The 72,089-nt window shown below is 43.2% G+C and overlaps 1 protein-coding gene across 1 annotated transcript; it reads right to left on the reverse strand.

Annotated features, from left to right (window-relative positions):
- Window positions 1-8,475: 8,475 nt before the first annotated feature.
- On the reverse strand, window positions 8,476-52,018 carry LOC147889743 (uncharacterized). Its single transcript, XM_087391953.1, has 6 exons — window positions 51,900-52,018; window positions 50,285-51,584; window positions 31,578-31,672; window positions 30,587-31,135; window positions 9,320-9,656; window positions 8,476-8,969 (listed from the first exon to the last, which is right to left on the reverse strand). The coding sequence occupies exons 2-6, from the start codon at window positions 51,475-51,477 to the stop codon at window positions 8,795-8,797; spliced, it is 2,349 nt and encodes a 782-aa protein (XP_087248079.1). The 5' UTR covers window positions 51,478-51,584; window positions 51,900-52,018; the 3' UTR covers window positions 8,476-8,794.
- Between the last annotated feature and the right edge of the window lie 20,071 nt (window positions 52,019-72,089).

Raw genomic sequence — 72,089 nt, forward strand, 5'->3', positions numbered from 1 at the left:
AACAGAAGCTTTCATGCCAAGAGACCACCCACACTTTCATCCCTTAGATGAAGATGGTAACATCCCAAGTGATGTTGTACTCTAGCATAGGAAGAAGGAAAGGATTAGCGAAGGCCATAATCTCCCCAAGCCGATCTGTGCCAAAGAGAAGAGCGATACGTTGTTGAAAGAAGACCTTGCATCTCAATATGACATAAACTGATATATATCGAGAAGTTTAAAGGTACTGATTGGGTCGGATGGGTAGGTTCTGGGGAAACATTGTGCTTCCTCCATAGATACCTCTACAAGTAGCTTAAAACACTCTACAAACTATCATCAGACACGAAGACCTATAACTTCTAGAAAAAACAAGATATCAAGATTCAAACACATATAGAGATGCGGCTTGAAATGGCTTCGCTCTGATATAAGTTTCATAAGAAATTGACAAGAACTTGAAAAGTTACTGACATTTTATTGGAAGGGGGTAAAAACTTTCTAAAAAATAAACAATCACACATAGAGATCCATAACTTTTAGATTTTACTAGAGTGATGCAGTTTGGAAAGAGCTTCGTGCTGATATAAGTTTCAGCAAAATCGGAGCATTGAGCAAAAAGTTATGAGAAAAATATTGATAGGGGTCAAACAGTCATGAAAAACACCTACTCCTTCTAGTGATGCTAACTTGGGAGAATACTCCCTCCATGCTCAGACTTCATCAATGATCCAAGCCCCAGTTTCAGCAAAATCGGAGCATAGAGCAAAAAGTTATGAGAAAAATATTGACAAGGGTCAAACACTCATGAAAAACACCTACTCCTTCTATTGATGCCGACTTGGGAGAATAATCCCTCCATGCTCATACTTCATCAACGATCCAAGCCCCATAGAGGTCACCTAGGAGGTAAGTAAGAGCTCCCTTCGTGGCTTGGGAAATGGATAAACCATGTATGCACATCGAGCGGCCAAATAGACAACACTTTGGAAGAGAGAGCAATGAAAAAAGGGGAGAGAACCTAAAGTGACCTTCCTTACCAATACAAACATAAGGGAAAAGAAGAGCTTTTATACATACAAGAGGGAGCGGGAGCTCCAAGACTACTCATAGAAAGAGAATGAACTAGAGAGATATGGAATCAAGAGTCTACATCAGAGGATATTTACAAGAGGGGGAGAGAAGGCTCATAGAAGAGGCTTTAGGGGACTAGACCTACAGCAGCATGAGGCTCAATGGGAGAAGAGATGTTGAACAAGGGAGAGGAGGGCTCCTTTTATAGAGATTTTATCACCGTTCCTTCACCCATTTACAATTGTTGCCTGTAGATTCTTTTCCCCATCAATTACATAAGCCTATATGTTACCATTTATGTTCTTTTTGGCTATTTTTGGCATGTGTCCCATCAAAAGATGCTCAAGACTCTTAAAATATTGAGAAAGTCAAGAGTCTCCCCACATGGAGCCCATAGGGACCCTCTCTTTTCCAAATATCCACATCCTCCTTATTCCACATAGGAATTCTAGAAGGATTTCTCTTGACTTCACACTCTTCCACACTCCCCCACATGCCTTCCACATGCTTGGCATGTGATCTCTCTTACATTATTGGAACATGTGGACATGAAATCCACTCTTTATATGACTCACTCTTCCTATTTTCTAAAAATCCCCACAGTATCCCATACACAAATAACTCTCACCCCATACCAAGGAATTTAACATTCATACACATGGTATTTACAATGATCCATTCCACTCATCCTCTCAATCCCATAAATATCTTAGAAAATAGAAATAAGTCAGAGCTATTAGTCTATCACTTGATACTCACACTCTTATCAAACATAGAGAAAAGCAATACCAATGCCACATAAAAGATATCAATTTTTGGCATCACAGTATCAATTAAGTATGACAGTGAAGGATTAGAGCTTGGAGCTTGGTGAGGGTTTGATACTTGGAATAATTAAGTCCTCTTTGTATGATCTTGCTGAGATATTATGGCAAGACAATTCTCTAGAAAGCGAGTGCTTGGGCAACTTAGCCTTGTGCTTGATCTAGCTCTTGAGAATGTGTATTCATTACTCTTTGAGTGTATGCCTAGGGTTTCATCCACATAGTTGGCCACCTTTTGTAGGGGATTTTTAGGGGTTCCCCCCCTCCCTTAATAATATTTGATTGGTTTTTTTAATTTATTTTTTTAAAAAGTATGACATTGAATGAGGCTCAATGTTTAAGTTTACTTTAAATCCATGATCTCTTGAATTGGTTAAGGATATAATTAGTCAATACCAATTGAAAGTATTTTTTATTAATCTCTCATGGGATAGTGTGAAAATTAACTCTTTGCAAACGTAAGTTGCGCTGAAGTGGATTCCTCAATAGAATAAATCTGAATGCAAGAAGTTAACCAAGCAATTTCTTCTTCATTTTAAGAAAAAACTTATCCCTCTTCCTAAAACCTCTCTTTAAATTAAACTTATCCCTCTTCCTAAAACTTGTCTTTGAATTAGTTGATTCCTCAAGGAAAAGTCTAGCACAAAATCCAAATCTTGTTCTAAAAGGATTCAAATTTTTGCAAAGTCTTCAAAAATATATGTTATTTTCTACCATACATCCATGATGGATTCCAAAACCCCATCAGGCTGCCTCAATACGATGTTCCTTCCTATAGGTATATGTACTAGATCTTTCTTACTTCCCCTATAGTACCTTATTTGTGAGCATATAACTATTCAATGTACCCATATGACCCCAATCATCATTGATAAACTTCTTAAGTCTCACGTCATGGAAATTGCAAAAGTTTCCTTTACCCTCTTTGAAAGCTAACCAAGATTTATATAGCCTTGTAACTATATTATCACAATAAAGCTCCATCCAAAAACCAAGTTGCTACGGGAATCCAAAATATCAAATGGACAATTCTTTTGAAGAATTTTTCCAACAACTCTTTAATAGATTATTACTCCAATTGAGGGTTATGAAAGTAAACATCAATATATCCCAAAAAGTTATTCATGTTGTTATGGATCAGTGACAATCTACCATGTGCCAATAAAAAGAACTCTCTGGATAAGGCTGCATACTTGCATAATATTAATCCTTGTAATAATATAATAAGTGCTTGCCACAGTAGATTGGTATTACCCATCTTTGTGAAACCAACCTCTTAAATCTTTAAAGTTTGTACCTGAGATTCCATGGTGTGCATGTGTACAAAACTTTTAGGGACATATAAATTATCACCTGTACCCTCTCTTTAATGGGCCAAGAGTCTTGGATGAGGTTGTATCTAGCATTCTTAACATCACCTCTCCATAAGAGCACACCCTTGGAGACGACTAGGCTAGCAAAGGGAAATTAGGATTCTTCTACAAATTATTAATAGTAGTGAGCACAAGTTCCCTCATATACATGAATATCAAAGAAGATTTACTAAATTGAACCATATCACTGATTTTCCTAAACAGCAAGAGGGAGTTCAAAACTGCTTTTAATGACCTATGTAGAAAGAAATTTTGTGGATTGTTTGCCATGAGCCAAATCACATGATCAAGCCATAAATTTTGGGCTCTGTAATTCATTTTCTCTTCAATGCATCGGCATTTTAAGTAGGGTCCCCCCACGTTGAAAACATCATTTATGTACTTGGGGCTTCTCTTATAATATCTAAGGTCCTGATCTTTTTTCTACCAAAACTTTCAAGTGGGGATGGGCATCTGCGAGTTGCAAAGGTAGACATAGGGAAAAAGTTTGATAATGCAAAGCTATAGAGTTTATTTTTAAAAAAGGGTTAGACTATATGGATATCAATGTTTTGAGCAACTTTTTTGTCTTCTAGCTAAGGATCTCTCGATAGTGATGATGGTGGAGGCCACGGGTGAAATGCCATGATGTCAATGGGTGCTACTCTGATAGTTGTACCATACTTGGATCCACTTCTATACTACCCAACTTAGCTCTTTTCAAATCCAATCTGAGTCTTCAAAGCTAATAATGATGCACATTGGAGGGGGTATCCACCCATTTCTCAATCCAAGTCTTACATACGATTAAAATGTGTTTGCGTAGTTGAAGCCATGGTACAAATAGAGCCAATCAATTGCTCAAAAAATGCTTCCCATGATCACTGACCAACTCAATGGAGCAGACAAATTGACAAAAGAGATCCTTATACAGGCACTTGGTTGTGGAACATGCACTGTTATCCCATAGAGCCCAAGCTTCCACCCATTTGGTACAATAGTCTGCGGTCATTGCAAGCACATATTGATTCCTGGTTCGCGTGTCTGTGGGCTTGAAAGGACCCATGAAGTCTAGTCCTCATTTTTTAAAACAGTCCCAACAGTAGCACTAGGTGCATAGGCATGTGATCGTGGTTTGAAGGTTGACCAAGCTAATGACACAGATCACACTACAACGTAAATCGGTGGGCATCTTTCTGTAGTGTAGGTCACCACAGAGCAACCTGCACCTTTTTGGCCATGATAGCTCACGCAAAGTGGTCGCCTGCCACTCCGTAGTGTGCCTCCATAAGAATGGCTTCCTGTTCATGGGGCAGCACACACCGGAGCAAGACATCCATCAAGTGTCTTCGGAAAGCTACCAAACCACACTTCAAACCCATGACTTCTCAATGTCAACCGCTTCCATTGATCGGCAGTTAGGTACTTTGGCATCTTTCTAGAAGTCATGAAGTAGAACATTTCATAATACCAAGCCATGGGGTTGCTTGACTCAACTCCTCCATGGCAGCTTCCGTACAGCGGCTACTATAAAGACTGCATTGAGCTCCACATCCAAAAACTTATGAAATGCCCCGGCAAGTGGCCACTGCGGGCCATGAATGCACACTTCATCGGGTTGAGGCTTTTAAAAACTTCTTGGTAGCATTGAAAACAAAGCCACAGGTGTTCCAAATGATCCGCTTTTTCACCGAACACACTGAGATCATTCAAAAAATTCTCATGAAGTCCGTCAAATATTCTCCAAAGATCGCCTACATGGCACGGTGAAAGGTGGATGGTGCATTCCACAACCCAAATCATATCACAGTACAGACATACACACCCTAGGTAGTGATAAACGCAGTCTTGGGTTGATCTTCGAGAGCCATTCTAATCTTATTGTAACCAATATACCCATCTAGGAAGGAATAGACTTCATGCCCCGCCACCTCCTCAAACATTGAATTGATGTATCAAACTGAAACTTAGGGCCAATGAAGACTAATGTCAAACTCAAATGGAATGGATCATACAAAAGAACACTGGTTACATCTTGAGGGCGTATGCGGCAAAAGACGTTGTAGCTTATGAGTCAGAGTCTCAAGTTTGGGCATATTTTGTATAGCCTTTATTTTCACCTAGCTCAACTCTAGTCCTTTCCTGGGAGATGACATGGCTAAGCAGAATACCAACTCAAACACAGAAAACACTTTTGGCAAGATTCAAAGAAATGCTTGCCTACCTACATATCTCGAAGACTTTTCCGAGATAAGTTAAATGTACAGAGACAATAGAGTAAACGCAAAAGTCATCCAAATAGATAGCAATAAGCTCAGTCAAATAGAAATCTAATTGTAGCCACTAGAGCCATCCCATAAATCAGTACAGCTCATGTCCTACAACTTGATCAAGAATTCAATTTGTCCCAATGGGTATGGTGTAGTCTAAGCATTCAATTTCCTATAATCCACACATACTCTGAGTTTTCCATTCTTTTTTATACCACATTAATCGTTCAGTGAGTTTGAAAGGAAGAATTAGGAAGGTGGCACAGGTCAATGCGCTAGAGTCCAAGTCTAGTTCATAGATATAGGACTTACTAGAGCAGATTGTAAAAAGATCCTTCTCATGCTAGTTCTAGTAGTGTCTTGGTATGTGCATAGGCTAGAAGAATTGAGTGAGGTTGTTGGATTTCATAGAGTCTTGTGTCTCAAGCTCAAGTGAGCGATAGTAAGAGTCACTAGTGTGTTTCGGTTTTGGCTCTATAGCTATGGCTGTTTGTAATTCAACAAATTAATACAAGTGGGTCTTTACATTATTGTTCTATTACTTCTTGTATTCTATGCATTACTTGTATTCCACTCGAGTGTTTATTCACCCATCTTCACATAGTTTTCTCGCATAGCACAAACCCCAATTGTGAGCATTCTTCTATTGATATCTATTTCTTCATTCCAAGTGATTTAGGAAGCCTTGAAGAGAAACTTTAGAATTGCAAGAGAAGGCATCCTCCTATAGCAAAACAAAATACTGTGATACTTATATCAAATATGGTCACAAAAAATCCAACTGCTTGGTATGCAAAATAGAGGCTTGTAAATATGAATCAAGTGGAAACAAACACTAACGAAAGGATGGACACCCACCTAAACCTGAGCAATGTAAATGTAAGGGAAAGATGTGAGCTGGAAGAGAAGCGAGAAGCTACAAGCTGCGGTGCACGAGAAGCTAGAAGAGAAGATGTGGTGCATGAGAAGCTGGATGAGAAGCTGGAAGCGAAGCTGAAATTTGGAAGAGTAGCTCAAATTTGGAAAAGTAGCTGGAAGCTCAAAGCTTTGTGCACCAGTGCATGAGAGGGGTGACCGCATGAGGGGAACGGGCTGCATGTGCTTGAGTGCAAAACTCAAAGTTCCAATATAGGTGAGTGTCGTCTAATGATAAAAAAACAATCTCTCCCTTCTATTATAATAGAGTATTCACATGCTATCAATCTACAAGCCAAAATACCTTTGAAAGGTGCTTTGATTTTCATGCTTTGAAAGCAAAAAAATCATGATGCCTATTCACGCTACCATAACATAAAGAATCAATCTCTAATTTCTACATGTATGCAACATACTACAATTAAACAAAAAGAATCAATTCAAATTCAATTTTTCATTCATGAATCATGCAAGAAGCAACACGTCAGCATGCTTCTTTAATTTGAAATTCACATATAAATAACCATAAAAGTGCAATAAGTAGAGGAATGGAACCACATTTAAAACCCTCAAGCGCACACATCAAATTTAAGAGGCCTTTTATCATTTCATACCCCCCAATCTAATGATGGACAAATTGGCCACGCCATGATGGAAGCCTTAGACCAAAGAGAAGGACTCACCAAGGGAGCTCCTCAAGTAAAAATACCAGTAGTATCGCCCCTAATTATATAAAGATTATACAGCTGGTATCAAGCAATATGCTAATGGGATTGTCTCATAGATTGTCACTAAAAAAATTACCACGTCATCACTAATATAATTACCAAGTCATCACTAAACACACACTGAGTCATGGTTGCTAGTGTGAGTATATGATAAGGAATGTTATTTAATCAAAATTTTCCATGTTTACATGACTTTCGAATCCCCTTTAAAGACCAAGGAGACACTTGGATGGGATATGCAAGGTCTCAAAGGATTTTGCCATGTGGCCAAGCCTTCACTTGAAACACCCCTTCATGAAAAAAATCAACATAATGGCACCTAGCTAGGACTACTAGCAAATAGCAAGAAAAAGGGGAAGAGCAAGGGAATAGGGGGGGTGAAAGGAGGAGGCGATGGAAGGGGAGGGTGGAAAAGAGGAGGGGAAAGGAGACTAAATGGGGGGGAATGAGAAACCAAAGGGAGGCAAGGCGCTGACAGAATCTAGGGAAATGAGAGAGAGAGGAGGGGGGGGGGGTTGAGGAGAGATGGAAAAGGGGGCTCAACATAATGGGGGGGAGAAGAGATGAAAAATGTAATAGAAAAGGGGAGGGGAGGGAAGACCAAAAGGAGCGGTGTAGACCATATTATAAATATGTGCTCTCACACATACAAATCCACACACCCACACCTACTTGAGCAACCATTTATACATCGTAATAAGTTTCCGGAGGTGAAGGGCAAACTCAGCCGTGACAAAGGCTAGCACTAAAGGAGAAGGCTGATCAAAAAGTAGTCCATATTCACTTCATTCAAGCTACAACTACTTGTGAAGACTATAAGATTTTATTTTAGACTCTCCGAAGCGAGCATCCAATCCAAAAAAAAATGCTTACACCGTCTGGCTGACAAAGCAACGCACCACTTAAGATAGAAAGAATCTTCCAATATCAGTAGGCCGCAACATGGACGAAAACTTCACGAGGTGAAATTTGCATGTCCGCTAATACACCAGAAGCATAGACCAAGAAGAATCCAGAAGCATGGTTGAAAGAAGTCATAGCCAATAAATATTGGTGCTTCATGTTTCATTCTTTGCTCATACCGTCTTTTGCAATCACTTTATAGAGAAAACAACAAATAAAAAGTTACAGAATCAAACCTCTTATCTTGTCCAAAAGTGACCTCTTAAACAAGAACATGCATGATTAGGGTGGCTTAATTTTCAAAAAGGATATTACTGATTCAATCAATTACATCCAATTAACAAAGCATAATCCGTGAGAATCTAGATCAAAATATATAAATTCCCCCACATGAAATTAGAAGGCGAACTTTACCCAAGCTCCGGCACATACAGATTTCAAGCAACGTTTGCAAAAAAAGCTTGATGCCAACACCACCTTGTATTGCAAGGTAAAGAAGCTTCACACCAAAATTGATGCCCTCTAAAAATTTACAAGGGGTTATCAAATCTCTCCCTGCCTGCTTATTGGAAAATTTCCCACTATACAGCAGATGGAGTTGATAATTATGTGACAGGAGCAAAAAGATCCTAGGATGCTCCCTGCAACCTTCCACTGCTGGGTTAGTAAAGAATCGCACTACAAGCTCAATATGAGCCATCATGGAAAGGAAGCTCGATGTCTGGATAGATTTGAGTAATGCTGGTCTTTTATGTGTTATTTGCCATGAATTCCTGACAGATTCTGCAGGTACAGTCTTCAAATCTGCAAATGAAGCACCCTAAACATACACATTCAATGCATCCCTCGCAGGTCCGTGATCGAATACATCCTTTTGTTGCCCGTCTAACCTCTCTCTCTTCATCATCTTGACATGAAAGAGACCTGCAGCAGAATTGAAAGTCCTTCAGAATTGCCATGCAGTTACCCCACAGTTTCACTCCCCAAAACGGCGCTTATAAGAAGACTATTATATATTTCGAGAAATTCGTTTGAAGAGAATGCCTCTAAGAGAATGAATGAAACTAAAACTGGATTCAAAAGGTGCTCTTTGGTAACCTGCAACATTGGCCAGCCATTATCATACACTATACCACGTTAAATATTAAACCTGTATTAGTGTTATTTTAAATTACACCAGTCCTTTGGCATACTGCTGGATGTTACCCTTCCTTTCACAATTGCATTGTGATAAGACAACATGGTTAAAAGAACCAAAAAGACCAGAAACGTACTCGGCAGGAAGAAAGTTTGCGCATTCCCAATTTGTATTCAGTGAAGCATCATGGTAAAGGAGGCACTCTTCCTTAGTTCTCCTCCTAAACCGACGTTCCTTCAGACATTTCTTACACTGCACGAATTCATCACGATGATATGCTTGCTTGATGCTACTTGATTCTGTTAATCTCAATCTGTTCAAGGCCTTATAACGGCGATAGCAAGCGTCTAAAGCCTTCACTTTTGAGAACTGAACTTTGTGATCCCCCAACACAACCCATATTGAATCCTTCCACTTCCTTGATGATCCTCGGCCACCATGTTTCTCAAATGAAGCTGGAGTCATTGGATTTTCTGGGGGGGGGGAAAGGAACAAATTATAAAAGTACATTAGCAGTGCTCTCCAAGCACAAATCTTAATACTTTCCAAACAACAGACAGTGCAAGGATCAACAGCATTTTAACCTTCTACAAAAAAGGCATTTGGTTCAGCATACATCTTCATAAATTCCAAACAAGAATAGACAGTGCAGACATACGGGGCATCAAAGTAGCATTCTCCCAAGGCCTCAATTCCATATGCCAATATAAACCCCCCCCCTCCCCGTCTCTCACCCCATGTGCACCCCTCCCCAAAAAAAAAGCACAGAATGTAGTTAATCACCTAGCTTGTTGAGCCAAACACAACCACCAAAGGATAGTCTCAATACATGATTCTTTCCCCCATGCTGTTATCAAGAGGCTACCTACTGCATCGTCTAACGGTGTCATAGGATGAGAAAATCAGACCCAAAGCACATACAATTTTTTTTCCCTTTTTGGGGGGTGGGTGACACCCTTTTTGACCTCGAGGCCAAATTGCCCTTGCTTGGCAAACCCCGAAAATCGACACTTCTTGTCCAAGTTTGCCTTTGCCCTAAATTTCCCATCAGAATTTCACAATCCTTGACATCTTTCTTCTTCTGTGGCATACCTTTCCCATGCTTACACTCGGCCTCGTAATTCTTGTCAGCAGCGGCGTTCCCATCGTAGAGTGTCTCCTCCTGGAGCAGCAACAGCATGGAGAGTGCAATTGTCTCCACTCCTTCATGCTATCTATATCTGCCAGAAAGTCGCAGCATCCCTAGTTATCCAGCAAGGACCAAGTTGGTACAATGATACCAACAAACAATGCAATTTCGCCAATAAGTATTAACAAGGATGCATGTATGCACGCAAGCACTTGGTTGGCTCCAACTTGTGGGTTTTACGGGTCTTCAGACATTGTCAATTGTTTAGTAAGAAATAATGAAAAAAATACGCTTTGAGGACTCGCAAGATCCATTAGGCTTTTCCAAGGTTCTATAGTTATTTGCATGCTCTCACACTGACTACAAAGCCATTGCCTTTTTTTTAAACTATAATTTAAAACTAAAAGGTAGATCAGCGTTATTTTTCCTTCAAGGTTTTACGAATGATACCTGCAAAGTTTTGACGTCAACTTTCTGGGGTTTTTTTAAGCTTTCCAAAGGTATAAACAGATCCAGTAGACAACAATCTCTTCACCGGCACACATAAAGCCCCTTAGGCAGGCATAAAGCCCATGTGGTTGGCATAAAGCCCTTTCAACAAGAAAACGGATTTTTTTTTACAGCGAACCTACTTTTATGGCGAACAGCTTTCTGGATAGCTTTTTTTTTTTTTCAAGCAACGGCTTCAGTAGTTAACATGCGAATCGGCTTTAGCGCCTTGCCTGGATGAGCGAGCGGAAAGCTTGAAGTGACTTGAAGACTTGTAGCTGGAGGAAGCCAAGGCAATCGTTCTAGGGAGAGCTCAAGCATGGAGGGAGAGTGGAGCCCCTGAATTGATTTATAGCCATGTTGGAGGGGAGTAAAAAGCACACACGAGCTAAAAGCTAAAAAGCTAATAGCCACACACAAGCTAAAAGCTGAAAAGCCAACAATCATCTAAAAGTAGAGGTTAAGAATTTTAGAAATTCCTAATAAACATTCCTAAAAGTTAAGAATAATCACAAAACTCCCACTCAACTCAATCCTAAAGCACTATCTCTAGGAGAGCCAGTGCTAATAAAGATATTAATGTGTCTAGGTCCTAGAGGGTGCAGAAAGGACAAGGGTATATTAGAAATAGGTCTTTGAATCGTAGGCTAACACTAGAGTTAAATGGGAAATGAAGGACATCTTCACGAGTGAATGTGCTTCTTCTCAACCACCTTACTTGCATGCATGTGTATGCTGCTCTCCCTTGCCCACCTTGGTGTAGGTGTCAACATAGCAGCATATTCTTGCACAGGAGCGCTCTTCCCCCATTAAAGGGCCTTTTTTGTGATTCTGTGATTTCTGACTTCAGCATAGTACAACACATATTTGCTGCATTTTGGACAATTAGGGCACAAGAGGAAAAGAGAGTGCAAAAAAAGCGGCAAAAGTGCTGTCTGCATGAGTAGTAACTTCTCATACGACAGTTCGTGATGACCAGAAAACAAAATAATGGCTTCCCAAATAGGAACACCCGACTTAGAATGCACAAAGCTTGAACGGCGATGCAAAGATGAACGCAAAAAATGATGGTGAGTCTTCAGATGGTGACAGCAAGAAGAAAAAGTAGAAGGAATGCTAACACTACGACAAGCCTAGACACTTTGCTAAGGATTTTGCAACAAGAAGGCTGACCAAGCAAAGGAGGATGACTAATCAAAGATAGCTTTGGATTTACATGCACTTGTACCTATTCGCAAATGATCCTTTATCCAATGAGTGAAGCCTCGTGGTAGGTTTGCTAGTCCAACAGGAATGATCTTGAGCCCCATGGTAGGGTTGCTAATAGTTGTAGAGGGGACAATCCACTTCAGTTTGTTAATTGGTTATAGGAGTACAGTCTTACATGCAAGCTTTAATTAAGTAGTTTCATGTTGGCAAACAAGTTGCGTTTCACCGTTACTAGCAGTCACACTAGGCCACACAGCTCCCAAAAGCTAACTCTAGTGCTTGCTTGGCGACTTAACTGCGTCCCACAGTGAAAGAAGGCATATATACACAGCCGGCATCAAAGGAGGCTTGAAGAAAGAGGAGTACCACCAACTGTGCCACCCTCCTAAATGAGGAAAGCCTCAGTTCAGTACCTATGGGAGAAGTTATTATGTACAACCCACTCTAGGAAGTTGTACCTCTATGCCAGCCAAACCTCCACGGTGGCACGTACGTGTGAGCAAATCCTTGAGTCCAACCAGCCCTTCGAGTCAGTCCTCCACCCACGGGTAGAGCCCAAAGTGACCAGCCCTCCCTGCAAGTCAATTCGACACTAGAGAACGGAGCCCAACATGACCAATCAAGCTCCCACCCCATCCACATGTGACCCAAGCTAAGGCCTTGTGACCCCAGCAGGCTCGGCTGCAACTAGGAGGATCCCGAGCCCCCGCGTGGAGCCTACTGCTCTCACCAAGAGCTCTCATGACGAGCAACAAGCACTTGGGCTAAGCAGCCCCTCACCAACTAAGTCGCAGCCTGCAAGTGACCGGGTCTAAGACTAGTTGCTCCCTCCAAGCCACCAGCTTGTATGAGATCTGTTGTCTGGCACAGGTCACTAGTCCACAGGACGTGCGCTCCACCACAGGCCAACAGCCCATCAAATTTGTACCAGCTCTCCCCAACAGCCCATCACCAAGGAAAGAAGCCTTTCATGGGCAGCCAAGCATTCGCGACGTCAAGCTAATGTCCTGTGAAGCATCCATACACACATACGGTTCAGCCCGCGCCATACCTCTTCCTCGTCGTTCGTCGGCCAGCCCAGGTGGTTCCCAAGGCAACCTTGCCAATGGTTTGCATGGGCATGCCACGTGGCAGCCCACGTTTTCATTTCCCTCTTTGTCTTTAGTTTGCCCCCAAGCCCTCCATGTGGTCAACTCCATTGACCAACATGGAATTCATTTGCCCCTTGCCCCCTCTATGGGGTTCATTCCAATGCCCCAACCTTGGATCCTTAGGGCTTTTGCCCCCTCTTTGGACCCAACCACAATTTTTACCCCCATGCAAAGGTATAGATCTGAACATCAATCTGGAATCTATAACTTTATAAAGTTGGTGCAAACTATAGATTAACGGTGCCAATTTCCTAACAAAAAATAACTCCATTATGTACAAATAGGCTTAAGGTGTCTATCATCATAGTCTCGATCCAAAATAATAGAAACACAGTAGGCAAAACGTGAATTTGTGTTAAACACGTGTCCACATAAACATAAACATGTAGCATAAAAATGCATAGTCGAAGGTGCCATAGTAAGACACAAATGCCTCCATCTCCCCACGTAACAACCTCATCGTCGATGAAGGAACATCGTGGTCTATTTTTTGTGGCAAGTATTTATTTTCTTCCCTCCTCATTTAGGAACTTACAAATGGGGAAATGACTCCTATATCCCAACACCCCCTCTCATCCATCCATTGTGGGCCTACACCCAATCGGCAATGCAAATGCTCCATCAACTTCCATGGAGACGCTTCAAGAACAAGTCAAAGACGTCCTCAAACCCACAGTTCCCTAGTCCAACTCCACGAAGGTAAGCAATCGCGGAACACAATTGCAAATAGCACAAAAACCTTGGATAATGCAAGAACCTTGGAACATCCCCTAGCAAGTGTAGTAACCAACTGATCTTGGATGGGTACAACTTCGAGCTAGACTATGGCACCATAGAAACACCCATAAGGGTTCGAGCTAGCAGCTCACTTCCCAACCATAGGCTTAGTACATTGAGCCACCCCCAAGACTTAGGTCTAGTCCTCCACAAAGCCAGCCAGCCTCAATGTCAAAACATGCATCCGATACCACATGCCTCTTCCTCTAGCTGTTGCTCCTTGGCCAGCACGTCTATGTCCAAAGGACATCTATTCCTTAGAGCCCTGATACTGAGCCCCTGGCCCATACTTATAGGCCAAGCCTTGGCTATCCTTAGTAGTGAGTCCTAAACTTAGCTTACATGCCTTTACTTTCTTTGGGGCTACACTTTGCCTTATTTAGCTCTGCTATGCTAGGATTAGCCACGCCATTCATAGGCTAGCTCTATTTAGCAAAGCCCTTCGTAGGCTAGCTCAATGCACGGGATCTGAACCTCATCCATGCTACCTCTGGTCTCACTAACCCTAGATCCAATCCAAGATCCTAGGTTAGTCTAGACGCCTAGGCCCTAGCTAGTTTGGTTATGGACATAACATTCTGTTAGAAATCATTCAGCAGAGGGTACGCACAGCGGAAGACTGATAGAATAGCCCAGGAGCAAAAGAACATATATTTCCGTCTCCAAAACCATGGACACGATACAAAGAGAGAGAGATCCAAAGTTCCACCAAAGCATGGTCCTTTCATCTTACCATCACATACTTCTACTATCTGCTGCCGGATATCTCTAGAACTTGAGCCAGCGTGCTCCACCTCGAGCGTGTGTAGACTCTTTGCCTAGATCTCAGCTCCTTGCTGCCCTAGAAGACAGCCAAGGTCCAGACTCGATGAGCTCAGTCTGCAGCAACTCCTAGTGGTTAGGTCTGAGTTAGGTATAAAAGGTCAGGCACTTCCAAGTGTCTTGGATTCCATTTTGTGTGTACAGCTGCTCCTGCTGCTCCTCTGATGGCGGACCTGCTGGATCATGTGAATGAGGCACTACACCTCCGCCCCAGCGACCCCTTGAAATAGCCGACCAGTCTGCCATAAAACCCGCCCCCACCAGCCCTTTATCTTGGGCTGTGTGCCCTCTTCATTTAAGTGGGGGCCCTGCCCCCCTGTTGTCTGCGCCAGCTCCTCCACTCACCCCCATGTATGGGGCTGTGGGCTGGCCTATCTGGCTGACTTTTTGCAGCCTCTTCCTGCCCTATATAAGGTTAAGGCCAGGCCCTTTGAGGCCCTTTTGGCTGCTGCCTGGCCCATATTGGGCCCTTCCATTGGGTCAGTCTAAGGCTAGTGTGGCTAGCCTGCCATGGCCACCACCCCTGCCTTTTTCTTTGTCCTACAGCACCTCTTCCAAGCCCATAGCCTGCGCCAAACATTGTGCCACCTGGCTGGCCTCCATACAGGACCGTACAATGGCACCTATTGTGCGGATCTAGTCCACGCCCAAATGGCAGTCTTATCCTGCCCATGTGTCTCTTTTCTGGGCACGTGTTGCCCTAGGTCTCCTTCCCCCACGCTCTCCTCATTTGGGGGCTTACAGATGGGGAGGTGACCTTTCCAACACATTCTCCCACCCTTAAAAATAGACGTATGCAAGCATAAATCAAGGTAGTAAAAACAAATCAATGATTCTCATACTATACTTCTCAATCCAAAGTTAGATTCCAATAGTAGTATCTATAGCATCCTCATATAGACATTTACCAAGCCTAGTAAATAGAGAAGAATTAGCTCTAGATTTGAGTAAACTCTGAAACTAATTCAAATCAAAATCACGTACTCACTTCTCATCTGAGGTTTGAGTAGGGTTATATCCAATATCCTGTTGAATAATGCTAGTGTCTCAGAATCATAATAAAGTTGCACTTTTTCAATGTCATGCCAATATTTGCCAAACTATTGTAGGCTCACGGAAGCAAAACGATGCGCAAGAGTGGAGCAAGAAGTGGAAGCCATCACATCAACTCGTATGAAAATGAAAGTACAAAGTACTATAAAACAAAACCCTAGGACCTAGTATCCTAGTGGTACCACTAGTACTAGGTGTCATAAGACACTAAAAGTACTAGGTGACCTAAGTGCCAATAACTAAAGCTACATGGCACGTACCAAGGCCCAAAGGGTATCAATACGACCAGGAGAAGATGGCCTACAAACCCCCCTCCATGGTATGGGCTGAAGTATTCTGGAAACGTCTCAAAATACCTGGTATTTTTTTGTCATGGTGGCACATGTTCATCCAAAAGGATATAGCCACCTATGAATGTACAAGGTATGCCAGATCATGTAACAAAGGGAACCAAGTGTAAAGCCTGTCGAAAGACTTCGAACTTGGGACGAGGAAGTGCCTTTGTAAACATATCTGCTATGTTGTTCTCTGTGGATAGGTAGGACAACTCTATGTCTCATGCTGACAACCGCTCTCGAACATAATGATAACGAACTTCGTTGTGCTTGGTACGCGCATGAAACACTGGATTACGCGCAATGGCCAAAGCACTCTGGCTGTTAGTGTAGACCATAGTAGAGGATCTCTGGCGAATACCAAGATCTGTAAGTAACTGTCGAAGCCAGACACACTCTATCGTGTAGGTATATTAGGCGGTGAGCTTCCTAGAATTATATCAATTTGATGATCCTCCGACCTCTTGGGAGGTAATTCTTGAGGAAGTGCATCTGAGAAACAATCCTGACAAAAATCAGGTACGCTGAAATATGTCGCTTTATTACATTGGAAATATAAGAAGCTGAAACTACAGGGATGGACTCCCCTTTCAACTTTACATCAAGTACATGATTTTTGCCTCTATGAGTAAAAGAAATCTTCTTGTTTCTCATCTGCACATCAGCCCCCACCCTGTACATCCAAGGCATCCCAAGCAAAGCATCACACTCTGGCAAAGGCATAATGTAGAAGTCCTCTGCATCCTGATATCCCTGGATATGCATCCTCAACTTGCCAATGATAGGAGTGACAGGTGTGTTGAGTTCAGGGTTGGCCATATCACACATGCCGGATGGCCCCATTTCCTCAGGCTTGATGCCAAGCCTTCCTGCCATATCAGGAGTTATGAAATTCGCCTTTGCCCCAGAATCAAAGAAAAACAAACAATTCTGATTTCTGATTTTTCCCCATGCTCTGCACATCTCAGTCTTTTTCGTTTCCTCTTCATCATGTGCATGTGGCAAACTCCCAATCACATCTCGAAGAAGTCCTGCGGAAGGTTTAGGCCTTTTGCCCATCCGATCAGCCTGTTTATCACCATTCTTATCATCATCTGACCTGTCTCTTTTCTTGGATGGGCAATCATAAGAGCGGTGTCCCTCTCCTTTGCATATAAAACATTTGTTTTGCTCCATGAGTGACTTTTTCTCTTCATCAGATAACTTGGTACGGGGCTGTTTATTAGGCTGTCCACGCCTTTGACCAGCTTTGAATTGGGCTTTTCCTCCCTTTTGAAACAGTCGTTTGCCACAATTTTTATTTTCAGATTTGATGTCCTTATCCTGGTGTTTGGCAGCCCTTTTGTTGTCTTCTTTCTTACTGTCCATAAAGCCCAAATTCTTCTCCTACATCCATGCATATGCTGTCCTTGCATTCTCAATTATATGTATCAAACTTGACATGAGAACCACCATCCTTAAATTCTTTATATACATTTGATATTGGCTGTCCCAAAGATGGCTGTACATTTGCAGCATTCCCTTCACTAGGGAGAGCCATGCTTGGCTGAACATTAGGCATGGGAGCATATGCTGTGGCTTGCATGCCTGGCTGCATTCCCACATTGTCATACATGGCTTGCTTTCTATGCCCAATTGGCGGTGAAATCAACATAGCATCAAAGATAGAATCTGTACCAAAATATTCAGGTTGCTGCCTCAAATATGGCTGAGGTGGTTGAGCCACATTTATGGACTGCACATTATTATTTTGAGGAGTAGAAGTACCCAAACCAAGGCCTTGTGCTGGCTGCTCATACTGTTGCACTGGCTGTACCTTTTGTACCTCTTTCTCAAGTGCTCTTTTGGGTGATTCCTCTCTCTTGGAAGTCACTTTCTGAGTCATTTTTGATGGCTGTCCCTCATGGGAAACTGATGCATGAGTGTGCGTTCCACCATGAGAAGCTGATGCATGTGTGTACTCACTCTTTCCGTGCTTGTGCTTTCTTGATTTCTTCTTCTTCTTGGCATTTGTTTGCACAATCTGAGCCAAATTTTGAGCCAGCTGATTCAAAGCAATCACTGCACTTGCAAGCTGTGCATTCAACATAGTAGCATCATCTGACTCACTACTAGAACTGGTATCACCGTTGAGCTCAATTGTAGCTTCAGCTCAAAAGACATTTGTTGTGCTCCCTGCAGCTGTATACTAGCTGGATCATTAAGGCTTTCCTGCCTTCTCCTTTGAGGAGTTGTGGAGCTCTCTTGCTCATGGGTACTCACCATGTTTATGGTTGTAATATTCAGCTATCAAAAAGTGCAGCAAAGATATCCTTCCACCAAACTACCGAGGCCCACCTCTTGAGAAAGAGAGTGTGGTATCCCGGCAATGGAACCAATGAAATCGGCCTCTAATCACTCAGAGGGCAGTGAAACTAAACCTTTAATCACTTCAGCCCTTATTTACAGCTCACAGCATATATCACAACCATTAACCATTGCATGATCACCATTTGGTATTTACCCATTTGTTCACAAACAAAACCACTGAAAAAGAGATGGAGGCTAGAATGCCCCTGCTCAACAAACATAGACAAGTGCACCCGATTGGCCTCAAACACCGTGGCGCCCCTTTCGGTATTTCTTTATATTTCACAGTGAAATGATTACAAGTTGCATCTGGGAGTCTTCCCTGCAACTGAGCACGCAGCCCCAATTCACTAAGCCTTCGCGAGGCTTTCAAGCATAGAACACCATCACATAAGTGCACTTAACCCATAGGCTCAACCCAAAGGCATTCTCTTTTCCGAGTGCAATTCCATTGGCTGTCCAGATGCAATCACACTGCACCCCAGCTGCACTCTCTTTGAGTGGTTTCTAGATGGCATTCACAAAGCTTTTCAAAGCTCCAAAATAAAATCAGCAAAGTACCCAACCAAAGAATGAATGACTCATGTAGCACTGCCTGGGTACCTGTGAGCCAAGAAAGAGGCGGCACACGAGGCCAACCAATAGCTTATGGCAAAAAGAAATTGCAGCAGCAAAATCACAACTCACCAAGCCCTCAAAACTCGAACCAAGTCCTCAATTGCCAAGAGGACATAGTAGCCAATGCCCAATTGCTTTCTCAGCCAAAGAGGAGTGCAAAGGCATGAAGAAAGAGCATTTACAAGAGCCGACCAGCAAGAATTCCACTGAAAAATGCGAAAAGAAGCACTTCTGTTGCGAAGAAATGGGAGTTCTTGGGCTCAAAAGAAGCGTGCTTCATAGAGGAATGCATTGAGAAGGTTTTGGAGAAGTTTCATCGCCGGAAAGTCCTCCAAAACTGAGAAAAACCAGTCAACCAGCGCGTGGGACCACTCGAAATTCAACAGAAAGCTGTAGCTTTGCAAGAGGAGAGGCCCAAGAGGCGGTAGAAGCAAAAAGGTCTAGAAAAAGCCACTTTTGCAAATTCGACCAGCAAAAGAAGTGCTCAGCTCTGCCCGTTCTACCAAACGCACGGAGGGAAAAGCATATCACTACGAAGGGGAGACAACGGAATTCAGCTGAAGAGGCTGAAAAACCAGTCCAAAATCTCAACAAAGGGAGAAGATGAGAGAGAAAACCACACATGTGAAGTTTAGAAGGCCCAGGAATGTCCAGGAATGGCAAAGGAGCATGTAGAAGGCACTAGAGCCACCTGGAACTCTAGGGGGGCCACTGAAGGTACATGGCCCTCTAGGGGGCCCATTAAAGATGCCACATCATCATTTCCCAACAACCACTCTTTTAATTCCTTGGAATGCCTTTGGGCCTAGGGATTAATTACGCTTATGTGCTAGGCACCATGCCGCATTTAAGTACACATTATTAAGCCCATGCTTGGACTTGTCACGGTCTTGTAGTACATTAAAGTACTTAGAATTTCACGCCCCTGTGACACTCTACTGTAACAGTGAAGGATGCCCTGTACTCAGCCTCACAACTAGATGTGGCAACTGTTGGTTGCTTCTTGCTGAGCCAAGAGATACATGAACTGCCAAGCAAAAAACAATTGCCGGTATGTGACACTCAAGTGTCGAAACAACCTACCCAGTCACTATCCGTGTAAGCATGCATGGTAAGTGAACCCTGATCACCATAGAAGAGGGCTAAATCCCGAGTGCCTTTGAGATATATGAAGACTCTCTTCACTGCCTGCCAATGCTGTGAACTAGGCATGTGCATGAACCTGCTGAGCTAGGATACTGCATACTGTAAGTCAGGTCTGGTGTGGCATAAGTAAATGAGACATCCAACAGCTTGCTGGTAAAGAGTGATATCACATGGTGGACTCCCATCATGAGCTGAAAATATGAAGCCAGGGTCCACTAGAGTAGAGATTGGCTTGCAATCCTCAAATTGAAAACGATCAAGGAGCTGTCCAATATACTTGGACTGTGACATCATGATACCCCCCTCAACATGAGCAAACTGAATGCCCAAATAATAGTGCAGCTGCCCCATGTCTCACATTTCAAAAGCTTGCTGCAAATCAGCCTTGAAAGCTGCAATATGCTGAGTATCAAGGCCCATGATCAGCATGTCATCCACATATAAAATCAGCACTAAAAAATCAGATCCACTCCCACGGACATAAAGAATGGGCTCTGTGGGGCTATTCTGAAAACCAAGGGACAGCAAGTGTGCATGAATTTTAGCATACCATGCCCTGGGTGCCTGCTTCAAACCATAAAGGGCTTTTCTCAGCCGGCATACCTTGTTTTCAAAGCCAACAACCTCAAAGCCAGGAGGTTGTGTCACATAAACTTCTTCCTGCAGATCCCCATGAAGAAAGGCAGTCTTGATGTCAAGCTAGTGCACTTGCCAATGGTGATGAGCTGCAATGGCAATGACACATCTAATAGTAGTAATCCTAGAAGTGGGAGCAAAGGTCTCCTCAAAGTCAATGCCTTGTTGTTGGGCATACCCTTTTGCAACAAGACGGGCTTTGTGTCGATCTATGCTGCCATCAGATTTCCTTTCTAATTTGTAGACCCACCGGGTACCAATGGCATGCTTGCCGGGAGGGAGATCTACTAATTCCCATGTGTCATTTTTGGCAATAGATTGTAGCTCAGCTCTCATTGCATCCATCCACTCTTTGCTGTCAAAAGCATCTTTATGGCACAAAGGCTCTTCATTGCAAGCTGTAGCAAGGAGTGCAAACTCAAGAAAGTGACCATGCATCTGTCTATTCCCTGATCTTGTCCGGTCAGCAAGAGGTTGATCTTGTTTGCTGTCCCTCAATGTGACAAGAAGCCATCTAGGAACTTGTCTTTGCTATCTATTGACAGCTCTTTCTTCAACCACTGCATCATGAATAGTGGGATCATTTTGTGCTCGAAGAGGAACCTGCAAATCAGCATGGGGTGCTGGCTGATCATTGCTTGTTGGAGGGCCTGCAGGAGGCTCATGTTGCTGGTCAAAGTCCCCCTCTAAGGGAAGCAGAGGTAACCAAGAGTCAAAGGCATCAAACACGTCAACTTCTGGCTTAGCTTTGCAGTCCACAAGAGGAGAAGCCGAATGTTCAGCAAAGATTACATCTCTACTAACAATAATCTTCCCAGTATTTGGTTGGTATAACCGATACCCTCTGCTCTCCTGGCTATAACCAATAAATATGCATTTGATTGCCTTATCATCAAGCTTATGTCTCAACTGAGATGGTACATGAACATATGCAAGAGACCCAAAAACTCTCATGTGTGAAAGTGAAGGCTTCCTGCCTTTCCATGCTTCATAAGGTGTAGCAATCCTCAATGCCCTTGTAGGTGATCTATTCAGCAAATAGTTGGCACACATCACTGCATCAAACCAAAATTTATTGGGCAAGGACTTTGCCTTAAGCATGCAACTGGCCATCTCCATAGTGGACCTGTTCTTCCTTTCAAGAACAAGATTATGCTGAGGAGTGTAAGGAGTAGTGCATGAGTGAACAATGCCCCGTGACGACAAAAATGCATCAAACTCCTTTGACATATACTCTCCCCCCCTATCTGTGTTGAGGGTGACAAGCTTGCATCCTAATTCATTCTCAACCATATTCAACCACCTCTGAAAACATGAGAACACTTCAAATTTGGCATTTAAAGCATATACCCAGCAATATCTTGTCATCAATTAGAGTCATGAAATATTTGTACCCCCCAATGGCATTTGTCCTCATTGGGCCACAGACATCGCTGTGCACTAGCTGCAATGTCCTTTGTGAGATTTTGGACAATTCTTTTGAAAAGGAAACCGATGCATCTTACCCAAAAGACAACCCTCACACACATGTTTGGAAACTGTGTGAGTTTGAGGTACATCATTTGCCATGCCCTGTGAATATAACTTGGCAAGAGCTCTACAATTGAGATGACCATTCTCTCATGCCAAAGATGAGTTTCAGCAAGTTGTGAATCTGAAATAGCAAATGCTTCAATAGAAATTGCAGCTGAGTGATGATCAAGGTGATAAAGCCCCTTTTGCAAAGTGCTAGTGAGAACTATGGCATTGTCATCACGAAGATCATATGCTAAGCATCTGTATCCATCAAATATCACTCTGAAACCTGAAGTGGCAATTGCTGAAATTGAAATCAAGTTGACTTCAATTCCAGGCACAAAAAGAACATTTGTCAAAGTGACGGGATGGCTTGAAATGGATGTGAGCTGCACATCTCCAATTCCTTTTACAACATAGGAAGCATTATTAGTAAAGAATGCATCAACTTTGGAGGGATCAAACGAGCAATGGACAGCCCATGCCCAATCATCCTGGAGAGCATGTGCATGTAAGGCATCTGCTAGCTCATGGGATTCAATTTCATGTGAGGCATTGACTGCTAATCCTGCTTTCTTTTTCTCCGAAGCAATGCGCTTCCTACATTTTGAAATTTCATGCATCTTTTCTTCTTTGACTTATCATGCATCTTTTCTTCTTTGACTTATCTACTATATTTTGAGATGCATTAGAGGAATTGCCACCGTTAGGCGCATATTTAGGCTTGCCCATAGGCTTGGAAGCCTTGCCTTTCTGTCTGCTGTCAAGCAAATGCATGATCAAGAATAGTAGCTTGCCTATTAGCACGACTTTGCTCTTCCTGCAAATGCAAAGTGACTAACTCATCAAAGTAGTGCTCTGGACTCTGGATTACCCATGGCCACTAGTCGAAGGGTTGTAGCAAACCCTTGATATGTATCTGGCAGCCTATTCAATGTGGTACTAACAAGCTGAGAATTTGGCACCACCTCATCAATATTAAAAAGTTGTTCCATGAGGTCCTTGACCTTTGTCAAGTATGCATCGACTTCCTGCAAATTGCCTTCTTAAATATGCAACACGTGCCTCATTGCGAATCTGATAAAGAGAAGCCAACATCCTTTGCTGTCCTGCATGACCGGATGTGTGGAATAATGATTCTCTTGCATGATAAAGCAATACAAGAATGTGCATTTGCATGTCTTGCATCCCATCTTGTTTGTTCCTGAGTTGGAGCAGCAGCAACAAGGGTACTAGAGGATAAAGCATCAGGAGTACCCTCTGCAGAGGGACCAGCAGTAGGGACAGCCACTGTAGCATTGGCTGGCCTCAAATCAACCCCAGAAACAATGTTCCAAAAATGCCTTGCAACAAGAATATGTTTCATGAGATAAGACCACATCGGATAGTTGGTGCCATCCAGCTTATCATCTTCACAAAGAATGCCATATAAATCATGATTGTTGCCAGCCATTGCAAATGGGACAAGTCAAAAAGCATTGACAAAGTGACCCAAAAGATAGCCTCAAGGCTTGCAACTGCAAAAAAATAGGACTTGTTGTCCAAATCTGAAAAAGCCCCAAAATAAGCTGAAATTTGCAAATGTGATCAAATGGCCTGCAATTTCTTGCCAAATCCACTACAAATCTGAAAGTATTGTGCAATAGACCCAAAAGCCCCAATTTGTAGAGCAAAAATGAGCCAAAAATGAAGCAGATTCTGGAAAAGCCTCAAATTGTCTGCAAATCTGCAATCTACCTGCAAAATCGTAGCCCGAATGCAAAAGCCCCAAATGTCACCAAAAAATTGCAGATCTGCTGCAATGTCTGCTCCGGATGGTACGGAATGACATGGCCGGTGCGAAATTGTACAAACGCCGAAGTACGAAGAAAAAAAAAAGCACGGAAAACGAAAAACTATACAAAAATCCGTACAATTGTACGAACATGTTCGGACGCACTGTGCGGACGGCCGTATGGAATCGTACGGACAGAGAGAAAAATTTTCAGCAATTGACGAGCCATACAAAATCGTACGGACAGCAGGTCAAGGGGTCACGTCGAAGCTATGCGGGAGCTGGAGCTGGAAGCAGGAAGCTAGGAGTAGGAAGCAGATCCAGGAAGGAAGTGCTCTAATACCACTGTAGGCTCACGGAAGCAAAAGGATGCACAAGAGTGGAGCAAGAAGTGGAAGCCGTCACATCAACTAGTATGAAAATGAAAGTACAAAGTACTATAAAAGAGAACCCTAGGACCTAGTGTCCTAGTGGTACCACTAGTACTAGGTGTCATAAGACACTAAAAGTACTAGGTGACCCAAGTGCCAATAACTAAAGCTACATGGCACATACCAAGGCCCAAAGGGTATCAATACGACCGGGAGAAGATGGCCTACAACTATACTAGATCTGGAGTCACTCTAGTATGTGCAAGGTAGTATCAGTACCTTCAACCCTTAGAATCCATTAGAATACTAGAAGTATTAGTATAGCATAATCTTGGTAGACTTAGAAATTAATTACTACTCTTCTTAACTTCTTTAAAAGAAAGTTAAATAAGCCAATAGTGACAATCTTACCAAATGCAAAGAGCATTTAGTAAGCTACTTGTCATGTTATCAAAAAATCCATCGGTCATATACTACTTAACACTCATTGGGTACGTCTTTTCCAAGACTCATTATGTCATGAAATCATACTTTCCCCAAGAAATAAAGAGAGAACTTTTTATTATTGACTCCAATGGTACCTAGACCAAGTTCACTTTCCTTTGTTTTACATTGGTTAGTGAGAATGGTGGGATGCCCACAAGGGACTAGAATTAGTCGAAGAACTAGAATGCATGCGCTAGCTGATCTTTAATTGGTTAAAGTGTGTTGGATAATGTGGCACGACCTTGGAGAGTGCAAAAAGGGGCCCTCATATTAAGAGAAAAAGCACAAAAAGTAGGTCCCGCAAGAGAAAAAGCAAATATGGAGCGCCCAATTTTGGGGGAAAGCACACGGCAAGGGGCCAATAGCCTAAAAGAGGACACAAGGCTAAATGCAAGAAAATCGTGAATTTGGATAAGCAAGCTATTGCTTTCTAGGAAAAGCTGGGCTATTTTGACTAAAAGCAAGCCTCAGCTTTTTGGTTGCACGCCAAGTTTATAAATTAGAGAGCAATCGTATTGCTTGTATGGATGGAGAATCCAAGTTGTATTAGGTTCATGCTCCTCCGTGAGCCAACTGTAAAAGAGTTTTCTATTGCAATAAAGACCTTCGGGACAAGGCGGGCTTATTTTTTGCCCCTAGTATGGCACCTTGTTCTCTCGTTCTCTCTCTTCCTCTACTGAGATTCAAGTTCCAGCTTCATCGTTAAGTTTTCCTTGTTGAACTAAGTTTCCAACCACTATTCAAAATCGCTGTTTTTTTTTTCCCAAGAAAATTACTTCATTAAGTATGAATGAAAACCGCGAGAGCAAACTCAAATGCTCCCGTACATCATGCAATGCATGAGGGGAAAAAAACAGCTCAAAAGGAGCTAATCAAAAACCAAGGCGGAGGCTGAAAATGCCACCTCAACCCTGAGGGAGACTCAGAGAAGAAAGGAGATCCTCTCCAAACTCTAAAAAAAGTAACTCTCCTGGCACTGGTAGCTCTGGAGGATCCCTGCATGCTCGCCCATATGGCCATCAGAGTGTGTACTGTGTCAATCCAAATACTGGCCATAGCCTGGGAAGGGTGAACCTGGATACCCTCCATCGCCTCTGTACACCTGGCTCTCCAAATATGCCAAGCTACAATGCTAGCCAGAATCTCCCAAGACGTGTCTACTAAGGCATGAGCAGCTCTGAAAGGAGTGAAGGGAACATCCTGGAGGGAACAAGACTCCACTGAGTGTCGTCGCACAATGAGAGCTGAATCTGGATCATGTCCCTCGAAAAACACCTGAGGACCAGTAAGAGAGAACCAACCTATTGAACCCCAGGTCATATAGAAAGGTGTTGTATGAAAGAGACTAAAAATCCTAGCAACACCTTTCCAGATCATCCTCCTCTGACTCAAATGCAATGTGGCAACGAAAACAAGTAGGGTCAGCCCCGAACCTCGATCTCCACAGGTTCACTACAATCCCTCCATGAACTGTGTTTAATCTTTTTCACCTCTAGATTAATGGCTCTCTATGTTCTATGAATGACAAATTGATTCCTAAGGGATTTCCAGAGCCTATGCTAAAAGTTTTTTCGCACAACTGCGGAAATCTGAAATTTATCCCAATGAGGAGCTCTGGAGGGCCTCCAACCTCTACTGTTGAGCTGAAATCTCCAGGCATTTCTGACTGTATAGCGAAAGAAGGGTAAGCTCTTCTCTCGATGCCCCTCATCATTCCATTCCCACTCCCCTAAGTCCCACTGCAAGAACCTAATAGGGGAACCATCATATAACCAGAGTCTCCAGGACCCCAACGTTAAAAGAAGAGGATCAGGGTCAAGATACCACTGTGAGTCCTTGACCCACTCCATGAAACCTGCAATCCTAAGGAGAAGGGGATCAAGATCAAGATACCACTGTCAGTCCTTGCTCCACTCCATGAAACCTGCAATCCTGACAGGCTGAAAGGCAACCTCCAAAAGAATATCATCAGAAGATCTGATAAGTCTGCCTCCTGACTGAACATCAAAGACTAGGGTATCCTCATGCGCATCCTGCAAGGAAAACGCTCCCCACCAAGTGGACTCTGTGATCGGCATGTCATCTGTGTCGATCCACTTTGGCGGAATGGCTGCCTCTATCTGTTGTATCTGACTGCACTCCCTCTGAGGTGGCCAATTGCTAGAAGTCTCTAATCCTCTGGAAGTCTCCTAAAGGCCTGTCAGAAGCCTGCTGTAGAAGCAGACCCCCTCTCCCATCCAGAACACTGTATATAATGTGACGCTCCAGGTGGCCTGCCATGGTCATCTAAAATCGAGTCATTCCACATGACTAGCTGCCTGTGAATTTCTTCACGAGAGGTGGGTGGAACTCTGCAAAGAGTGTTTCTAAAGCAGCCCCAAGCTTTCAGAACAGCAGCCATGAGAGGGGAAGGGAGAGATTTGAGATGAACTGAAGTAAAGATCCATCTGATGCTGTCCATCCAATCTCCCCCATGAGATGGAGTACAAGAATGAATGCTGCGTGAGAAAAAATCTTTCCAAGGCTCCTATCCAAGCATCAATCCACGTACTGTTAAAAATCAAGAGGGAATGAATCACTCAAACCTCCACCCAAGATCTCTCCAACTCGTACACACACTCAACTCAGATAGATGATCATAGATGCAACAAACACTCACTCAGAAATAAATATGGACGGAGAGAGAGAGAGAGAGAGAGTATATTCATCCACCAGATGGTGGGCAGAAAAAGAGCTCCAAGGGAGTAGTACAAAACACAGCAGACTGCTGGAGAAAACTGATGGACTCTCTCTCTCACAACCTGCTCCAGATCTGAGTGCTGAACACAGCCTTGGAGAGGGGCTTTCAGTCTTGCACTGGATGCTGGAATGAATGGAGGAGTAGGCCTTTTATAGGCACTGCCCAGGCCCCTTGAGTTGACTGACCAGCAGGATCGGTACCCTGTCTGGTGGCCGACCACATGGGCCCTAGAAAACCGACCAGGGTTGGCCCTGGTCGGTGGCCCTGGTTGGGCCGACTTGGCCTGCCACAGGCCCCTATATAAGGGTGCCCTGTGCAGCCAGTCTGCGGTGCTGCAGGAGCCTCCATGTGAGGCCTAAAGCCCTGTTTTACCTGCTGTTGCAGGCTGCAACCAGCCCGTGTGCTGGTTGCCTATGATGCCAACCGGAGTCTCTCTCTCTCCAGCCCTCCTACCTCTCACTGCCCCTTGTCCCCTCAAATCGGGGGCTCACAGGTGGACACAATGCGTTTCTAACACGTACTACGAACTTGCAAAGCAAGGCCATACACTGTAAGTTCGGGTCAATAATATTGAGACCTCCTTCTCATGTGGGGAGAATGAGGGTCTCCCAAGCCACCCTGGCTACATCATCTAACATAGGAAGTTCCTAATAGGTCTCATGAGCTGAGCGATACAACCTCTAGATCTGCACCAACAAGAGCAAACGAACCAGGCAATGGCCAATAATACCTAGTTCACAACCACAACTCTGGATGCAAGGTCAAGTCTAGCAGAACTCCAAAAGATGAGTTTCCCCCTAATACTCTCCAACACGGGAGCAAACTACTGTATCGAAGAGATGCCCACCCCAACCTGGCATCCCAGATATCTAATGCAAGCACCCCTCTAAATCCCTATGTCATTCCCCCAATCTGGAGTGTCCTCATCACTAATCCAAAAGCCATTGGATTTGTTCCAATTAATGTGTGCACCTGCCGCAATGCAAAACAAATCCAACGCCATCCTGAATGACTTTAAAATCAAGTTTAAGGAAGTAAATGTCTAAGACTTTGATCTTAGATTAAATTTTAGAATGTGTAGATTAGAGACAGAGTCTGTGGAGTGGCATCCAAAAAAACAGCCGTATCATCTGCCTACCTCAAAGGAAGCCTGAGCCCTACAATACCAGCTTGAGCTCTAATGTAATTGCTCATAGCTTCAGCCACAAATAAGAACCGAAAGGGTGCTAAGGGGCATCCCTGGCAGGCTGATCTGGTAATCTCAAACATGTAATGACATAGCCATGGCGAATACGAACAAAATGTACAAAAACAACAGCTATTACCACATTGATGAATGCCATCAATCATACTATTGCATGCACCTTTTTGCAGTCCGCCACATAAAATGCTATTGCATGTGCACGCATTTGTTCTACACCTATGTCCCTAGTGTCTTCCTGTCTAGCTAGATATATGTTCAGTTTCTTCTTTCACAGTTTCACCTCATAATTTGGTCCCTTCCTCTCCTATTTCACCAGGTCAAGTGGAGCGGCCCATGGCAAATGTATACAACAGAAACAGCCAAAATAAGTAGACTCATGTTTTGGGCATGTCTACAACGAATGTGAAAGAATAAAGAGCTAGCAAAAGCAGGCTGACTTACCCAAAGAGTATCATGGTAGCAGCTTGCATGAAAAAACAACCTCTTTCAACATAATCATGTGCTTCCATTCTTTGGTGACTCGTAATGGTGTAAGGAGATGAATATCACATGATACACATTGCTCCCTTTCTTTGCAAGATTTGTTAGAAAGAGTTAATGGTAAACTTCGCGGTTGTTCTAGGAGACTATGCATGGCCAATTCTACGTGGTCTTCTTTATAGGCGGTTATCTGGAGCGTCGCTTATCTTCCTCCCCTATTCTCAAGGTACTCCTCCATGAGAGTCGGGGCTGGCATCTGTTGGCTGCAGCCAGAGGAAAACTCTTGACATCACGGTTGGCTGCTCATGACATTGGGAGTGCTGGCGATGTGATCTGATAGGCGGTTATGGAGTACACGGTGGTGGGCATTCTCCGGCGGTTCGTGGAGTCCATATAATCATCAATGAGCTGCTCGCATTCCAGTTGCTGTTGTGTGAGTGAGAGCTTGTGTAGTTCTCAACCTAAGTGTTAGCTTCTTGTGAGCCTGTGTGTTCTCTTCCTCTATTCGACCAGTGTGGTCACGATCTACATTTCATGCAGTGTCAAGCCTTTGTGGCTTTGTGGCTTTGTGGCTAGTCTTATTCTCTTGTGAACCTCCACAACAAGCCCCGTAGGGATACATGGAGGTGTCTAGGTCTTTGAGTCGTGAATTTCAGTGTGAGTGTTCTTAATAAAGGTTGCCATTTTTTATATGGGTTCTCTGTTTGTCTCCTATCGACTCTGCTCACATGAAATATATTGCATGCAATCGTTTCTAAGTTTACCAACAAGATTTTGCAGATTTTTTCTCCTACTTTAAAAATTAGTCACCACAAAAAGAATGAATTACGTCCATTGTCTCCCTAGATTAACATAGTCAACAACAGCCTGCAGAAATGGTCAAAGCAGCAAGTATGCATTACAGAAAAGGATAAAGCTATAGAATGGTTGCCTCTTAGGAATCAATCACAGCCACCCACAATGGAGAATTTTTTTAATAATGTTGCAACAGCCTCAACACAAATCCTACAACTTGAAGTGCTGAACTGACTTGAAGCAATTAATTATGTACTGCGCGCAATGGAAAAAAGTAAAAAGGGAAGCCATGATTTGTAAAAAAGAACAAAAAGCACCAAGTACCTTTCTCACATCCAGAGTTGCATTGACAGTATATTTCCAGCATCCCACTCTTGTATACCCTGAGGATACCAACTGTATCACCATATCTCTGACTTGTGCATCCACACTTCAGATCAATGTAAACAGACTCTCCTTCCTGATTGTTGGAGCTCTCAGAAACATCGTGATTTTCTAAAAATAATCCGAAATTTTGACTCGCCTCCTGCTTGCGCTTTCTGTAAGAAGACCTTCCATGTGCTTCTCTGGTTGCAACTTCTACAATCCATTCTTCTGATCTGACCACATCCTGCATGATCTCTGATTCTCCTCCTTGCATCAACACCTTTTGATGTGAATCCAGTTCGATTTCAATGGTCCTGTGAGGAGACTCTTCACATGCTTCTCTGATTGCAAGTTCATAAATGCTTTCCTGCGGCCTGACCACTTCTTGAAAACTCTCTGACTCTCCTCCTGGCATTGACACTTTTTGACATAGGTCGTTATCTCTTTCAATGGTGCCTGAGCAATCCTCTGCACCATGTTCTTTTTCACCAGTGCCCGAACAGTTTTCTGGAAATTATATCTTTTATCACTAACAATTTCCCAAGTTTGGTACTAATGAAGCAAGCAAATTGCATAGACAAGAGGAGCATGTAAATGATAGGAACTTTAGGCTCTCCATGGTGAGGAGCTTGCTTCTGAGGAAAAAAAGAGAGCAAAACAAATCTGTTTATCCGTGAATGTGGAAACAAATGTGGCATTTAACGGAAGTGGACTTTGGATTGAGCTTCTGCAGATGACTGAAGTTGATCGAAAAGAAGACAGCATCTCAGTCCACATCATTTCCTCCAAATATCACATGAGAATTGGTCATCAAGGAAAAAATCAGATTAAGAAGCAAGCAACCTTTTCCTTTTTAGGCATCATCATGGAAGCTTAGAGCCCTGTCAAGCCAAATTGTGTGCCTTCAAACGTGAAGATATCGTGCAAATGCAGACAGCGAGATTCTTACCGAATACGTTAGAGAGCTGACACTCCCCAGGGCCCTTGAATTTTTCCTCAGTGCTTTGCCGCTGCTCCTTGATCAACTGGCAGTACTCACAATTCCTAGATATTCAAAAATTCACACAATTAAACTCTATCAGATTCACCGAATTCCACAAAATCAGATCATCTGCTATGGCAACCTGCACAACTCTTCAAATGCTAGAGTGGAATGCTGCAGATCTCTTTCCTACTTTTTGTAACAGCTATTTACTAGCTATCGGTTTAATAGTATACACACAGTTGAAGCATGTACATGGTATTCTCTAGCATTGTTTTCATGTACAATGTGCAGGCTCATGCGTACCAGAGTATATACCTAGATGAATCCAGGAACATTCCCAAAATCATCCTCTAAAAACACAACATAGTGCACTTTCAATCTCACGATAGTCACATTGTTTTCATGTACAATGTGCAGGCTCATGGGTACCAGAGGATGTATATTGCACTTCTCCCAGATGTACGGCATACCAAAAGTGTTTGGTGCTCATCTTCGATGTCTCCCGTAGGCATATTTTAAGCACAATCTGTCTGCCCGTTTCCATATCTATCTATCTATGTACATATGTACCTATCTTTTGTATGCCTGCTAATGCTATATTCGAACATACATCATCTCCAGCAAAAGCATGTTTGTGTCTAAGTGGGGAATCATAAGCGTACCTGAAAGACAATTACTAAAATAGAAAGAGACTGAAAGGGAAGCCCACAATGCAGGATTTGTTGGAACGTCCCCGCCCAAAACAAAAAAACCAAATCAATCCTCCGAAGAGTATTTACTTTACTTCAGGCCCAATGTGGGCGGAGGATTGCCTTATACTGGGAGAGCAAAGACGCTGAATGTGCGCATGCGAAATGCACAGTCATCTAAGGGGAATGTGGAAAGTGTGATCCCTAGGAACCGTTGCCCACATAAGAAGGACCATTGTTGCTGCAGACTGTTCACCTACTGTAGGCGGTGAGGAAGACCATGTACTGCTGGAACTGCTGGAGTCGGAGATGGAGTAAAAGCCTAAGGGGCTGCTTTCATAGGCAGGGAACCCCTCCAGTCAGCCAACCTGCTGCTGATCAGGACTACCAGGTCAGTCTGCTGGACGACCTGCAGGAGGCTATAAATAGCCCTGCCCTGTTCCCACTAGCTGGCAAGCCAACCGACCCAGCAGCCTACAATAGGCTGACTGCTGGTCGGACCAGCTCCGCCCCCCCGTGGTCGGACCAGCTCCGCCCCCCCGCTGGCCGACTAATCTGGCCCCTCCAGGGGCTTAAAACCCAGGCATATGCACTTTAACCTTGCGGGGTCCAGCCCCCATAGTCTGGCCCTGTTCCAGGCCTGGTAGGCTGGCTTTGACCAGCCTACCACGCCTACCAGCATCCAAACAGGCAGACCTGCCTGCTGGCTCCCCTTCCGCCATCTTGCTCCATGTGCCATCCATGTTGCAGCCTTGCAGGCCGTGTACCTGCCTCCAAACTCCCACCTGCCACATGTTGCCCAGAGCCTCTCAGCCATGTGGCACCTCTTGCCAGGCCTAGATCCAGGGGCTGTTGCCCTCACTATCAATCCTGCACAGTCCAGCCTCTAGAGCTCCAGGTATTTCTCTTTTCTTTCTCTGATCTTTGCCCCCATGGCAGCCATGATGCTGCCCATGTGGCCTTCTCTCAGAACCTAGGTCCACCTCCCCCATGCTCTCCTCATATGGGGGCTTACAGATGGGGAGGTGACCTTTCCAACACATGAGAATTTTTAAAAGATCCTTGATGTGTTTGCAATATGCCTAACGGGTGCCCATAAACATCCACAAATCTTGCACATTCGTCAAAATTTTCCACTCAAACGTGTTAGGAAATGGAGTCAAGTTGGGGAGTTTTATGTGTGTTTTAGTCTAGTGTGTTCTATGGATGCCACGAGCCATAGTGGGAGATAATCCATATGCACTTTGCTACTCTATGTCCAGTGTCTATAAGGTCGTACGTATGATTGTGTATCACACCATTGTAGTCAACATCAAGCTTTCACAATGTAAGTCTTTCATTGGTTTAGTACTTTCATTTCTCTTTCAATTCTTTCCATTTCCATTAGTTGCAATCTTTGCTTTCCTCTACCTCTTCCTACCCTACCTCCTCTCCCTACTCTTCTTTGCTCCAACACATGGTATCAGAGTCAGCTGTCATCTCTTCCTTCTTCCTTGCTTCTCCAAGGGAATGAGGTTGGAGGGAGGCCAAAAGAAGCTACTCTCCCTCTTCCCTCATGAAGAGCCTACCTTAGCCACTTCATCGCTGCCTTCTCCTTTAGCTTGGTTGCAACTGCCACTAGCGAAGAATAAGAAGAAGAAAACATCCTAACACCAACTCATGCTCTCACTGCTGAAATGCGACATCTCTCTCTTGCTCAAGAGGTACATGAGGATGATGAGTTTGTTTTCTAAATCTGTCCATGAGTCGTGGGTACTCTGCCCTGGGTATTTTCCCAAAAATGATTGTAATAATCTCATGAGTGTTTGTCTCCTTGAGTCAATAAAGATTCTCAACCTTGGATAGTCCTCCTAAAATTATGTATTGCTTTATTATGTGTGGCTCCATGTCACTCATTAGTCCCGTTTTGGAGCCAGGAGGGGGATGTATTGTTGGAGCCTCTTTGTAATGGTCTTTGATGGGTCCTTTTATCAGGCTTGGCCGAGTTCTAGGATGGTGGTGTAGCCCCTAGACCTATGAGTTGGTCATATAGCCATGCTAAGACATGAGCCTCTGAGTCATGTTGAGTCTCAAGCCATGAGAGTGCTTGGATCAACCTCTGAACAAGCTCAGATTTTAGCCTCTGAGTTACATGCGGTACACAGATTAGTAGATTCCATCATTACCATGTTCTGTTCTTGGTTCCATTCCAGTAGTCCATCACCTTTCCTCCATGGGGGGTGTTAGGTAATGGAGTCATGGTTGAGTGAGTTTTATGTGTTTTATCTAGTGTGTTCTATGGATGCCACGTGTCATATTGGGAGATATCCCATATGCACTTTGGTACTCTATGTCCAGTGTCTAGATTATATAAGGTTGTAATTGTGATTGTGTATCACTTCATTGGATTCAACATCAAGCTTTCACAATGTTAGTCTTTCATACTCCTCTTTGCTCCAACAAAACAATCTCTTTGGCCTTGGCTGAATCCAACCAAATGCCTGAGGCATACAATGTACCCAAAATAATACACAAAGAAATATGCCTTTTTGGCATTCACGTATAACTAGTGACTAGCATTGAGGAGCCCCATCACCTACGAAGTTCCTTATCTTCTCCATGGTCATAGGAAAAACCTAATTACTAAAATGTCGTCTAAGAACAAAAATAGGCTCATTGCATCATGCGGCTGAAGGTCAATGATCCGTTGGTCAACCCGAATGTAGTCAAGTCTTGAGAAAATTGTTGCAGCATTCAAGCGCTCCATAATGTAGTCAATCCGAGGCATGGGGAAACAACTCTTCACTACGGTCTTGTTCAAAGCCCAATAATCAACATTGAACCGTCCTTTTTAACCAATAGAATCGATGCTGTAAACAAGGAGTTGCTCGTGTTGAATGAACCCAACCGGATCAGCTCCACGAGCTAGAGTGTCACATGCACCCCTGCACTTGGGTGCAAAGTGACACACTCGCTACATCGACAAGTGCATAATAGTGCCCTAATAGCAGATTTTGTCGTATGTTGTGACTCCTTTGTGAGCCCTTGTCCAGAGACAGTCAGGCACAAGCTACGTAAGTCAGTCTCTCAGCCTTAGGTGCATCATACACGGCACACCGAACACCATCAAAAAGAACCTGATAGCCACATGTGGCTATGGCTGAAATAGAGATTAGGTTCTTGTGAATGCTTGGAACATAAAGCACATTTTCTAGAGTGACGAGACCACATGAAACAGAAGTAAGAGCAACTTGCCCAACACCTTTCACTGTATATGATGCATTATTGGCACATGTGAAACTGCCCCCCTTAGATGTATGCTCAAGTGAGCTAAATAACTTCCTCCAAGAAGTGATGTGCTTGCTAGCACCACTATCAAAAAACCAAGCATCAAATTCATCAAAAACAGTCATGCAGGCATCATGAATATCAGGATTATACTGACATGTAACCAAGAAAGCCCAATGCTGGTCTTGTGCAAAATTAGCTGACTCATGTCGATCTTCTGGAGGAGGAGAGCCAGAAACTGCAAGACCAAACTCTTTCTTCTTCTCTTCAGATGCAATTCTCTTCCTGCATTTTGAGACATCATGCCCAGGTTTCCTACAATAACTACATCTCTTCTTCTTTTTGTTATCCCCCGAAGAAGAGGCACCATGAGAATGACCAGCATGTGAATGAGGGGAGTTACCAGCTGAAACCTTGCTTTTGCCTTTGTTTTTATGGTGGGTATTAAAGGCTTGATCACTAGCCATAGAAACATTGCAATTTGCACGACTTTGTTCCTCCTGAAGCCAGCTGGTCAAAAGAATAATGGTTGGCATTGCCACCTGCAACCAACCTCAATGTAGTAGCAAAGCCGTGATAAACCATCAAGGGTATTAAAAACAAGCTGAGAATTAGGCATCACCTCATCAATATTGGCTAATTGCTCTTACAAATCCTTCACGTTGGTAAGATAAGCATCCATATTACCACCCTCTTCTAGCTTCAAGTCCTTTAACTACTTGCGGAGATGGGCAAACCTCACCTCATTCCGCACCTGATATAAGGATGCAAGCTGATCCCATGCTTGCTTAGTTGTCTTGCAAGACCGGATATGAGGGATAATAACCCTCTTGACTGAAGAGCAATCAAGGCATGTGCTTTGGCTGCTGGAAAGGTCACCTCCCCATCTGTAAGCCCCCAAATGAGGAGAGCGTGGGGGAGGGAGACCTAGGGCAGAAGATGCCCAGAGAAGAGAAAGGGAGGGGGACTGCCACATGGGCAGCACCTCACACAAAGCAAGAAGGGTACCTGGCAAGTCGTGGAGCTCCTGATGTACGGGGCAGACACGTGGACATCAGGGACCTGCAGCAGCCTGATTGCATAGGGATTTCCAGCGAGGACAGACGGCGCTTCAGTACGGAGAAGGTACGGGATGCATACGTGGCTGTACAGGGCTGGTATAGACCTGGCAGGAGGCAAGGATGCTGCAGCAGAGAGGCGCAACCATGGCGCTGCAAACAGGGCAGGCTGGAGCCTGCAGGAAGGCCCGCAATAGGGCGCATATGGCCTGGGCCAGTGGCACAGTGCCACGTGGCAAGGCATGTACAGATGGGCCTGCAAGTGGGCAGATCAGAGTGTCGCAGCAGAGGCGGGACAGACCAGCACATGGGTCGGCCAGGAGAGACGCTGGTTGGGCTGCTTTGAGGCAGCCAACCAGGCCTTATATAGGGCTGACCTAGGGGCTGGGCCCTTGCCTAGATTGGAGGGCCAAAAGCCCTAAAAGTGAATCCGCTCTCTGGGCCTATATCCAGGAGGTGAGAGGGTGCTTGAAGGGCTGCAGACTTAGCCAGGAAGGGCTGGACCTTGGCTGTCTTCTAGGGCAGCAAGGTGCTGAGATCATCATCACTTGCAGCAGCAGGAACCAGCAGATTGGAGCAGCCAAGGAACCCTCTCTTGGGCCTACATATCAGGAGGTGAAGAAGGTGACAAGGAGCTGCAGACTGAGAGTTGGAAGAGCTGCCCACCTAGGCTGGTGCAAAGACAGCAAGGTGGAAGGGATCTGGACGGAAAGTCTACAGAAGCTCGAGGTGGAGTACGCGGACTCGAGTCTACAGATAGCTAGCAGATAGGAGAAGGACCTTGTGGTAAGATCAGAGGACCACATCATTGGTGGGACTCTGGATCTGTCTCTTTTGTATTGTGTCCATATTTGTGGACGGAAATATATATTTTGGTGGTTTCTCTATCTGGTTGGTTCATTGTCTATTGATGAGTCTGCACATCTATGTGACGCACATTAAGTAAAGAAGTTTGTGATTCCACACCCACACCGCACACTGTGTGAGCTCCTGGGCATTACTATAAGTCTTCCGCTGTGCGTACCCTCTGTTGGGTCATTTCTAACATTGGCATCACAACCATCCCACTAAATCTGCTCCTGTGTAGGAGGCAAAGTAGCTGTAGTAGTAGATGCAGCTGCTTTAGAAGTAGCATTAGACCCATCACCTGAAGTAGTACCAGAGGCAGAAGGCGGAGCTCTAGCAGCAGCATTACGTGTAGGCCTCGCCTCAGAGCCTGAAACAATGTGCCACCAATTATTGGCAACCAATACATGCCCCATCATGTATGACCACATGGGGTAATTGGTGCCACCAAGCTTGTCATCAGGCCCAAGCATCCCAAAAAGGTCATCTTTGCTGCCAGCCATTGATGCAAATAGAAAACAAGTACCACAACTGACAAAGGCAAAAGAGGAGAGGTACAACTCTCAACTGCAAGTACTAGTGACTGCACAAGCCTCAAGGCTTTCAACTGCACAAATATCTTGCTGTCCTAAATAAGATGCTGAGTGGACAGCAAGTATGCAGCTCAAGGAAGGTGAAAGCCTTGATGAAAAAGGTACAGCAGATGTAAAGCAGCACCCAGAGGTAGAATACTCTCAGATCAAGGTGAAAAAACAGCAAATGGGAGCAAGAAAGGTCTCTGATTTTGCAGCAGCACGCTCCAAAGCTCAAGTAGGTGTAGATAGAAGTCCAAAATGCAAGGAGAAGCTCCAAGACAGCAAGGGGGCTGAAGTAGAGCTTCAAGAGTAGCAATAACCAGTCCCAAATGCCAAAATTGGTGTCCTTCAATGCTCCAAAAAGCAGCAGCAAGGCCCAAACTCCAAAGTCGGCTAATGTATGTGCTCCAAATGCTGGCACAGTTCACGAGGCAGCACCAGACTGCTCCGAATTGAAGAAATGAACTCCGAACAGGCTGCAAATGCCTCCATACAGATCCGTACATGCACTAAATGCACCGTACTGCTATACAGACCACACGTGTAGCGGGAGATAGACTAACCTCACTCTCTCTCCTGCTCAAAACTAACTGCAACTGCAAGATGATGCACTCAATACACAAAGTGAGCTGTGGATGTGAGAGAGAGAGAGAGAATGTAGTGGACCTCCGAAGAGGAAATAGATACAACTGAATAATGAATGCCCAAAGGGCTGAATACAATTGTATGAAGGGGCTAAAACCCTAACTGCAAAACTGGAAGACTAGACTACCTAGAGAAGGTGAATCCTCACTAGATCCCTGAAGAGGCTGAGGCTACCCTACTGGTCTGCTGCGGGGAGGCCTGACTTTGCTGCTCTAAAGGCTTGAAGGCCAGAGGAGTGGATGAAGAATGAGGGCCAAAGACTGCCCCTTTTATAGGCTGATAAGTCAGCCTGGACGACTTGGTCAACACCGGCCGTTGACCTTGGTAGGCTGGTCAATGCCGGCCGTTGACCATGTCGGTCAAAAAGTCAACGTTGGCCAAAAAGTTTGTGTTGACCAAAAAGTCAACGCAATGACTTTCGGCCATAAAGTCAACTCTGCATTTTTTGACCTGCGATGATGTTGCGTTGACTGTTTGTTGACTGTGTGCTGATTACTTATTGCGCAGGGCTGCCTGAATGGGTGCACAGATGCATGCGTGGCTGTTGACCTCGCTGCCTGCGCTAGCACTAGCTAGCATGGCCACAGGCGTGTAAATGCCCGTGACATCCCCTTCTGCTGAAACTCGAACTAGGGTATGAAAGGGGCTTCCCATCGTGCTGACGGAGGTGACTGTCTGTGGTATACCTGGATGATAAATCCTTATCCGAATGCCTGGTTCATGAATCCGAAAATGATTGCTGAACTCATGAATCTTGATCCGCAGGTACTGAATGACTGGATTTGGAGCTAACTTCTGCTATGGATATTTGCTGTGGCTTAATATTCCATGATGAGGCTCCTTGTGGTTTTCCTCGGTGCATATAGGTGATAGGGACGGAGGAAGATTGGGTTTGAGAGAGGCATCTTGGTCTTGGTGTAACCCTGTTGCTTACTATCATACTATATCTTGCTGTAACACTGTATCCTGCTATAATACCGTGTCTTGTTGGCGCCAGCCTCGAACCCCTTGAAATACTGATATCAAAGGTCAAGGTGGAACACCCTTACTCCAATAGATGAACTTGGACCCATGGCCTGGGATTTTGACATCCAAGCCTTGGTGCTGATAATCTGGTCAAACTTCGAACTGGTGCCACCATCGTGCTCCCAAGATTACATCCGCTGCCTGAGTAGGTGCGACCCTGAGTCGCCGACTGTGAACCCACCCTGAGATCTTCAGAGTGGCTGAAGCTACATGCATGTTGCTCTCTATCTGCTGCCTTGGAAATGCACCATTCAAGGTCATTGGTTTCGTTGGCATAAGAGGCAACTGAGCCTTCTAAGTTGCTGTGGTGGAGATGATGTCCTCGGAACTGCCTGAGTCTGCCAGGATAAGGACCTTCTAACCACCGACATGTCCATAAAATTGCAACATATTGGGAAACTGACGAGGCTCCCCCTTCTGCTGCGCGATAAAGTAAGGGGGGAGCGGCTAATGAAGTATGGTATGTTGGGGGTAAAGGCACATTGCCAACCCTTAGTTAAAGAATTAAAGATAGGACACCTATGACTGTCTTAAGACAGTCATAGGGTAAACCTAATCCTAATAAAACATAAGTGAGTTTGTGGTGTGGCTCACTCATCACTTCACACCCACACTAGTGTGTCACTCTCTCTCACTCTCACTCTTGCTCTCTTCCACTTCCCTTCTGACGTACAACTGGTATCAGAGCCATCGAGCCTTCTCTCCCTCTACCTCATCCTCATCCGTACCGTACGGACGTACGGACAGATCCGTACGGCCGTACGTCGTCCGTACGATCGTACGGACCAAGGCGCAGAGCCGTACGGCGGCGCGTTTTCGAGGGGAGTACGGCTGTCGCGGGCTGCAGGACTTCTGCGCAGTGCATTTTCGCGAGTCACCTCCAAGTGTATTGCATTCGTACGGCAGATCTGCAGGCTTTTCGTTGCGGGCGTGGGCGTCGTCAACCTACTGCAGACAGCAGCATAGCTGCTGTGTTTTCTACAGCAGTTCTACATCAGCTGTACGGACAGTCCGTACAGCCGTACGGACTGCCGTACAACTTTGTACCGTTGGCGTCGACATCAGCTGGGTACAGCTGGGTACAGAAGTACAGCTTTTCTTTGCTGCAAAAAATCTCGTTTTTTTTTTTTGGGAGGGAAGTGTGCACCGATAGTACACAGGTACTCTGCAGGGACAAAAGTACAGCAGGTACTTTGCAGGTACTGAAAAGTACAGCACATTTTCTGATTGGAAGAGGAATATTCCTGAAGCATTCTAGCAGTATACTGTGCATTTGTCGAGGTACATCAGGTACTCTCGTGTCACTCACGCTTGAGGTGACTTGTGCCACAGTGGTGGTGTTTGTGCAGTTACTTGTCATTCAGGAAGGTCAGATGCTTGCAGAAGCTTCTATGCATTTACTGAGTGCAATTCTCAGTTTTGGGTGATCTTATCAAAGGGCTTTTGCCTGGATGTGTTTGCAGTATATGCCTTGAGGCAGTGTGTAGCCAGGGAGCACACATTTGCTTTATTTCCGCAGTGCATTTGGTGACATTTGTTGCAGGTCACATTCTTTGTACGCACTTTGAAAATCTCAGTTGAGCCACGCTTGGTCAGGGCGCATCGAGTTTACTCGGTCCCTAACTGCCCATCGTTGACAGTGCTCAAAAGATTTTCTTCTTGGTGTCTGTACGTTGTGATTTGTGTTGTTACTGAGTACACAGGGGCAGTCTATGCATTGTACATTGTCAGGTACAAGTGTCAGAGAGATTTCATATTGCATGCTACCTCAGTGTTGAGGTGTTCTCCACTTGATTCAGGTGTCAGATCAAGGGGCTTTTGCCCAGACTTTGTTTGATTGCACTTGGGTTACCGACAGAGATCTTCAGATGCATTTTCTCCCCTTGGTATAAGGGTGATTGCTTGGGATTTATCCCATTTACTGTTGCAGGTTTTGTGACAGGCTGAAGGATCATTTACTGTTTTTTGGTGTTTGTCAAGTGGTTTCTGCAATTGAACTCAGTGCAATACCTCATCTGAGGTGGGAGAAGTGATCAGTACAGTCAATACAGCAAGTGTTTGCAGCAGTGTTGGTGGCTTTGTCAGATGCTTATGCACTGTTAAGCACTTGTTGAGCAGCAGCAGCAGTCTGAAATTACTGTTTTTTATGCCTCATTGAGCTCAGAACAGTTTGTCAGAAGGTACAGTATTTGCAGGGACATTTACTGTTTTGCTGCAGATTTTACTGACAGTAAAAACAGCATCATTGAGAGTGCTTCTGGCTCTTGAATAGAGCAGGTTTTTCTGAGAAATCAGAACTTTTATTCAGTCTTTTTACTTCCAGGGAGTCAGGTACTTTCCTCATCTGATATGGCATCAGGAGAAGGTGATTCTTCAATTCTGAACATAAAGAAACTGGAAGGAGCACATAACTATGCATTATGGGCAGAACAGTGCTTGAATGTACTTCTGTTAAAGAAGATTGCTAAGCCCATAAGGGTAAAGGGTGTCAAGCCATCTAATATGGCAGCTGATGACTGGGAAGAGCTTGATTTGTCCGCGAGGGCAGCTATCATGCTCACTATTTGAGACACTCTTGTGTTCAATGTACAGGCTGAAAAGACCTCTTATGGTCTATGGCAAAGACTAGAAGAATTATATGCCCAAAAGAGCTCAGCCAGTAAGGTTTATTGGCTGAAGAAGCTGGTTGATCTTCGCATGAAGGAAGGTACAGCTATGACCTCACACTTGAGTGAGTTCAATGCTATCTTTACACAGCTGATTGCACAGGGGTTGAACCTTGATGAGGAGTTCAAGGCTACTTTCTTGTTGTGTACTCTTCCTGAGAGTTGGGACACTTTCAAGACCACCCTGTCAAACTCAAATGCCACTCTTATTTATGCTGATGTAGAGAGCTCTCTCCTTATGGAGGAGATGAGCAGGAAGAATAATGCGGGCAGCAAGTCTTCAAGTGCTTTGCAGGTACAGGACAGAGGCAGGACTCAGCAGAAGGGGAGATCTGCTAGTAAGTCCAAATCCCGCAGTCAGTCCCGTGGCAAAAAGGACATTGAATGCTTTTATTGTGGTAAGAAGGGACATGTGAAGTCGAAGTGCTTCAAGTTCATACGGGATCAGAAAGCCAAGAAGGCTGAAACAAAGGATGCAGGAAATGCAAGCAAAGGCAAAGGCAAGGCCAAGGCAGATGACTTGGATGCAGTGAATGTTGCAGCAGAGGACAGTGACAGTGACATACATGATGTTTTATGCTCTTCTGCTGTAATAGCACATGCTTTGGTTATTGATGGCCATGACATGCACACCTGGCTCTTGGATTCAGGTGCCTCTTTTCATGTTACTCCTCATAGGGAGTGGTTTACTTCCTACACAGGTACTCATGGAGTTGTTCATCTTGGGAACAACTATGCATGTCAGATTGCAGGGATTGGCAGTATACATATAGTATTTCCTGATGGACAGTCATTTATGCTTGATGGTGTTCGCCATGTGCCGCAAATCAAGAAAAATCTGATTAGCACTGGCTTATTAGATGACAGTGGTTACCACACCACATTTGGGGATTCCAAATGGGTGATTACTGATGGCCAGACTGTAGTGGCTGAGGGTTTTAAGAGTGATACCTTGTACCCTCTTTATGTTTCCAGTATGGGTAATCATGTTGTTGCCATAACCGAGCTGCCAAAGGTTTCATTGTGGCATAGCCGGTTGGGACACATGTCTGTTAAAGGAATGCAAGAACTGTCACGTTTGGGTTATCTGCCGCCTCTCTCTTTTTCAGATTTGCCTACTTGTGATCATTGTATTTTTGGCAAGCATTCTGTGACTCCTCATAAGAGGAGATCTCCTCAGAATAGAGCACCACTTGATCTAGTGCACACTGATTTGTGTGAGATGCCACAGTTATCACTAGGGGGTGCAAAATATTTTATTACTTTCATTGATGATGCCACACGTAAGGTGTGGGTCTATTTCTTGAAGCATAAGGGAGATGCCCTAGATGTTTTCAAGAGGTTTGTCGCTCAGGTTGAGAATCGGACAGGTCGTAGGCTGAAATGCCTCAGATCCGATAATGGGGGTGAGTATGTGTCACATGCTTTTGTGCAGTTTTGCCAAGCTAAGGGCATCAAACAGGAACTCACAGCCCCTCATAATGCATCTCAAAATGGTGCAAGTGAGCGGATGAATCGAACTATTCAAGAGAAGGTTCGATGTATGTTGTCTTATGCTGCATTACCCCATGGCTTTTGGGCAAAAGCCGTGCAAACAGCAATTCACATTATTAACAGGTCACCACATAAGGCTTTGGAGTTGAAAGTGCCAGAGGAGGTGTGGTCTGGCAAGTCTCCCTCATATAAGCACTTACGTGTATTTGGCTGCGAGTGCTTTGCTCATGTACGCAAAGATCTACGCACCAAACTGGATCCAAAGTCTATCAGATGCATCTTTATGGGATATGGTGACGAAGGTGAAATGGGGTACAGGTTATGGGATCCCGTTAAACGGAAGATTATACGTAGCAATGATGTCATCTTTAAAGAGGACAGTGTACACAAGGAACCCGTGCAACCTGTGGAATACAGGAGGGTTATTTATGATGATGTTGGACAGCAAAGAATGCCCATTTATATGCAGCAGCAGCCTGCTGCAGATCACCCTGTTCAAGAGGGTATACAGGCTGAAAATCAGCCAGATAACCTTGCCAATGATGCACCACTGGATGTGCCAACAGATGGAGCTGTAGAACAGCCAGATATGGTGGTACAGCCACCCGTCATGCATGAAGAACAGGCTGGACAGCAGCCTAATTCGGAACATTTTGTGAGGAGGAGCACCCGTGCACAACAGCCTCCTGCCAGGTTTGTTCCAGGAGCCAATAATGTGGCTGATTTTATCATGCTGACTGATTGTGGTGAGCCTTCCAGCTTCAAGGAAGCTATGGGAAGAACAGAGAAAAAGAAGTGGGAGAATGCCATGCAGTCAGAAATGGACTCCCTACTTCAGAATGATACATGGGACTTGGTGCAGTTACCTGCAGGCAGAAAAGTTTTGCCATGCAAGTGGGTTTACAAAGTCAAAGTGGATTCAAATGCTTTACCTCGGTATAAGGCCAGATTGGTTGCCAAGGGATTTAAGCAGGAGAAGGGAATTGACTTTGATGAGATTTTTTCCCCTGTAGTCAAGATGACTACTTTGAGAGCAGTGTTAGCTCTTGTTGCTCATAATGACATGGATTTATGTCAGATGGATGTGAAGACAGCTTTTCTTCACGGAGATCTCCATGATGAGATCTATATGAGTCAGCCAAAGGGATATGCTGTTAAAGGGAAAGAACAGCTTGTGTGTAAGCTCAAGAGGAGCTTGTATGGACTCAAGCAGGCGCCAAGGGAATGGTACAAGAAGTTTGATGCCTTCATGCAGTCCCAAGGGTATCATCGGTGTGAGACCGATCATTGCTTATACACCAAACGGGCAAAGGATGGCAGTTTGATGCTACTCATTCTATATGTGGATGACATGCTTATTGCCAGTAAATCTCAGCATGAGATTAGTGCTTTGAAGAAACAACTGCATAAGTCTTTTGACATGAAAGACTTGGGTGATGCAAATCATATTCTTGGCATGCGTATTACTCGTGACAGGTCCAAGGGACTTTTGTTTCTGTCACAGAAAGAGTACATTGACAAAGTACTGCAGAGGTTCAAAATGGAGGGGGGGAAGTCCATTAGTACCCCGTTGCCTCCACATTTAAAACTCAGCAGTAAGGACAGCCCCAGATCAGATGATGATAAGGCTGAAATGGCCAAGGTTCCGTATGCATCTGCAGTTGGATCTTTGATGTATGCCATGGTTGCCACTCGTCCGGATATTGCTTTTGCGGTGGGAGTCATCAGCAGGTATATGGCAAATCCAGGCAAGCGGCATTGGGAAGCAGTGAAAGGTGTCTTGAGGTATCTCAAAGGTACCAAAGACTTGTGCATATGCTATGGTAGGCAGGATGCATTGGTGCATGGTTTTACAGATTCAGACTATGCAGGGAATGCAGATAACCGGAAGTCTACTACCGGTTATATTTTCACATTTGCAGGAGGTGCTATATCATGGGTGTCTCGGTTGCAGAAATGCGTTGCACTGTCAACCACAGAAGCTGAATATGTTGCAGCCACTGAGGCTTGCAAGGAAGCAATATGGCTTACTCGGCTGGTGGGAGATTTGGGCATTACAGGTGACATGCCAGTTTTGCATTGTGATAGTCAGAGTGCTATCATGTTGGCAAAGAATCCGGTCTTTCATCAGAAGACCAAGCACATAGAAGTGAAATATCATTTCATCAGGGAGGTACTGGAAGACAAGCGTCTTGAGCTTGTGAAAGTACATACTGATGGCAATCCTGCAGATTTGCTCACTAAGAGCTTGCCTACAGAGCGGTTTGCACATTGCCGCCACATCATGGGATTAGGATGAGACCATTCTTACTTTATGGTCTTGTATACAGTAACTGTATATTGCTGTAATTTTTATTCTTTTCTCCCCTTTAGGCACATTGGCCTTTAGGTGGGAGGTTGTTGGGGGTAAAGGCACATTGCCAACCCTTAGTTAAAGAATTAAAGATAGGACACCTATGACTGTCTTAAGACAGTCATAGGGTAAACCTAATCCTAATAAAACATAAGTGAGTTTGTGGTGTGGCTCACTCATCACTTCACACCCACACTAGTGTGTCACTCTCTCTCACTCTCACTCTTGCTCTCTTCCACTTCCCTTCTGACGTACATGGTACTACCACTAGTCCGTGGTAGGAACAGAATAGAAAACAAAAGAAATGGTAAACCCTCTGTCTAATGAAAGAATCTGAAGCTCTGATACCAATGTAGCAGGAGATAGACTAACCTCAATCTCTCTCTTGCTCAATACTAACTGCAACTGCAAGATGATGCACTCAATACGCAAAGTGAGCTATGGATGTGAGTGAGAGAATCAGAGGGAGAGAATCGGAGGGAAATAGATACAACTGAATAATGAATGCCCTTTGGGCTGAATACAACTCTATGAAGGGGTTGGAAATCCTCACTGCAAAACTAGAAGACTAGACTACCTAGAGGAGGTGAATCCTCACTAGATCCCTGAAGAGGCTGAGGCTACCCTGTTGGTCTGCTGCGAGGAGGCCCGACTCTGCTACTCTGAAGGCCTAAGGAGTGGATGAAGAATGAGGGCCAAAGGCTGCCCCTTTAATAGGCTGATAGGTCAGCCTGGCCGACTTGGTCAACGCCAATTGTTGACCTTGGTCGGCTGGTCAATGCCAACCGTAGACCAGGTCGTTCAAAAAAAGACAACGTTGACCAAAAAGTCAACGCAATGACTTTTGATCAAAAAATTAACTCTATGTTTTTGACCTGCAATGACGTGGCATTGATTGTCCATTGACTGTGTGCTGATTGCTTGAATGGCTGTACGGACGCGTGGATGCCCGTGAGCAGCACGTGTGTGTAATAAATAACTAGGCCTACAAGGCACATACCAAGGAATGAGTGGCACCTATGGATAGCCTACAAGAACGTGGCAAGTGAAGACAGTGCCTAGCTCCATGGTTGTCATTGGGGTGAGCTGCAATCAAGCCCGCCTGGCGACCTGACTTGGGGAAATGTTTTTAGTGCTACAGTTGTGAAGAGAACCAAGTGCGCTATCCTCGATGGTACCATAGATCTTGAATAAGTCCATAGTGGTCCATAGGCCTCGAATAGGTCCACTGAGCTTGCTCCTACACCATCTCAAAATCCTCTATAGCCACAGACATGGTTTTCGTTAGAATTGTAGCTACAAGTGTGAAGTCCCTTCAAGTGCAAACACTCTCACTTCATATGCCCTCTGAGATGGCAATAGAAGCCATGGCTCTCCTTATATTAGTGCCGGGTCTCGCTCTCAAGGTAGCCGCCAAACACATCCTTCTTGGATCGCATCGTTCATCTTTTTGGGCTGTTCTTCCCACCAAATCTCTTTTCTAGGGTATTATTCCCATTGCCGCCTCCTCCCTATTAGGAAGAGCTCAACTTTTTGCTGGAAACCTACTCTGGGGTCTAGTCCCTTATGCATGAGCTCAAAGCTCTACATTAACGTGAAAACACGGTAATACTTGTCTAGTTAGAAACTCTGGGCGTACCAATTGAGTTTCCAACTTGAGCCATGATGGTCCTTAGGTTGTGCCATGTACTGTGGTGGCAGGAACCTCTTCTTAATGCTTGTACAAAAGGTTCCCCAACAAAATACGCGCACCCCTGTCAATGGGTCGGAGTTATCCAGGCACCACTTCTGCCACCATGTGCCTGTTTCGCACCCAAGTGCATGGATGGGAGCAAACACTACTTCTTATCTGTCCTCCATTGAACAGTGTGAAGTAGCTGTGAAACTAACTGGTCCAAGCACTAATGGATCAATGGGTCTATCTTGCCCTCATAGCCATTATTGGTGCAATCCAGCAGGTTCTCGCCCATGTCGCTTGATGGTCAGAGTAGTAGAACCAGATCCTCTCTTTCCTCTTTGTGGCAACAAAACGCCTCATGTTGATGCCTCTATGTGGCAACGGGCCTCTTGTTGATCCGAGTGGTCTTGTAGCTTCATCATGTTCATCATAGTCTCCATTGTGGAGGCTGATGTCAAGTTTAAGACCCCAGGTCCAATGGACTAATCCACGTGTGTTGGTGTCAAAGCTGCGTGTTCTTGCCAAGAGAGGAGCACAACCGTTAACTAGGGAAAGCTCTAGTGAAGCAGCACCGAATGCGTGCAACCCCATGCCTGTCACAACCTCAAAAGCAGAAAACAATACCTTGTAGATTTCCCAAACTGTGAGATATGCTCAATGAGGTTCTAGCCTGCTCAGATACCAATGTAACATGCGTTTGATTGCTAATGCTAATCTTCAAAACATAGGTCATCTGCTCAGATACCAATGTAACATGCATTCGATTGCTAATGCTAGTCTTCACAACATAGGTCATCTGCCCAAGGGGAAAGCATAAACATAACTGAAAGACAAATATTGAAACAGAAAGAGATTGAAGACAAGACGAAAGTAGCCCACAATGCAAGATTGGGTTGGAATGCCACCCCTGCGCCCCCCCCCCCCCCCCCGAAGAGTTCAATTTCGACACAATGTGGCACACGTCATGAATGCCTCCTGCTGGAGCAAGGATGTTGAGTGTGCCCACGCGATGCATACGATCATCTAGTGGCTGGAATGGACCATGAATTGTTGTCCGTCGTGTGGCTATGGTGAAGCTCTGCCAGGTCTGAATGGAGAAAGCCTCATGGAGTGCCTGCTGACTGATCAATGCTTCTGTCTTGTTTGCTGGAAAGCTTGATCTATAAGAACTGTCCAATGCCCTAGCCCCATGAGCAAGAACTGTTGCCCACAGAAGGAGGAACCTTGCTGCGGCCTGTTCGCCTACTGTAGGCTGCTGCAGATCTGCCCTCAAAGATGCCAAGGAATACCATGTACTAAGGGAACTGCTGGAGTTAGAGATGAGTAAAGGGGCTGAGGAGCTCCTATTATAGGCAAGGAACCCCTCCAGTCAGCTGACATTCTGCTCATCTGGCCAATCAGGTCGGTCTGCTACATAGTTGGCTCCAAAACACACCCCTGCTGAGGGACGCGTAAAGGCGTGTGCCTTTTAAACAAGATTGGCCTGCCCTGTAGTTTTCCTGTCAGGACAGAATGTTCTCTCAGGTACTGAGCACTGGTGGGGGTTTTGTTGCCGGAAATGTCTCACATGCATGCACAAGCGAGAGGCGGATCGGGCCACATGTGGAACTGTGCACGTGAGAGTTATCCCGCTCACTTTAGTTGGAGTCCTTCACTAAGACCTGCAAACAGCAGGCCAAAAAGGTGGGTTTTTTGTCCTATTTGGGGGTTGAGGGTGGGGGTAAGTAATGTGTATAAAAATGTGTGGTTAGGTTTTATCCTGACCAAATATCAAAAAACAACACCAAACGATAATTAACATGCTTACTGGCCTCCCTTTATGCAGCTCATACAATGATGCAATGCCCTTCCAAGATTCCGCCTATAATACATTCACAGGACTATGAAATTATACAATCTTACAGATCCATAATTTTTTAAGGACCAAAATAAGCAAGCAAAGACGAAAGAGAAATATGTGGTATAAAAAGTACTGTGTACGTGAGTCCAAGTGAGGGACAGGACAAGGAGAGAAGCTCTTCTGAAGAGGGGCACAAAACAGTAAAAAAAATTTAGAGAACTTGGCAAGCTAAGCAACGCTTATTACTAAGCATAAGCTGTGGTCTGGGGATACTCAGACCTGTTGGGTAAACCCAGTGAAATGAAACAAAGACCAAAATGAAAGGGAGAAAGAGAGATCCAAAAGCTGCTACCTATGACTACATGTCTACAAGTACTTGAACAACTTCGAATGGTTGGTATTTGACGGTTCAATGGAAAAAGAAGAAACAGGATTTCCTCTTGCAGACATATAGGAAGCTATATGTCCTAACCAAAAAATCCAAAAGAGCTACCACGAATACAAGGAAACCAGAAATTCACTTCACATGCTTACTTGCACCCCTGCTCTGCAAAGATAAGAACGTGATCCAATCTGTTCTTCAAAGCTGCCACCTCGGCCCTGAGCTTATGGTTCTCCCTCTGCTCGCTTGCAAAAGCCTCCTCCAGCGTGGCCATTTTGAGGTCTTTGTGCTCAAACCTGTCGCATGGGAAGTCCTTAATTCTACCTAGCAGCCCCTGGTAAAGCTTAAAAGCCTCATCTGCGGCTGCACCTTCCCTAGGGGGCAGCTCACACGCAGCATTTCCTAACAAATTCCTTGTAGGTTCTTTTGGCGTCTGCGACCCCATCCAGCTACAAGAATCGCCCATTGCTCTATTGTAATTTTGCAGAAACCCTGTCAAGGTTGGCAAAGCCCCGGCACTTTCACTTAGGCTCCTGCCAGTAGTTAAGTGTTTCCCAAGAGCCTTGCTCTGTACTTCCTCCTTGGGGAAAATTTGTGAATGAACCTCCCCCTGCAATTGTGGTGCGACTCTTGCCCAGTCTAGTTTCACCTTCTCACTGAACTCTCTAATGACTCGTTCTGCCTCTGCTGCTGCTTCTGCCTGCTCATCTTGTATACCCTCACGCAATCCATTCTGGACATCAGAAGCATTCAAGGGGCCAACAGTCGTCACAGAACTAAGCCTGGACTCGCTATTCATTCTGTGTATTCTATCGCTTCCTTGCTTCCTCTTGCGCCTCCTGAAACTCTGGCAGTGATCAACAGCTGCCTGTTCCATCAACCTTAGATCCGTCTCATTAATGCTAGCCCAATTATGATCTGCGCACTCCTTGGTTTGGTCACCCCTGTTCGTGTATTTTACACTGCTTTCAGACTGGAGGATTCCAATCTCGAGGTGGCTATCAGCTCCGTCACGCATCCTGTTTTCGGCTTCGGTTTCTAGTTGAAAGGCATTGATGCCAAGTCCTCGGGTGCGCCAAGCGGAGTTGATGTGTCGCATTGTTATAGTCTCTCCTGTTAAGCATGAGAATCCCCTGTTATCAGAATCGATCCCTGCATGTAGTATCCTGTGTCGCTTGACGTCACTCGTCTCGAAGGCCGTCAAGCGCTCTCCTTCGCATACCTCAACTTCTTGCATTCTAGACTCCAACAAGATATTCCCGTTCTCGGAAATTCCCATATGGGGTCTGAAACTCTCGAACTTTCCGGAGCCATAGCCCGAACTGCAAAGCAATCCATGATCCATTCCGTTCACTGCAGCCCCTACAACGGGACCCACCGCAGAGATCCGCAGCGGCCCCGCTACAGGTAGCTGCTACACACGTAAATGCTCTTCGGCGGTTCGAGCTGCCCCTGAATTGTAAGCCAAACGTTCGTGGAATGTAAGTCCTCGATTGCATAAGACTCTCGGTGCGAAAACGGTGAAGGGCAACGAAAGCGCAGAATAAATTTCACAATGCAGGTGAAGATAAACGCAGACGGAAACGGTCAAGACTGCAACTTGACAGAGAAAGGGGGGAGGAAGAGAGAAGCAAAGCTCAAGAAGGGGAGGGGAAGGAGCATGCAAGGTACATTTAGGGGGGGAGGAAGGAGGGGCGGCAAAGAAAGGGAAAAGGGGAGCGAAAGGGGAGAAGGATGCGGGTGGGAAAGGGGAGAGAGGGGGGGTACCTGAGGAGGAAGGAAGGGGAACCCTAAGGGAGGGAGGCGCCATAGCCGAGCTGTGCATGCGAGCTCGCCACCCGGAAGAAGCAGCTCTCAACAACAAAAACAAGAAGAAGATGAAGAAGAAGGACAAAGCACATAAATACAAAGGCCACAGGCAAGATCTTATTAACAAGAAAAGCCCCCGCCCACCGGCTCACCGGCTGCCACCTTCCTCCCACCGGCTCCTGCCGGTTGCACCCCGGTATATTTTGGGAAAGGTTTAGAGAGCCATCTCTCTCTTTAATGCTGCTCGCACATACTTCTTTGTTGGTGTCACGTGTGCACTCCCCTCTCCCTTTGTGCCTTGTAGCCGTCCGACATGGAGCCTGCTTCCATGCCTCGCATGGTGGCGCACTGGCGGTGCCCTAAACGGGGCGCACCTAGCCCATTGAGGGGAGGGTCGACTCTTTGAGTCACCGGTGCGTTTGCTTGCTCCGAGGGGCACGCCCAAGACACTGGGAAACATCCTCCTAGTCCCCTCATGCCAAGTGTTCATGCCATGTTTGTAAGAGTATTTCTTGGTAGGATGTGGATCTCTTATAACTGTGGTACCTCTGCATGGAAAGGCCACTAGACCCACACCTCATAGAATAGCGTGGAAACTGAACTGGTGCTCAAAGGCCACCAGTGTTGATCACCTCCCACCCCTGGCGTCGCACCATGAGAGCGTGGAAACAGGCTCATGGTCGTTTGGTAGTGTGACAGTGCACACCATTGCAGTGCCATTGCAAAGACTTGCCTCCACACCTCCGGACGACCATTTCACTTGCAAATGGCCATACATGTGGCCACATTCTTGTGGCAAATTGTTGCCTTGACTAAGCAACGAGCACTAGCATTCCCACTAACTAAGTGCCCATCTTGCCTCCTCATGGGACTAATGGATTCACAAAGGATCAAAATTTTCACAAACCTTGAAACGCCCATTCGGCAAGGCAGAAAACCCATCTCCAATGGAACAAGCCAATGGCAAATTATGGCATCTACAAGTTCAGAACGTGAGGGAGAACATAGGCAACACTAGCAGTTTCGAGCATGTTTCAGCACATACGCTTGCTAGGCATACCGTAGAATGCACTTTGGAGCTCGCTCTCTATGGTTGGTTCATTCCCATGTGTGCTCAAGCAAGGCTTGCATCGGCAGCTTGTTGGCTAATATTGTCATGCGAAAAAAAAGTGTTGCAAAAGTGTTGAAACTAGGATTTTATTTGTTTTGAGGGCTAGCTTTTTGTGTAGGCCAAGCTCTCCCTATCTTCATACTTAACGTTGGCCATTTTCAAGATGTAAGCAGAGCTCTTTTGAGCTCTTGGATGAGTGTTTAAGTTTTTTTATTTTAAATGCGAGATCCATATATCCATTGCGCATATCCCCTATGTGGGAATCTTCCCATTTCCTCCATGTGGGAATGCGCTCTTAAAACCTCTAAGGGTGGGTTCAGACCATCCACCGGCCCATGGAGGGGTGGAGGATGGCCACTAGATTTGGTGGTTCACACCAGCCCACGGTCACCAAGCCGCAGTCATCGGGCTACTAATTTATGTCACCACCGTGTAATTGGTGTAGCAATTGGAGGAGATGGAATTGGCCAATCATATACTAGTTGGCGGAGTTGGCCACGGAGTGGGCAACCTTCATGGGCCAAACACAAATCTTTTGTGTCAGTGTCTAGGCCCGTCCCTCTTACTGGGCCAACTAGGATGGCAGTCCTCCACACCACTTGTTGGACAATGGTTGCCGGGTGGTGTAAACCCAACCTAAGAGAGCATTTACAATTTCGCACTCAATGCCAACCTAAGAGAGCATTTACAATTTCGCACTCAATGCCTAGTCAATGAACACGCTCAGACATGGGTGTTCCCAAAGATTGCCAAGTCAAAGTAGGTGCCATTGTCTAACATATCTGTGTTGTTTGGAAACGTCCATTTCGGCCTTGCTACATAAGGATTTGAGGTGCCACACCTTGATCAACCAAGTGTGTCCTCCACATTAAGCTCCCTTGCTAAAGAATCAAATACTATTTTGCTAAGCTTCTTTACCAGGCTCTACAACTTGTGTTGTTCTTGCTAGTTGCTCCTTTAGACATCAGCACAGGAAAGTAGGTGTCATGTTCTCATGCTTTCCTTCCATTATCATCCCCTCTTTCATGAATTTATTGTGATGCGCCACTAGGTGGGCTTTTCTTTTTAATTTATGTATGTTGGGTCTTAGTGCTGGTATTCTCACAAGGCACCTTTTTACACCTTCTTCTTCTTCTTATCCTTTTTCTCTAGAGCCAATGCAACTAGGTATCTTCGATGGTTCACAAGGTCTCATATCAATTGCAAAATTGGAACTAGATTAATGCATAACTTCTCAATCAAGGCCTCTTTACAAAGAGGTGTCTTCTTGGTCATACGGCTATTTGCCCCTCAAATTTGACTTTGTGATAGATCCCCATTCCCAATGCTTTATGTGTTGAAGAATCTTGTATTTCCGTTTCACAATTATCTTTAATCTAACTTTTGGTGTGTGTTTTGCATTGACTTGGGTGAAGGCACAAGAATTTAGCTTGGATGAGATGGAGAGATCTCGTTCTCTTTTTTATGGATAGTTGTGCCTTTGTGTGTGTGTTTTTACCAGATGTACCTTAGTTTTAAGATTCAAGTAAAATCTAGCACTATTTGGAGGGAATCTTAAAAGTAGGTAACATGCATAATATCCAATAGTGTTTTGTTGTGATTTTGTTCCTTAGAATTGATCATTCTCGTCCTTGACCCCTTGCATTGATCTCCAAGATGTGATTTTCATTTCTTCAGACAAGGTATTTAAGGCAACATCGAACTTTTTGCTCTTTCCTTTTAAAAGGATGTTGAGATCATCCTTTGACTTCTGGCCCTTTCTTTCATTTTCTTCCCCAATACCAAAAATCTCTTCTTGTAGATCCCATACTAGTCATTTTGAATGCTAGATTTACTTTGTCATTAGTCCTCATAAAATCAAGGTACTCATTATGAAAAAACATGCCTTACCTGTAATCATTGTCATTTTATGGTTCCAAGCAAGAAAGGTAGTTTCTTCCTTTGTAAGGCATGCATACATCTTGCACTAGTTGTTTTAAATGCATAGGGTCAGGGTACTTTGTGCATAGTTGCCTCTGGGCATTTGCACTATGACATCGTCTAATGACAAAGTAGTCATAGGATTTGGCCTTTGAGATATCAAAATTGCCCTTGTTTGGGCAATGGAATGCATCACAAAATGAGCACCAATTTAGTAAAGGAATTAAGCTTCATTCAAGCCCTCAAATTTGCCAAATGTAGTGGGTGTGGCTCTCTAACTTCTAGGGGTCTCCTTCCAGTTTCTGCTTCATAAGGGGGCCTATGGAGCTTCTTCAACTACAACTTGAAATTCCTCACATCCACAAACTTTGTCAAGCAAATATATTCTCGTGAGTATTCTGTTTAGCACTCACCATCCCAAAGGTCAATAAAATCCCAAGAGTCTCTATATCCTTCTCCTCATGGTCATCTAAAGCCGGTGATGAGTCAACCCCCACCAGTAGGGGCATCAATTTGTAAGACAAATGTGTTCTCATAGAGTATCCTGTTGGCTCACCATCCAGAAGTTGATAAAGTTCTAGAAGTCTCTATATCCTCCTCCTCATGCTCATCTAAAGACAGTGATGAGTCAACCTCCACTTGCAAGGGTTTCAATTTTTCTCTCTTTAAAACCTCAAAGCTTGCCTCAACGAACCCTTCTTATCACCTTCATTGCTTCCAAATTTGGTCCTCTTCTTCTCCCCCTTTGGAGAATTCTTTCTCTCTAATTCCAAAGATGCATCTAGTGGAAATATGTAAGAAACAAGCTTAAGTAGGAGATTAGTTTTTGTCCTTATAGACTCCTATACTCTTGATATGAGAAGAAGGGGTTTGATTCCTTCAAAATCACACTAAATCTCAATGATCAAGATCTACTTCAGTGGAGAGCCAACTTTTGTGAACATTATGAACTTGACAGAAGAAGCTTTATCTTCATTTGTAAGGGATTGACTTGATTCTGCCACAGCATTTGTATTTCTTCTCGTCATGTGTAAGAAGTGAACCCTTAGCCAAATAAAATAGAAGACTCTTACCGAAAACTCAAGGAATTATTTGTTTACAAGGGTATTGGTGGGACCCTCTTTGTTGATAACCAAAAGCAAATAGCTTCAACTTAGTAGTTGGGGATGTAACTTTGTATTACTCTTCTCTAAAACGTTAGTAGGTGTGAATTCAGGGGAAGTCCTAGGGGATCACTTCCAGAAGCCCTCCCCTTCTTGTGTACAATCTTCAGCTTCAATGGCTTGCAAAAAGAAAATGAGAAAATCTAGAAATTGGAGTAAACTCCATTGCAAAAAGTGAATAGAAGTGAAAATACAATAGAAAATAGACTTTATCAAGGCAAAGAACCTATTTTTGTTTGGAAAAAAAAGCTAAAGATTCTACTAGTGATGTTGAGAAACTGAAAGGTAAAATACCATAAAACATAGATGAAATTTATGGTGAGGATCAAATTAGGATGAGTCTTCATAGAATTAGGATAACACCATATGAACACAATCCTCAAGATTGAACTATCTAGGAGACTCATGCAAACCTAATCGCAAGGGCTAGGAAGCTTGCAATCTCACATGAATCTAATCCCTAGGATCGGACTTGTGTAAGCTTGAAGAGTAATTAGATCCACCGGATTGGATTAGCAAGAGAATGAAGTCCCATGCTAATCCAATCCCAAGGATTGGATTAGCATGAAGGCTCATGGAATCTTCAATAGAAAAAAATTTAAAAAGGGAAAAAAAAAACCTTTTTGATGAGCATATTTTGATATAAAAAGAGAATTTTTGTGGAAATGATTCATACGAAAATTAAAAAAAGTTCAAAATGGAATCTTAATATTCTATTTACTTCTTTGGATTTGTGTCCATTTTGTCTGCAAGAGTGGGTTTGGAAAATTGTCAATGTTGGGGAGCAAGGAGATGTCAGTTCTAAGGAATCATGAACAATGAGGGGTTAGGGTAAAGGCTTGGGATTTTATAGACTAAGATAATCAGATCAACATAAAATAAATATATAAAGTCCAGGGTCGATATTTTCTAAAATAATATTTAGTTTTTCAAATAAAGGCCATTTTTAACACTCTCTCTTTTTTTTGGCCAATTTTTACTCTTAGTTTAGTACTTTTTGGTTCCATTTTTAGAGTTGGGTGAGGATGTACATTTGCTACCTCAGAATGTCTTGTTGTCTGTAACCCATGGCTTTTATATGGGCATTTCAATATTGTGATTGTGCTAGTTCCTCTTTGTGTTTGGTGTGATCTTCAAGATGTTGGTCTTAGTCTCAACTTATGATCCTACAAGTGCATCTTCCTCCATGTCACATCTCATAACATAAGCTTCATCACCCCCTAAGAGCCTTTAGTCTCTTCATACAACCTAGAATTGAGGGTCTCTTCATACGAACCTATTAGTAAGCCATCAGATCTTCCATAGGGATTGAGCTTGAAGAAACAAGGCATGAGTTTTGAAGCTACCAAAGGCAAGTCTAATGTGCATTCTACTTCCACTTATGCTACAAATGGACCATTGGCACCTATGATTGTTTCAATCACACTTATGCCTTCACCTCCAAGAGCTGAAGAAAATGCACCTATTTCTTCTAAGAACCTAATAAAACAAAGGTTGAACATTGATAAAAGATTCAAAAAGTATGAGGGGAGGAGGGTATACTCGAGGCTCAAAAGGACCAAAACATGTGCTACCATGAGTTGTCTTCAAAGTCCTTAGGGAGAGTTACTTTGGCTTAAATTATGAAGAGCAAGATTAGTACTTGAATGGAACAATCAACCCTCTAAAGAATGAGAAGTATCATTTGGAAAATATACAGATTTGTAGATAAACCTTTAAAAACATTCATAGATTGGAGAATTCAAGGCTTGCACATTTGCAAAAGATGCTCAATAGAGGACAAGATGTTTTAGGAATCCACAGGAAATTTTGGACATATGGTTGTATCATATGCATGGAAAGCTACTTCGCTATGAGTGCCAAAGTGATGTCCACAATAGGAAAACTACACTTGATAGACAATTATACAAGATTTGAGGTTTACACATTTTAAAGGATGAGATGTCATAAGGCGATGCAACGTTCGCTAGTATATTCGTTTTAGCAAATTGTGGAAGAACTTCTTAAATAATGTGAAGATACCCAAAAAAGTAAGAATGGGAGTATGTAGTATATGTGCAAACCTTAAGAGTCGATGAGAAAGGGCAGCTTCTTGAGTGAATGAGGTATCAATCTTTTACATGTACAGGTTGGTTCTCTCAAAGATTTTACATGCATCTCAAATCAATAGTGCTCTTAAGCACCGTAGAGAGCAACAAGCTCAAGAGCACTCAAAGTTGGTGAAGCATAGAAGAAAGTTCTTGAAGAATCCCAAAAAGTATCTTGGGATCTTTATGGATGGTATGGAATCAAAATATGGAATAAAAATAAGACCTCTTTACCACACTTCATCAAAGTTCCAAATGTGATGCAAATGCATCTTGTGGATGTCTTTTGTATCACCAAAAGCTCCAAGATAAGGTATTTTCAGCTACCCAAATTTGCACAATGATCCAACTCTATCAACCACAATAACATCATGTTATCACGTTATGGAAGGCCCCCTTCCAAGAACACTATATATCTAGTTTGACAATTCAGTAAGAGAAAATAAAAGCTTGACATTTCTCACATACATGTGCCTGCTTGAGGATAAGCGAATTGTTGATAAGATCAAAGTTGGATTCCTCTTGGTTGGTCATACTCACGATCAAATAGATCAAATGTTGAATATATTCTCTAACAAGATTAGGAGAAATGATGCATTAACTTTGGTAGAGATTTTGAGAAGATGGATCTTATGAAAAATTCTTATACTCCATGGCCTAAGGTTTATCATTTAAAAGAGAGATACTATTTTAGAAGATTAATTCAAGGTAGAGAAGGTGAGAAATGTTGTACTAAGAGATTGAATGACTTGACCTTTTAGTATAAGTCCCTCATAAAGAAAAAAGTGGATCAAAGAACATATCTATATGGTAAGCAAGGTGCCTCTTCTCTAGATTAGGTGCCCATGAATAGGTTATAATTTTATCCATCACTCTAAGCTCACTCCAATTTACTAAACTCATGCTTTGGTGCAAGAACCTTTAGTGATTGATAGTGAGGTGAAGTAGGCATAAGAACAAGGAAGGGATATGAGAGGTGCATGTTCGAGAAGATAAGTCTGACTGAGAAGGCAAAAAAATACTCTAGAAGTGGAGACAATGGATTGTGTTCCTCATCCTTAACTACTTTGTACAATCCTTTTGTATGGCCAACATCTTCTCCTCCTTCAAGATAGCATGTACAATATCAGAGTCTATTGCTTGAGGTAGAAGCTTTAATGAACTTATCTACATGAGAAACGTACCTCAGTGCATGAAGATCTTGCCAAAGGCGACGAGAAGATCTCACTCAAATGTGGGCAAGTTTTTTACTAGATGTGAAGGTTAGATCCATGGTTGCAACTATTGCTCAAGAGGACCCTCTTGGTGGATTGCAAAAGTGGTAGAAATTTAGAAATCTATGGAAGGGCAAGTGACTTCCAATGTTGTGCAATGGTTTAGGACTATGCATGCTATTTCCATTGAAAGGGAAATACATTACCAAATTAGTTTCATGTCTAAAAAGGAGAAGGTAAAGAAGGGGCACCAAAACCTAGCCACAATTGGGTGTTCTTGATCTTAAAGAAATAGAAATAATTGTTTATGATATCCAACCTACAAATGATGGATGCCTAAGGAAGAAGACAATAGACATCCTTTTGAGAAGGTTCCATTCTACGCCACACATCTTGTTGGATTCTCCTCTAGAATACAAATGGAAGGAGCATTAGTTCTTCACAATGATGAAGAGAATGTTAGGAAGGGTGGATCAAATATTTTTGATTGTCATCAAATCATGACAATGACCCTGATCATGATGAAATTGTAACAAAAGAGGATGTACTTGCAAAGTGAGAGAGTGCATGTACATTTTGATTGTGTATCTATACCAGAAGTTCATCTTTTTTGGAATACCGTTGTGCCCAAAAATTGACCAACTTTCCAATTTCTTTGATGATGTTAGCAAACCATAACAACTATTAATTGTGTTTCTTAACATTACGTAAATGTTGATAGTTTTCAAAATTGGTATGAAAAATACTCTTGAATTTAGGCCTCTTTTTGCTTGCTTTTTTTTTTGTAATGATACTATGCAATAGTGTATTTTAAAAAGTCATAATTTTCTATTTAAAAAGTAATATTCCATGTAGTTCTCATGTGTGCACAATGTTAGTCGCTCTATAGGAAAGAGTATTACAATAAGATAGTGACATCAACTAAGTACAATCTCGCCCCCCTAGACGAGTGACTCATGCTTCCTCGTCTAAAGTGTTTGGTATCTTTTCATAAAAGCATTTTGATCCAAAAATATCATCTCAAGAGGCTCAAGTAAGTATAGAGCAAGCTAGTGCATGAACCTTTTCCCATATCCTTTATCTTCTACGCAAAGCGGTACTAGTCAAATGAAGTGCACAAGATGGTCTAAGTTGGAAGGCGAGGTTGCTATCTACACTACAATGACCAAGGGAAAAGAGGGGTCCCTACAAGTTAGGGTTGAAGAGTGTGGCAAGCTAGATGGTCAGGTTGAAGGTTCTGTCTCAAAGGATGATGAAGAAGCGACCAGTGAGCCACAATTGCCACACAGAGACAGTTATGAAAAGGCTTGGGAGTGGCTACCAAGATTAATGATGATTTTTCTTTGAAGTTCTTAAATGCAAAAGCTGAGAGGAGAGTAAGAGAGATTACTAGGAAGCCCCAGCTTGAATCTGGCAAGAAACATACAATAGTATGAAAATAAAATTTTTTGTGGAATAATGTCTAAATATACTAGTATAAGTCCAAAGGGGATCAAATAGACTACTACTCCACATGATTCTATACAATAAGTTTTTGAAAATATCTTGTCGATAATTAGGGAATCAGATTCCAATTTTGGGTAATTGGGGAATCAGATTTCAAATTTTGATAATTGTCAATATTTTGAAAAATCAAAATTTCAATTTTCTTTTCATCCATCATGCATATTGTTGTCATTTATTGTCTGTTCTATTTACCAATGGGTTGGTCATATTTTTTGCATTTTATTAGCTCCAAGATATTGGATATGCTTGCAATCAAAATAGGATCTTGGGCTGCATTTTGTTGAAAGGATTTGGGAAGCATGTATGAGAGAATATGTAAGAGGTCTCATTTCAAAATGGTTCAAAGATAATCATTCCATAGGTTTTAGGGACAGAAAGGTGTTGTAGGCTTAAAAAATGGTCGAGGTTTTAGGAAAGGATGTATTTGAGAAAATATAAGAATGGGGAAATGATTATCGCCAACTTGAGGGGCTAAGGGTTTAGAAATTCTAGTCTAACAGTTTTGAGCACAGGAAAGGAATAGGTAATGAAGAATCAGGGCTTAGAAATGGGTATAAGTTTGAAAAATGGTTGAGGATTGAGTTTGGGAGAGGGCACAAGAAGACATGGGAGTTCTTGCCAAATGTAAGGGGAGGGTGAGGAGACTAGAAGAGACGAATGAGATAGTTTGCACAATGGAAGCTATACTAGCCCATAGATTGTATTCACAATTGCAATGGAAGAAAAAAGGAACTTGTGCCTAGCATTGTACACTCATCTCTCATGATTGAGTCCTGATTGAGTGTCCCCATTGAATCTCATCTCTTTAAATGTTGTAGTAATGAAGATGACGAACTTATCTTTTGAGGTAATATCCCACTATATCCACTTTTCCCTACTTTATCCATGCCTGTTTATTGCGGTTAGTGGCCCATGAATCCCTATTTTACAACCATACTCCTACATTAAATTACACATATTTGAAAGATTCCAGATCTCTTGATGAGTGATGGATTGCTACAAATAAGCTAATTGCTTTCTTTCATCCTAGCTTCTTCTTTTCTCCCATAGGAAAGGATATTTCTCCTTCGTCTCCTCTTTAAAAATCCAATTGCCTTCATTGAGTTCTTTATCAGACTGCTTGATCAAGTACTTGGTGTAATCTTTCCTCCTAGCCATTGGAATCTGCTCATCATGAATAAACTCTAGATCTTCATCCTCTCCAAGCCCCCTCGTTCATGTTGAGGGTATATTCATCTCTATCAAAAAAGAGCCGTCATTGTGGTTCTTTTCTTCAGCTCCTTCACCATCTCATTGGACCTTTAGGCTACTAGATTCATTGTCACAATGGTAGTCAAACAAGTCAGCAACATTGACTACGAGACTTATTTTCAACTTGTTCATAGCTCTACTTTTAGGTAGTGGCATCGATATTCCTTTGGACTCTACATGGTCCAACCTTCCTCCTCTTTAACTATTTGTATAATCTTTATGATGCCTTTTCTTGTTGATGTATACCCATACAAGATCACCTTGCTCAAATTGCTTGTCCCATATTCTTTTATCTACATGCTTCTTATACTTAAGGTTTGGTCCTTCAGCTTCTATTGCACCTCCTTGAAGATATCTTGCATACCTTTTATGTACTAGTCAACAAATATACTTTGCTTTTCACCTCTTATTCTATAGTCATGTACCTATGTAGGATATTAAAAAAAGACAACTCTGTAGACCTATTCTGGTTGTTGTTGCTATTGTAAATAATTACCTCAATTTGAAATCTATATGTGAATGGTAGCACATCTTAATAAAAGCCTAGTCATGTCAATTTTCTTCCATAGTGTTTTCCATTAATAGCTTAAAAAATGGGTATCCCTATCTAAGGTAATACTCATTGGCAATCCATGGCATCTCACCGCTTCTTTGAAAAATAGTTGTGTGGTTTGGAACAATAGCAACTTCCTTACAAGCATTGCAATGTAGAATCTTGCTAAATTGGTCCATGACAACCATGATGCTATCATTGGTTCTTACTGTCCTTGGCACTCCCAAGATGAAGTCCATGCTTACATCTTCCCATGGTTTTTATGGCATGGACAGGGATCGATAAAGTTTAGCATTAGACTTTTTCCCTTTCCTTCTTGGCATTGAGTGCAACTCTCCACAAACTTGCTTATTTGAGCAATCATTCTAGGCCAAAACTATTTGATTTGAACAAGATGCAAGATCTTATCTCTTCTAAAGTGGCTTGCAATTCCTCTTGAGCACTGGTCTTAAATGATCTACTCCCACATTGACCCTCTCAAAATGCATAACTACTTTCATTTAAATAAAAGCCCATCATAAACCAAGTTCTTAATGGTATGGTTCTGCATCTACCATGCTTGAGTTCACACAAGCCTTGTAGGCTTCTGCAAAATACTCATCAAGAATGTATAGCTCTTTCGTTTGCTTTAAAAAAATCACTTGATTATTCACAGTAACAAACAAGGCCCTTCTCCTACTTAAAGCATAGTCCGCTATGTTTGTGACTTTGGGTTGTGCTTGACCAATATATTTATGACTTTGGGTTTGTTCTTGACCCACAAAATTGTATTCCTACAAAAAGCTTATCCATTTAGCACCTTGGGCGGACCTTTTCCTGGTTTTGCCAGTACTTCAATGCTTGATGGTCTGTATGCAATATAAACTCCTTGTTTAGCAAATAGTATCTCACTGCTTCAATGTTTGCACAAAGGCATATAACTCTTAATCATATAAGCAATAACTTTTCTTAGCTTCATTCACCTCCTTACTAAAATATGCAATATTCTTCCATCTTGGAAAATTTTACATTAATGGCAATACCTAATGCATCCCAATCAACCTTGAAGATCTTTGAAAAGTACATAAAAATCAAGATAGGAGCCCTTACCATCATCTTGTTCATTTACTAAAATGCACGGACTGCTTTCCGAGTCCAATAACTCCACATTCCTTCATTATGCTCATCAATAGAGTAGCTATCTTTGAGAAGCCCTTAACAAACATTCAATATACATTGACCATGCCATGGAAGCTTCTCACTTTCAACTTTGTGTTAGGTATGGGCACATGTAACTAACCCTAGCTTTACTTGGTGGGTCCATTTCTACCTTCCATGGAAATGTATCTATATTGGAAAATTCACTCTTCTCTAGGTTGATGTACAATCACCTTTCTCGTGATATTTGTGAAAGCAAGAGATCAAGGAGGCTCAAAGCACACTGAATAAGACATGAGAGGGAGATAGCAAATGTATATCTCTATTCAACAATACATGATAGGCCTCTTATATAGAGAGTGCCCTTAGAATAGTCAACACTTGTGGGATCCTCTGATCCACATCTCTCCTTGCGGATATCCTTGATCCACATCTCCACATCATGTAGTCCACATCCTAGGGTGGCTACTTTAATTATTTCCTATACCATACCTTAGCTTCTAATATGTGCTCATGGCACCATATCTCAACACCTCCCCTTGGAGCCATGATCCATTGGCTACCGCAAGGTGGTCAAATGTGAGTTTACATTCCATCGCCTCCCCTTACTACATACCTTGCTACATAAGGTGGTCAAGTATGGGTATTACAAGATCAAATCCTCCCCTAGGTGCTTACATGGCTAGTCTTAGGTGGTCAGGTTTGATTTACAAACATGTGGGCTAAAGGTGGCAAGGTTGTTGCTTCTTAATGCTTGATATCAATGGCATTTTCTTCTTTTCTTGATGTAGCTTGATGCATGATGCTTTGTTCTTACATGTGCCTTAATGCTTCATGTGTGGATGCCATGCTTTGTGCTATAGTCATCTCATGCACTTGTGTTTTTGGCATGCTTTGTGCATTCATGCATTTGTTGTTGCAAAGATCTTACCATGAGCTTATTTTTGCTTTAATGGTAGTGTCTAATTGCTAATAATGATTTTGACTTAACAAGCACATAGAGCTCAAAAAGGCGATCACTTTTCCTTTTTGGAGCGTGTGCAAATTCTTCCTAGATTGGAAGTTACGGCTTGTCAAAGTTTCTGTGAAGAAGAGGCCTTTAATGATGTGGCATATGGGTTCATATGTTGCATACTAGCCTGTGCTTACAAAGGGACTGTGCCTGGATGGTAGTGCTGATTGTGCATGCTTATGTGGTAGTTAACCAATCTTGAACCTAAACCTAACCATGGTTTAGTGTGGGTTGAGTTGACTAGACTTGGGTCTATGTGCCATGTGGCAAGCTATTGACCACTAACCACACCTTGACTAATCAAGGTTTGCTAAACCTAACCACAGTAAGACCCTTATTTGTCATGTGTCCTTATCCTCTCCACACCCGAGGTCAGATGAAGTTAACCAAGGTTAAGTCCTATCCTCCACGTGTCTTTTCTGAGACCTTGGAGAAGAGATGGCAATTTCGTCTATCGATGGCATCGCTCATGGAGGCCATCGTTGTACATGGTTGTTGGAGCCGTGGATGGTTGGGGTGCCGGTGTAGAGGCTACTGGTTAGGGGCTCATAAAGAGCACAAGCCTGTTGATGGTCCTTCCTTTGTGGAGGAGGTCTCCGAGTGTATCGTGCTTTGTAGAAGGGAGCTGTCAGAGGTGGCTTTTGGAGCTAGGGAGCCGTGAGCCTGAGAGCTCATTCTAAGCTGGTTGGAGCGCCATTAGAGGCATTAGAGGACTGGCAAGGCGGCACTACATTAGAGAGCTGTTGTTGAGGCTTTGGAGGTTGCAATACACTGAAGCTCGTCGTTGGAGCTTTGGAGAGCTTAGTTGCAGAGCTGCGCAGTGAGCCACATTGTGGAAGATCCAGCTTGCATGCGGGTGATGTTCTACCAGTGCAAAGCAAAGTGGAGCGGCTACAATGGCGCTGTGTGCCGGTCATGTTAAGTCACAAGGGTTGGAAATCCAGTAGGCTGAAGGCATCACTGAATGAGTCGTGCGTGGGCTGTAGTATTGTTGTTGAGTTGCCTCAGTCGTTATGGGCTGTCGGGCTATAGAGCAGTCTCTTGAGCTACTAGAAGAGGCTCTTTGAAGCATCAGTGCCTTAGGCCGTGAAGGATTGCTACAGCTTGTTGAAGGAGCCATATAGGAGTCGCCTTGTTGAGATGAGCTAGTGGCCTTTGAGCTTGCAGGTTGTTGCTTGTAGGAGGTCCCTCATGGGTTATCAGCTCTCAAGATCTCTCTCTTCCTCAAGAAAACTCTCTCTTGATACAGAAATCTCTCTCGATTATTTCAAAATAGAGACTTCACGATCCTTTTCTCTCTGAGAACTAGCTCTTTCTCTCAATGCAAACCTTTCTCTCTCACTAAAAGTACAAATGAAGATGAACGCTCTCGCTCACCATAGATCTCTCAACTCAAAATCTTTCGACGGATGGAATTCCTTTTGCAATGGAAGAATCTCTCCCTAATGGAATGATGGAAATTTATTTTAAGAACAATCAATTGAATGGAAGGAGATTAACGAAAATCTCTCAAACTCTCATGGACGGAATTTCTTCACTCAATGAATGGAATTTTCTATCAATAGATGGGAGTCTCTCACCGGAAGTGAACTCTCACAAGAACACTTGAGAACTCTCAATCACTCTCACTCTCTCAATGATTGCAATGCCTCAGTGGAAGGCAAGGGAGCTCTGATACCATGTGAAAGCAAGAGATCAAGGAGGCTCAAAGCACACTAAATAAGACATGAGAGGGAGATAGCAAATGTATATCTCTATTCAACAATACATGATAGGCCTCTTATATAGAGAGTGCCCTTAGAATAGTCAACACTTGTGGGATCCTCTGATCCACATCTCTCCTTGTGGATATCCTTGATCCACATCTCCACATCATGTAGTCCACATCCTAAAGTGGCTGCTTTAATTCTTTCCTATACCATACCTTAGCCACATGTGAGAGATACTCTTTAATTGAGTTGTAGATCAAGATGTCATCAAATACACAACGACAAACTTGCTCAAAAATGGCCTTAACACTTGATTCATCAATTTGCTAGTTGCAGAGGCACTCTAGACTAGAAGGGAATTAGAGTGACCAAATGGCATAACCATCCATTCATAGTCCCATCCTTCATCTTAAGATTCTTTTCCACTGGTCCCCAATAAATTGATTCTAGATCCACCTTTGAGAAGAATCTTGCACCTTGCAATTCATCAATTATGTCATCCATTTGGGATAAAGGATATGTGCATATAATAGTGATATTGTTGATAGCTTTGTTTTCCACACATATTCTCCATGTGTTGTCCTTTGAAGCAAGCAAGGCCATACATGAATTGAGAGACACTCTCCCTCATCAGTCCCTTTTCAATTAACTCTTGTACTTGCCTTCATAGTATGATATGTTGGCATATTTGGGAAGGTACTCCTGAGGATGAAGTCTATCTCATGTTCAACCTCCCCATGATGTTGTAGGTTGTTTGGGCATTCACTAGGCATCACCCTCATACTGCATGAGCATATCTGGGAAACTCCAAGGCAACCCCGCAAAATGCAACAATTTTGGAATTTTCTTTCTACCTTACTATCAACAAATAAAATTGCTTGTTCTCCTTGACAAGCTTCTTGAATTGCACTATTTGTAGCAACACTCAATGTTGATTGGTAGCCTTCGCCTTCTATATGCCACATGCTTTCAAGGGATACCATGTATATTTAATACCATGCTTTTCCACATCATACTCTTTTGTCTTTGAATGATGCATGGATGTTAATTTAGGCACTCCCTCTTCCCTTTTACAATTTCATCCTTGGGTTTCTCTTGGGCTTTATTTTCATCCGTGCCTGTAGGTTCTCTTTGCTAGGAAAAATGTTTTGGAAAGCAGTCACCATTTTAGGTGAGTGATCAAAATTTTCAATGAGATTTTAGCACTTTACACGAGTGCAATTAGGCAAATGGGCATAGTCTATGCCAAATTTTGTGAGTGACTGATGTTGTCTATGACAAGGTTGGTATGGGACAAGGTACTGGCTGATGTTCTCCATGTCTGGACATGTGTAAAAATGTGCATTCTATCAGGGAGGTGGCAAGGAATGGGATGATTATCACTATCAATGAGGACATTGGTCATTTAATCCAAGATGATAGACAAGTGACTACTTAAGGAATGCAAGAAGAAGGGCTATAGAAAAGCAATGCATTGTTGGATCTAGGAGATAAAGGCATGTCAAGACCTTTCATGTATATATAAACTGGAAGGTTGCACCAATAAAAGAAAAGAATTTATAGCCCCTAAACATCATTCTAGAACAATAAGTTAATCTATCAAGCTCCCTAGAACAAGCATATCTAAAGATGATTCATAAACAACAAGCTTGAATGGTATGTCAAACCTATCTTCTAAAACCAAGGTGGATAATGCAATTTCAATCTCGACATAATCACGCACAAGGTTAAAAACCATGAACATACTATAATTATCATCCTCTAAAACCATGACTATAAGAGTTCAAATAAACTGAGAAAACTGCATAGTCTCAATCCCTCTTTTTGGCATCTAGGTGAGGGTGCTCCAAGGCCTTCAAGCAAAGAGCCAATATGACATCATCCACTTCAAGAGAGACAGTGTGTATCCCTAGTTCTGCACGTGTGTATGCCATGTTGCTTGTTCCTACAACCATGTCAAATCACCACATCCCCCTCTTGCGTTAAGATGTGTAAGAGAAACCTACAAGAAAAATCATGGGTTGACTAATTATGAATGGCATTGGTTGTTGCAAGAAGCACGAGTTACCATTCATTGTTATAATCACCTACTAAAGTTAGGTTATCACTCTATTCCACCCTGTAGAGTCTTGCACCCATTTTGTGTGAATTTGAAGGACTCAAATGGATACTCCCTTACCCAATTGGACTTTTTACAAACGTCCCGATACTTGAGGAAAGGCCATATTCCTTCTAATAAAGCACTTTGATTAGACCTTGAGACTAAATCCTCAAACCTTTACAATGTGAGGAGAATATGGCAACCCCCAAACCCCCCCCCCCCCAAGCACACACGCACACACACCATATACACTCACCATATGCACCTCATCTCTACATAGGCTAGTTAGATTAGGTTCAAATGGTCTACCCGGCACACCTAACAAGAAAGATGGCTACCCCTTGTGCTATTCAAACAACCCGATGGCCATGTTATATGGCATATCTTTGATCAAGAATGTGCCCAATTAAGCTAAGATCAAATCGATAGATTCATTTCATGCAAAGGTGGGACTTGACCTTAAGACATCCATTAACCACTCACAAGGTCTTAAGAATAGGGTACATGATGATGTTGCAAAAGAAGTAGAGTATGAGGATTTCAAATTCTCAACCTTGTAAGAGGGAGAGGGTACATCTCCTCATAAATAGAGGGAAATCCTCATTCATTATCCGCCCCCCTTCCTAACCTTTCCACTGATTAATACATTTTTGAGCTCTTTTCAACTGGGGGACATATTGTATTGTGAATTATTAATGAGTTTTTGTGAGTTATAATGGACTTTTGTCCCCATAGTAGTTTTTTTTCTAGCAATCCACTACGTTTGTATGTCCTCAATTTTAGCATGTGCCTCAACCAAGATAAACATAATCGGGCTCATCTTCATCTTCATCTATAAGAGATCTTGAGTATGTATATGAGGAGAGGGTTGGTTAACACTATATGCAATGCAAAAATCTTCCAGGGCACAAAATCGTGATAAGATATGTAATGGTTGATGCCCAAATGGTCTCGCAGGCAATCAAGGTAATGCCCAAATGGTCCTACAGGCAATCAAGCTATTGTACCTCCTATGGTATTGGCATCTAGTTATGTTATATCAATTTTGTGTGCATCAAATAGATTGAGCATATTTATGGCATTGTTAAGAATACTTCTTTTTAAAAGGCACACATCCAATCTCGACTATACTTGTTTGATTGAGTGATGGTTTTGAATCCTTATCTAATGAATACCTATTCGAGGTGGGACTTGGAGGATGCCTGGCTTATAATAGGCAAACCATTATAGGCTTCTAGAGATATGTTAATAGCAAACCAAAATCATCCACCAACATAATCAGTGTGTGGCAACACTTGAGTGTATCCTCTTTGTAGCCATCTTAGAGACGTAATTAAAGATATATGATTAGTAGCATACTTGATTCACCTAGGGAGAGAGATCAGTAGCATATGATACATGGTTGTCACCTAGTAAGAGAGATCAGTAGCATATGATACATGGTTGGGCACCTAGTAAGAGAGATCAGTAGCATTTGATACATGGTTGGGCCTTAATCCACCTAGGGAGAGAGAGCATGTAGTTATTGGGGATAGTAATGCGAAAGCATCTAAGCTATACAAGCACCCTAGTGCATGGTTAAAGTAGGGATTGATAAGCCACTAACCTCAATAAAGAGGCATCAACATGTGGCATAGCCAATTGTAAAGTAGGGAAAAGTTAGATGTAGTGGGGTATTAGCTCCAAAGATAAGCTTGTCACCTTCATTTTTCTAGCATTGAGAGAGAGAGAGAGAGAGAGAGAGAGAGAGAGAGAGAGAGATGCTCAATCACAAGAGACAAGTGTATAATGCTAGGTGCAAGCTACTTTCTTATTCAATTGCAATTATGAATACATTCTGCAGGCTACTGTAGCTACATTGTCTAGACTCTTTGTTGTCTCCTACATTGAGTGTCATGGTGCAACACGAGAGAGAGAGAGAGAGAGAGAGAGAGAGAGAGAGGGAGAGGGAGAGGGGGGAGAGAGAGAGAGAGAGAGAGAGAGAGAGAGAGAGAGAGAGAGAGAGAGAGAGAGAGAGAGAGATGATGGGGCATGGTGATTTATGGGCCATCTTTGGTAAACTCTTCCATCTCATCCTAAATTTAGTCCAAAGATTTGTTGAAGATCTTCACAGCATCACTGAGTCTCACCTGCTCCTCGACCACTAAGATACAAAAGACAATTTTGGATTAGAATGCACTTGTTTGAACTGTAAATTGTTTCTAGATATCCAAATAAACCACAAGGGATTTGTTCTAATCAGTGTTCATTCTTCCTATTGATTTTACATGCATCTCCAAGAAGAATTGCCTTCCAATTAAGTCACTATCCTATATTTATTTGAATATATTTCCAACCTACTCTCGAGTCAGGGCATGCCACAAACAGATGGAAAATGTCCTCCTTGCTATTACACCCTTTGTAGAGCCATCTCCTTTTCCTATTTGAAGACTCCTAGCATTGGTTCACACTGGCATCTGCACCAAATAAGGTTGCATAATTTCTTAGGGATTTTTTAATTCCAAATTTTGTCAAACCTGATTTTCCATTTCTCTCTACTATCTTGAAGCTTCCACCTATTATTCAAGACTTTGTAGATTTCCTCTATGGAAAGAGAAGGTGTGAGAATTTGAGTGCTACCTATCTAGCTAAACACTTTGTTGTAGTTTAGGGAGGATCCCCCTTTCCATTGCTTCTCACCATTCCAAAATTCTATTCTTCCCATGATCAAGGCTTGAGAAGTGTTGTTTAAGGCAAATTATCTCCTTATTTACAGACCAAGTTTTCCATCTTAGATTGTCTCTCTAACCCTAGCTCTATGGACCTTTCCTAAGTAGAAATCTTGTTCCACATCTATCAAAGAGTTATCTTTTTGTATAACTGAAACTCAAATGGAGTCAACAGCAATAAATGCCACTTTTCTTGAGAAAACCATTTGACATTTTATATCCTCAAAGGCATTAGCCTAGCCTCTAGCATGGGACTAGTAACTTTAACCTCTTGTAAAGCTAGGAAAGTGGGAGAGAGGGAGTTAGCTCTTAGCCAGTGAGAAAGTTCATAAGCTCTTCTAGGGTTAGTAAGACCTCTGACGTTAAGATCCATACAAAGAGATGGGCTTAATTACCATCCTTTTTTCAACCCTCTTAGCCCTAGGGTTAGGACTATTCACCCAAGGGACCACACCCTTGATTTGTGGATTGACTTCTTTTGTTTTGAATAGTGGTGAAGGCTTTACCCTGAATTGATAAATCCTTCTCTCTAGAAATGGGTTGTCATCTTCAAACTCTTCTTCCTGGTAGTAGCTCTGTGGCCATATTGTTCCCTTTATTAACATCATCCTCAAACTCCTTTGACCATCCTTCTTCTAGCTCCATGTCATCTTGTATGTTCTCATTCTCTTTGATC

This window comes from Dipteris shenzhenensis, chromosome 20, assembly GCF_047967505.1.
Source record: "Dipteris shenzhenensis isolate YYH24624 ecotype China chromosome 20, Dip_SZ_1.0, whole genome shotgun sequence".
Taxonomy (NCBI): Eukaryota; Viridiplantae; Streptophyta; class Polypodiopsida; order Gleicheniales; family Dipteridaceae; genus Dipteris; species Dipteris shenzhenensis.

Coding starts and splice junctions, on each gene's coding strand:
- LOC147889743 (XM_087391953.1), bottom strand. CDS start 51,477: ATGGATCATGGATTGCTTTGCAGTTCGGGCTATGGCTCCGGAAAGTTC. Junction 31,136..31,577: donor TCAGCTCTCTAACGTATTCG/GTAAGAATCTCG, acceptor TATAATTTCCAG/AAAACTGTTCGGGCACTGGT. Junction 8,970..9,319: donor GCAAACTTTCTTCCTGCCGA/GTACGTTTCTGG, acceptor ATTCTGCTGCAG/GTCTCTTTCATGTCAAGATG.